The 60,948-nt window shown below is 35.9% G+C and overlaps 3 protein-coding genes across 3 annotated transcripts; all 3 read right to left on the reverse strand.

The window, feature by feature from the left end:
* Positions 1–8,827: 8,827 nt before the first annotated feature.
* Positions 8,828–31,994, reverse strand: RNF212 (ring finger protein 212). Its single transcript, XM_074865019.1, has 12 exons — positions 31,883–31,994; positions 30,189–30,250; positions 26,066–26,140; positions 23,272–23,328; positions 20,163–20,221; positions 17,932–17,996; positions 17,773–17,842; positions 16,922–16,967; positions 15,477–15,540; positions 12,268–12,340; positions 11,271–11,467; positions 8,828–8,865 (listed from the first exon to the last, which is right to left on the reverse strand). Exons 1-12 carry the CDS (start codon positions 31,992–31,994, stop codon positions 8,828–8,830), a joined length of 918 nt encoding a protein of 305 aa, XP_074721120.1.
* Positions 31,995–34,536: 2,542 nt separating this feature from the next.
* On the reverse strand, positions 34,537–40,044 carry LOC141942412 (transmembrane emp24 domain-containing protein 11-like). Its single transcript, XM_074865536.1, has 5 exons — positions 39,915–40,044; positions 38,903–39,003; positions 38,035–38,160; positions 35,720–35,866; positions 34,537–34,910 (listed from the first exon to the last, which is right to left on the reverse strand). Exons 1-5 carry the CDS (start codon positions 40,042–40,044, stop codon positions 34,761–34,763), a joined length of 654 nt encoding a protein of 217 aa, XP_074721637.1. The 3' UTR covers positions 34,537–34,760.
* Positions 40,045–45,640: 5,596 nt separating this feature from the next.
* SPON2 (spondin 2) lies at positions 45,641–52,398 on the reverse strand. Its single transcript, XM_074865537.1, has 6 exons — positions 52,118–52,398; positions 51,090–51,315; positions 50,515–50,738; positions 50,055–50,246; positions 48,835–49,009; positions 45,641–46,677 (listed from the first exon to the last, which is right to left on the reverse strand). The coding sequence occupies exons 2-6, from the start codon at positions 51,310–51,312 to the stop codon at positions 46,499–46,501; spliced, it is 993 nt and encodes a 330-aa protein (XP_074721638.1). The 5' UTR covers positions 51,313–51,315; positions 52,118–52,398; the 3' UTR covers positions 45,641–46,498.
* Positions 52,399–60,948: the final 8,550 nt, after the last annotated feature.

Genomic DNA, 60,948 nt, shown 5'->3' on the forward strand with positions numbered 1-60,948 from the left:
AATTGTAAAATTAAAGTGAGTTATGGTCTTTTGTTCTTTTTTTTTTTTTCATATTGTTTTTAGGCTAAATGATCAGAAGTTAAAGATATATTCGGTATTGCCAAAGCAATAGTATCAGGTTTACAGAAAAGAATTCAAACATAACCCTTACTAATGGTCAAGCAAATGTTTGTATTTGTTACCTTCCTGGTTATAACAATCTGATTGCCAGAAGTTTGGTTATTTATGAAATGATGTGGCAAAACATATGCATGTATCTCTTGTTAAACCTCCAAAACCTGGGATGTGGGTAGGAACTGTGAGCATGGCCAGTGGTGTTTCACCCCTGCTTGACTTCCATAGAAATAATTTCTCTCCTTTCAGTATAAAAGAGACTTGTTGCTCTATTTTAAAAGTAATTGTTGGCAGCGAATAGTTATATTCCAGGCACCTCTACCCAAAAAGCTTCACAAAGAATAAAATTCCCTCTTGCTCAGATGGTCAGGCTCACATATCACTTCTGCCCCACTTGGTTGTATTTTGGGCACGTGAGTGGGAGACCACTGGCTCACGAGCTGTTTGCTGACAGTCTTTGCTGGAGTAAATTCACTGCTGGGTGCCGGGTTCCTCAACGACAAAATCTGGCCTGTGCCCACTGACTTGGCTTTAGCTGTGCTGTGTTAATATACTCTTTCAGGATCTGCTTATTACTGCTTAAAATGAAAACGTAAGAGGTTGTATTCCCTGAATAGTCACAATTTTCACTGTCTTGGGGTATAAAGAATGTGGATTATACAGTATGTAAAGTCAGGGAAAATAAATAGCTAGTACAGCAGTATCTCATTAAACATGATCTATGCAGTAATATGACATTACATATGGTGTATTCAAATAGTTCAATACTGTTGAATGATAATTCAAGTAAAATAAAACATCAATTAGCATATCACAAGAAAGCTCTGAAACACTTTACATAAAACTTCAGTGCTTTTTTTTTTTATTCACGAGCTAATTAATTTTTTGGAAACAGGCTGCATTTATGAATTTTGGAAACTAAATGAAGCACAGCAGGGATTCCAGTTTATTGCCTAACAAAAACTATTACTCTTTTAACAGTTCTGACAGGCACAGCTGAGTCTTACAAGAGTTATTCCCTTCTCTCCAACCCTTTTCTGTCCCCTCAAACACTCTGTCACCATATTAACAATCAATGTAGAAAATTTGCAATTACCTCAACAGCACATTGTAGAGAGCTGATTTTCTGATTTATATCTTTCTCAACTGATTCTCAAGGAACAGTACGAATTAACCATTGCAAACCACGGGAAGGCTTTCAATGTGCGTGTACTTTATATACAGTGTACATATATTTGTGACATTTATTTTATAGCTTGTATCTTTAGTGGTAATATTCGTAGCTCCATGATCATCAACAGAGGCAAGAGTTTTATGGGAATAGTAGTTTGAAACAAAGATTGCCCTGAAGAGAGAGGTCTTGAGTTGTGATGTATTAAAATGTTTATACATATGAAAAATACTTATGAAGTCACCACTTTGTCTGCATTACAGAGCCGGGATGTGTGGAGCAGATTTCACTGCTGAAGTGTTACAACTTTGCAGGAAAAGACCGTAGGAAACTCACTCTGAGTGTTTCAGAAGCACAGGGGCACCACCATAAAAGGGCTCCAAAGAGGTTTCCATACACCAGCACGGAGACAACTTTCTGCCCCATCCACACATTCCTACAAAGACTGCCAAAAGCTGCCAATCTCAGCCTGGCAGTGAGACTCTGAACTCCTTATTCCTGAACCCCAAAAGGCTGCTGTCTCATCCAGTGTGCAAAGAGGCTTCAGCAGTCTGACGCCTGAGTGTTATTATTATTAGCTGTCTGTGATTTATAGTGTGAAGGAGAGGGACTGTGGCTGGGGTGTGGCTCGCTATTTTCCAGTTGGAATTGAACTGGAATTATACAGCAGCTTTCCTCTAAATCTGCAACCACGGCATCAATATTTACATAAGCAAGTGGAGATACAGATCCACCATGTCTACAAGCATCCACGGTAGGGTACCAGTCGTTCAGCCTATGCATACACACCCACCCCTGCCTCATACATGTGGATATGAGGCAAAATGTGAACAGATGGGCTCTTTAACAAAGAAATTACTTTGGGGGCTCATGTAATTCTTTTAGGAGGACAATATTCTACTACCCAGCATATTGTTGTGAGAATACCAGTTAGGTTAAAGGAAAAATCCTTACTATATGCAAAAGCTGCTTTATATTTCATTTACACATTTTCCACAAGAACTATTGAAAACCCTCACAAAGTGATATATGAGCAAATAAAATGTGAGTTTACTGCATACAGACTCACACTTTCTGATACATTTTTTCTCAAAACTCGGTGCCAACTGTTTCCCTTGCCATTTTTCTCAAAACCCACTGTGCCAACCAAATGTCATTGATATGTGACTTTCCACACAGATAGATAGTATTGCAATTTTTCAAAATTCTACGCTAAGGCTATTAAGCATATTGCTTTAAAAGTGCACCAAAATTGGAGGATATGAAGGAAGCAGACAATTGGCAGAACTAGCCTTTCCACCACATATGTCAGTAAGACCTATAGCTTGGGAAAATTATGCTTTCTGGAATATAGCACTAATGTATTTACCGTATGCTCTGCTAGAAGCTTTTTACATTCACGCTAATAATCTGCAAACTTGGTAATTTCACACACACAAACTAGACCTCTCTTTTTATGTTTCAGCAAAGATTTAATGTATGGTGCTGTAACATTACTAGGCTGTGTTACTTTTACCCACACACTCTGTAGACTCTATTGGTAAGCTGTGAAATGCTGTCAGAAGTAATAGTAACTGCACTATGCTTGTGAAAAAGTGCAAGTCCTCTACATTATGAAGGTTATTGGCCTTGCTTCTTAACCCTTTATCTATTTATTCCTTAGTTAGAAAAGCTGCATAATTTGTAAAAGACCTGCTAGCCACTACTAGGAACTACAGAGATTCTAACAGAAGGGGAAATAAATACATAGAAAGCTGAAATGCCCATTTCAGGGCTTACAATGAAAGAAATAAATAAGGCAATCCAGGTCTGCATATCTGCTCCAAGAAGAATGCTATCAAAGTACAAAACAGCAGATGTCTTGACCAGGAGGATTCACCCAAGTCTCCTATAGGTATTCCACAGTGTCTCCTTGCTTTAAACGCCTTCCAGGGTCAATCCACCACTAACGTTTCATGGGCAAGAGCAGAAAGGAGAACATGCATGAACGTCTGAGTACACACGAGGAGAAAAGCTGAGCAAGACTGGAATGAGGTTGTTTACGTTGAAAACATGCCTTGAGACTCCTGGCTGCTTTTGTTCTTCTTCCCTTTATCCCTCCCTCTAACTCCCAGCTAGGCTTTCCTGCCCCTCCGCTGCACCATCCCCAATTTATAATGCTCCCATACTGCAGGCAACTGTTAGCATAACAGCTAACCCACAGAGAGCTGTCCCCCACCCAGGCTGGGTCCTGTTTGCAAATCTAGGTCAAAAACATAGTTGAGACTGGACTGGGTAAACCCAAATGGCCCAGCTGTTCCTTACTCCCATCACCCGAGACTTTACCTGTCGTCACCCACTGTGACTCTCAGAGCTCTGTGCTGCCTGTTTCAATTCAGTTGACTTCAGAGGAGCTGGAGATGGATGAAATGTTTTTTCACCGTATTCTACACAGCCAAATACATGAAGATGCAAATGTACTTAGACCATCTCCAAAGCCAGCTTCTGTTTGGCTCAGCACTGAGCTGGGCAAGCATGTCAAACACGGCTAAAATGTGTGCGCGGTTAAGGCAGGGGCCAGAAAAAGTCTCTAGGAATGTCTAGTGGGACTGATTTCCTCTTTTGTGTTGTTTTCTCCAGGTGCCTTAACATGGGGATAGACAGCCCTCGATCTTGTTACGGAGGCTGCCCTGATGGGAAATGTGTTCTGTGCCTTTATTTGAGAGGCCCTGTGTTGGTTAGGACAAAACACGGCCTGCGTGGGGTGATTCTCTGGAGTGCCACAATTAAAGTGGATTCTCTCAGCGTTGTTGATCTGCAGAGGTTTTTTGGCATGTGGGCCTTGGCAGCACAGCTGGGGTAAATGCCTGGTTTCACAGTATTGCAAGGTGGACCAGGATGGAGAACAGCCTCTTTTCAAGCTTTAGTGGCTTCTGAATAGCTCTATGGCAGCAAGGTCAGGGGACTGCTGTTTGCTGTGGGCAGGGCTATGAGGGACCTTTCCCATGTCCTGCGTAGAAAAGGAAAGCAACTCTTTTTACTTGCAGAATAGACAGAGTTTTCCTCTTTTGCTGGTGGTAAATTGTGAGTAACTTGATATCATAGCTTATGTTCACTGACTCCTAACACTGAAAAGCCTTTAACACCCAGAGTCATGTACCTCCCCACCTTGTCACCACACAAATATCACTTTGTCCCAAGAAAGTTCTTTCCCTATCCCCTCCAGACGGTTGGCACCTTAGTCTCTGGTGCTACTGTACTCTCATGAGTGAAGGAGAAATGTTTAGTATCTTTCCAAGAGACAAAGTATCAGGGCTTTAAACATAATTGAGGAAAAAGCTGCCCAGAGCTCATGGGGCACAGCAGCCAAAGGGTCCTTGGGGCAGGACATCACGAACCTTCTACACAAAGACATCCAGCAAGCTGATCGTTTTGTTATGAAGGACACTGGTGCATACTGGTGCAAATCAGGCAATTTTCCCTGCAAAGTATTATAGCAGTCATGGGTTCTGGTGATGCAGAAGATTTAGTGACTGCATAGAGTTAAAGGCTGCTGGAGTTGACGGGATACCCAGCAATCCTAAAGGTGCAGTAGGAAAGGACCCCAAACGCTGACAGCATGGACATGAGCAGTGTCCTCCTACCCACACAGATGTTTCTGTCTGCACAGAAGAGATTTGTAGGAAAAATCTGGCACAATAGCACATGTCTGACCATCAGAAACAGCATGTGCTCCAGAGGTGCTCAAAGTTGATCTACAGACTGAAGTATGGTGGCATTTTTGACACCACAGAGGACAGAATTATCAAATTGCATTTCCTCAGGTCATGAGCAGGTTAAATTCTAAAGGAAAAACAGGACTATCATAGATAAGCCAATAGTGCTGCATCTTGATGAGTCATGGCATTCTTTCCTGACTGCCAGAACATAGGAGTTCAAAAATAAGTGGTAGCAATTTCGCATTTTAATTGGCACAATTGTAGAAAATGCTACTTGGCAGGTATCAGGTATTATGTCTAACAGACTAAGCATTTGTCTGCAACAGACTTCCTTTGTATTACAAAGCAATAAATAGACATGATGCTACCTTATACGGTATAAGTGTCACCTTGTGAAAAAGATAAGTGATGACTGTGAAATGAAGCTGAAGCTGGCAATGATAATGCAAACAAGAGGATACCTTCAGCATTAGTGTGACCCCGTTGCATGAATAGCATGATTCTGACTTGTAATAAAATCTTATGCTATTGTTTGTCTGTGCATAAAACACCCTTGTAGTGAAATATATACTCTTGTGTTCTCTCCCAGAAAACTGCAAAGATAAATTAGTGCCCTCTTATGACCTAAAGCCGGAAAGGTGCAGACAGAAACACTGAAAAGAAGTTGAGGATGGCTTGATCCCCATGTTTCTGAAAGCTATACACCACAGCTTTAGCACCAGCATCCTAACTCTGAAGTGTTGAATATCCGCTGTGATGGTGCATCGACCTTATCCCAAGTCTAGTGCGTTGCCAAAGTACTCTGTTAAGAAAGTTTCCCAGTAGCAACCCTAAACAGTTTCTTCCTTCAGAGCACTGCTGCTTACACCACCAGCATGATAACCCCTGCTTCTACTTTTACCTTTTACATATTTGTGGACTACTGTATCTGAATTACTCTTTTAACTTCCACCTTAGTTTATTTAGTCCCTCGCATTTGTTCATTTTTGGGTGCTTTTCTGATGTTTTATCTTCAGACTGTACATCACTTTGTTACCCTTCTTTTATTATTTGTAGCTTTTTTATATAAATTCCAAACTGAAAAGGCCAGAATAGTACAGATTTTACTCCACTTACTTAAGCAGGATTGGTAAGACTAAATAAATTTGTTTAGAGGTAGGTTAGCACCCTCTGGTGTATTATTAGTGTACTGCAAATTTCCTTAATGATTAAAGGACATTAATTCCTCATGAAATCAAGAAAAATTCGGTGAAGATGGATGCCTAAGAGATGAATATAGAAACTTTGGTGCCTACTGGCAGATAGAGGAAACTTTGCTTTTTTTCTTTCTCCTCTTCTTAAAGTGGAAAATACTGAATTAAGTATTTTTAATTTTTCTGGAACAAATGATAAAAGCATTGAACTTGGCAAATTACATTCCTGAAATGGCTTTTCTTTTTTTTTTTTTCTAGCAATTATTTTGCATGATATGAGAGCCACATAGATGTAAGCTTTGAAAAATTTCACATTATAATCCATTCATTACCTTGTGTTTTCAAAATTTTCATTTTGTCTCAACTGGGAAGCAAGAGGGTGTCATTTAGAGGTATTTCTGGTCAGCATGTATACCTCCTGCACCTTTTCTTTTCTCAAATTACATTCTGTTTTCTCTTCAAAATGCATTTCAAAGCTGTAACATCTCCAAAGATAAGCAGCTTTGTCCTTCAGGGTTGGCTCAGATAGATTAGGTAGTACCTGTTAAGTAGAAGATACTACTAGATACTACTAAGTAGTCCAAAGCAGAAGTAAAATTATAAAAATACTTACTTTTATACTATACTTCTTTTCTTTATTGAGGTGATGTTCCAAGTTCTCTTCTCAACCTACAGCCACAAAACACACTCTGCCCATGTTGAGCTTTTACCACAGAAAAGGTGGACTGATGAAGATTACCAGAGCCATGAAGATCATTAAGGAATTTGTGTGGAAACCACTGTGGTGAGCAGCAATACAGAAATCATTCAGCTCTCTGGGCATATTTGTTCACATCTTTGAGTGATAGGCTGCATTTTTTTATTATTGTTAGTTCTGTAGCACTAGCATATATGACTCCTTCCTATGTGATTCCTTACAGGGAACATTCAGACAAGTCCCATTTATAGACACAATTTTGCAGCTTTATCGACCTCAAATTCTGTCTTCATTTACAACCATGCAATTGATGGGGATGGGGGTGGGCAGGGAGGAGGGAAAAACAAAACCCAGATATTTCACCTGCTAGTAGAATGCAACTGTCAGCAATTATAAAAGCTATAGTATGACTTTGCAGACTTGGATGATGACTCTGCAGTGTGATAAAATCGACATTAGAAAGAATGCTCTCTTGTGATCCAAACAAACAGAAAACCATTGGGGCACAATTAATGTGGAAGCCAGCAATAGTATTTTACTAGCCTAATTTTTCAAGCTCTTCTAGCTCATCTGGAACTAAAGAAGAGTAGGAATTTTAAAAGTTACACCACACTCCTTTACTTGTATAGGTATTGTAAAACCAAATCTTTCAAATGGAAGTTTGCTTGAAATGAAATTTACTTAGAAATCCCATCTGAAATTGGAAACACAAACTTTCCTATGGTAAAAAACTAAAAGCAGTTTTACATTGAAATAAGGAAAACGTGAAGTTAAAATTTGTTATGGAAGCCCCTACTCCAGAGGTGTTCACAAAACAGGTGCTTCTCCATCTATTTTAATCTCATTGAAGGGGCACACTTGCCAGTTAAAACTCTTCAGATTAGCTAGCTAAGGAGATGATGTAAGAAAACAAAATCAAACTCAGAGGTAGTAAGAACAATCATTCACTCTTCTGTTTTCTGGGCGAATTAACGCTTTGTCACAGCATCACAAAAAAACCTTCTTTATATTCCCCTTTCTGTTCTAACGTTTTTTTTAGGTCAAGCAAAACATTTCAATCCAAAAGAAAGTTATCATGTACTCAGGGGACTTTATGTGAAAAAAAAAACAGGGTTTAGTTTTATTACTTTTAAAATAGGCCAGGTAAAGTTAGGGCCAAAACAAAACAAAGGTGCATACTTGATGACTCAGTCATACCAAAATTTTACCATTTACCATAAAATTTCAACTTAAGAGTTATTCTCAAAAGAAATAACCCTTCATTCACAGTCTTCAGTTGCTATTCCAGTGTGAGAGTAAAGGTAGTCTCCACTGTGTTTTGTCTCTTCATCCCAGTTCCCCCACTGAATTCCATTTTGAGAAGAAATCATTGGTACCTAAATCAAATGGTAAACATCTTGAAGTGTGGAATAGATACTGTCTTATTAGCTCAGGAGAGCCTGATAGAATGTAATATCCCTCAAACCTTACCCCCTTTCAACAGTGCAAACAAAAAGTGATGTATTTATTAAGAACCTAAATTTGGAATTCTGGAATCAAAAATCCATAGATTTAAACATTTTTTAGGAGTGGGGCTCAACTTTAATACTGTACAGGTGCAACCATTTAAAAATAGAGTTCTGCTGCAGCTCAGTGCCTCACGGCAAGAAATGCTCATTGAATATATAATCATGCTTTGCTTTAACGCTAGTTAATAAAGGCTGTTTATTTATACAATACATTTTAAGCCAAAATTTCTAGAAACAGCAAGAAGCTTTTGTATTCCTGTTTAAAACTACTGTAGATGTTGTTAATCAGCAAGATCAGTGATGTTTTAAACACATTATTCATGCTGAACAGTTAGCTGGTTTATGCCAATTTGACATTTTATAGAAATTACAAATACTTTGATATCCAAAGACTGTGTGAGGCTTCTCCAGATGCTTATTGACAAAAACAATTCACAGATGTTTGCTTATCTTTCTGTTGAATGTCCTCCAAAATTAGTTGAGCCTAGAGTAAGAATACAAGTACAAATGGGAAAAAAATTAGTAAGACTAAAGGAAAGCATTATTCATGTAAATTATCTTAGAACTTATTCAAGGAAGAAAGAAAGTCAAAATTGTCAAAAATTAAAAATAAAACCCATACATTTTGATAAGAACTTTTGCATAGCTCTTTTTATGAATCTAAATATGCTCCTTTGTATTTATATAACAGAATTAGGTTTCTGTTTCAATAAAAGCATTGTTGCCATATTCCAATTTCAGCTACACAAGTGAATGTCCAAAGCATTGTTCTGCATACAAACTGCAATAAACTTGTAAACATATGGCTCAAAGACAACTAATATTTAAGTTCAGTATAGCTGGGTGTTTTTTTAACTTCAATTTCTACTACATTATTTACAGATTCTATCAGGTTCATGCATTATTTCACATGCTATATCACTGTCCAGAAATTCCACAAGAAAAACAGTTATGATGTAAGCTTCCACAAGCTATAAGCATTCATAACTTGAATATGAATGAATTTATTAAAATGTCTTTATTTTGGTTTCATGAAGTTTCATGAACTCAAAACTGCTTGGGATGTGTTACTCCTGGAATGGAAAGGTCACATTTATTAATATGGACTCAAAAAATGCTTCATAGTTGAATTATCCTTTTAATGTAAATAACAGAGATTTCACTTATGGTGTAAACTCTCAATAGGAAGAATTAGGTTTCCAAGATGTGATTGGTAAGGGTGCTAGATAACCTCATCTAGGCTCTTTTCCCACAAAAGGTTGGACCAGATGATCTTTCAAGGTGCCTTCCAACATGGGCTGTTCTATGATTTTATGAATTAATCTGCCCCCATGCAATTCCTACCTACACCCCTCTTGGGCTGGTCTCTATGCAGCTACTTTTGCTAGTTTTATGCTGCACTCAACAAATAATACCCTGGACTATCTCCCTTTTTACTGTCACTTGTGGACATTCATGTGGGTGTCTTGACAGTTACATCTGTAAGAAATGTGAAGTTGAGAGAGAAAATTTGGCAAATGACAGAACAGTACTAGGACTGAAAAAATCATGGGAATGGGAAGATTACTACTGAAGTCTGTGACAGGCTAATAAGTAATCAGAAAATAAATAAAGTTAATGTTGTACAGAATATGGGAAAAATCACCAGCAACAAATGACTGTAATTATCATCTAAGTCTTTCCTCCCAAACTGTGAAAATATAGGACATGTGACAGAAGTACAATGAAATAAATAGTAATATTTATAAAACATAAAAATAAAAGACTAGAAAATGCTCTTGTCTTCTTTAATTCTTTTCCCATCATTTCCTTTCTCTTTGCTTTTCTGTTTGGTCTGTTTGTTGTAACTATCCAGAGCATCTCTTTTCTACTTTTCTTGCTTCACAGGAAATATAGACTTTATTGTCCTCTCATCATTATCCTTTGGTCCATCCTGCTTCCTCTTTTACACTAATTTTCTGCATTCTTATCTTCATTCTTTGTAAATTCTTTAATCTTCTTCCTCTATAGCCTTTGTTCTGTCCCATGCACTGTTTTGGACCCCTTTTCTACTCCCAACCCTTTTAATATCCTCACCTTTTTTTCTATTCCTTAACACATCTTCCTTCCTGTTCTCTGCCTCATCACATGCTCACTCCCTATCCATTGCTCATTTTCAGAATGAGTTCACTCATTTGTTCATTTGCATTAATATTCCCTAGTTCTAATAAGCAGGTGACTAATACTTCACTATTACTCTCAGAATACTGCAGTTTTCATTTATGTTCATTTTTTTCTCTTCTGGGCATAGTGAGATGTCAACTGTCACCCACTTTCCACAACACACCATTCAGTCATACAGGAGCTGTTTCCCATTCATTCTTTTCACTATAGACAATTTTGTCCTTCTTTCCCATGTGTCAACTCAACTATTCTGCTTTATTAAAGGAATCCCATTGACTATCTCAGTCTTGCTATGACTCCCACTGAGTTCACTGCACTTCCTCCACTCATGCTTTTCTTTTCTCCTTAATTGAGATTTGTTGCAAAATTAGCTTTTGCCAATTTATTATATGCTTTCCATTATTTAGAATCGTTTTTTTCTAGAAAACAACAATTATGGACATTATCAGAATTAAATCTCTGTTAAAATACCATTCTGAGGTGAAGCAAAAACACATTTTCACGGTAGATATTCTATTGCACAGAAGACTAAAGCAAAATACGGATCATGAACATCAATATTTTTCATATTTTGCTGATAGCCTACTTCCAATTTTGAAAAATCATTTTCATGTTGCTTAATTTGTTTCTTATTTACTGTTCTCCAGTAAATAAGTAACAAGCATATGTTATGCTGAAAATTTTTCAGGAAGTGTTACATATTGTTGTTTTATAAAATATACTTGCCTAAATGTTGTCTTTGCAGAAGTCCAGAGATGGTGATTGGATGTCTTGTAACAGACAACTGTGGGCAAGGTGATGTAAATGGATACGACTGAGGGGTTCTGAAATCAGAAGTAGCCCATGACCCCCTTCTACTACTTTGTGATCCAGATGATGATGGAAGTGAACATCCACTATGAGGTAGTCTTATAGGTGTGGATCTGTTAATGAAATGAATCCATGGATATGATTTGAGGCTACTTTCACACTAAAAGAGATTTCAAAACCACTTAAATTCATAGTGCTAATATTTTAATAGAAAATGCTATAAATTATTGTATTCTACATATTCCATATCAGATTTTTACTTCTTTAGGTTTTTTACTTTAGGTTTTTTCTGCTTCGAAAAAGCAGAAGGACAAAACAAATGATATGAGAATCAGAGATGAAAAAAAAGAAATATATTCTTATACATATATTTTCAATTTGTACTAGGAAGATATGTTTGGCTTAATGATTATAGAGAACAAGAGTTTACTTTTTCTGGAACCATTTTAAGTTTTTTCTTGCTGTTAACAATTCTCACAGTTTGAGGCATTTTCAATGTTTAGATGAAAAACCTGAAACACCTGCTACACACTGCATGAAGATGTTCAGGTTATTCAGAGAATAGGTCTTGTGTAGATATTGTGTTGTCATCTCTGATTTTTAAAAGAATTATAAAGCAGACACATTGTTGCACTTTCTTACTATAAAATTACTGTCCTTTGTATAAAAGTACCATGACTGTAGACATCCACAGCTGCAGGAACTCAGATTATCTTGCACATTTTTGAAGAAAGTTATTTCAAAATAAAACCTTCCAACAATAAAAAACACATTCATATAGGTGATAGCTAGCCTGCACAAAAATATTTCTTCAAATATAGAATATAACCTTTAAACATACAGATTAATACAGGCCAGAGAGAAATTTGTGTCCCATAAGAGATGGTAAAATCTTGAAAAGGTATTTAATTACCTTGTAGATCCCGCTCTACCATTTTGACTTGACATTATTCCAGATGACTGAGAACTTCTGTAGGATATACTACCTGTAAGAATTCAATTTTTGAATTACCCATTTTACTTAGGAGATAACTTTGGAAAAAAAAGATTAGTACTTTAATTACATTATTTGGGACAAATCCATGATCAGTTTATTCAAGAATTAAAAATGGTACACAATTACAATAGACAACGAAAGATAAGGAATTGGCTGACAAAATAAAGTCACCACGTCACTTGAGAAAGGATTAAAATAGCCCTAAAAATTAATAATGTGTTTTTACAATTTAGCACATACAAGACATTTGCTGAGGCATGAGTTGTCTTCCAGTACTTCTTGATGGAAGAAGATCCACCAAAAGTGAAAGCTAGCAAAAGTCTTTTGCAGTACTCCAACAGAGGGTAAAGTTGAAAAATTGTCTTTAGTCTCAATAGATTGATTCTACATAGAGCTTAGCTGTCACGAGAACATCATATTGCACCACTCCTGCAAATCTTTTTCAAGTTAAACACATATGTTGCTTTCTTTCACCTTCTCTCATCTGTTAGACTATTGTTAAGACTATCAAGATAGCTCTGCTGAGGTCCTCCAGTTCTACGGCTATGCTTTTTTGCCCCATCCATCTCTGAGAAGGAAACTTTCTTCAGTGCACCGTTAAATCATTGTTTCTACTTGCCCTTATTGTTGCAAGTATGCTTTGATTCATTCAGCTTTGTCCACTGCAAAACTTTATGGGTTGATTCTGAAATGTGCTGAACACATAACTGTTCTACATATAATTTTACTATCTAATTAAATATCTATTTATATTTAGACACAATAAGAAAAAACAGTTAACCTCAGCTCTTGCTATCTTGTTACCCATAAATTTATATGCAAGCATGTATTTAGGAAGGAACAGGACATATAAATCAAGCATAACATAGAAAAAGCAATTTTTGCTCCTTCATTACAATTGCATTGTAATTGCATTTGGCTTTGTTTCGGGATGTTTACACCATGTAAAAAGACAAGAGTGCTAAAAGCTCCTTATGTGGCTGGAGATGGATTTTATTAACTGTTGAAGCCAGATGAAAGACTGCCTGAGAATGGACAATTACAGAAACATGTTGAATATAAAACGAAGAATGAGAGGGACACATGAATGGTAGACCTGCAGAGCATTAGGAATTCTGCAAAACTCCTCACAAATAAACAGTACTCAAAGAAACTGCAACAAATTTCGATAGGCTGTTATTCATGTCTTATTCATATCAGAGTGTTACCCAAGCTCTGCAACAGCCCAGGAATGAAAGGAATCACAGGCAGGTAAAATGTCTTATACCTTAGTGCAGTGATTTGGGCAAAAAACATCTCGCCTTTCTGAAGAAATTCTTGATTTCAACTTAATTACCTTGGTTTTGTTACGAAATACTTTTGTAACATTTAGTTACTTCCCTTTTCCTCATGTGATTTTTCACATGACATTATGGAAAAATTTAATCTCTGGTAACTATAAATAAATCTAATTATTATATATTATAGTAATTAATATTAAATGAATTATAATTATGTTAATAGAGGGTAAACAACATATATTGCAAGTATGCCTGTTCTGTTCAGCCTTACACATTGTTACAGTATTTTCTTTGCAACTGTTGACTCATTGCTCAGCAAAAATCATTTTGGTTACAAGTAATTCACAGCATCACAGAATCGTCTAGGTTGGAAAAGACCTTGAAGATCACCTAGTCCAGCCATTAATCTAACACTGACCATTCTCTACTCCACCATATCCCTCAGTGTTATGTCAACCCAACTCTTAAATACCTCCAGGGATGGGGACTCCACCACTGCCCTGGGCAGCCCATTCCAATGTCCAACAACTCCTTCTGTAAAGAAATGCTTCCTAATAGCCAGTCTAATCCTGCCCTGGCGCAGCTTGAGGCCATTACCTCTTGTCCTGTCGCTTGTTACTTGGTTCAAGAGACTCATCCACCCCTCTCTGCAACTTCCTTTCAGGTAGTTGTAGAGGGCAATGAGGTCTCCCCTCAGCCTCCTCTTCTCCAGACTAAACCCCCCCCAGTTCCCTCAGCCGCTCCTCGTACGACATGTGCTCCAGACCCTGCACCAGCTCCGTTGCCCTTCTCTGGACACACTCGAGTCATTCAATGGCCTTTTTGTAGTGAGGGGCCCAAAACTGAACACAGTAATCGAGGTGTGGCCTCACCAGTGTCGAGTACAGGGGCAAGATCACTTCCCTCTCCCTGCTGGCTACGCTATTTCTGATACAAGCCAGGATGCCATTGGCCTTCTTGGCCACCTGGGCACACTGCTGGCTCATGTTCAGCCGGCTGTCAATCAACACCCCCAGGTCCCTCTCTGACTGGCAGCTCTCCAGCCACTCCTCCCCAAGCCTGTAGCGCTGCTGGGGGTTGTTGTGGCCCAAGTGCAGCACCCGGCATTTGGCCTTATTGAAACTCATACGGTTGGCCTTAGCCCATTGCTCCAGCCTGTCCAGATCTCTCTGCAGAGCCTCCCTACCCTCGAGCAGATCAACACTCCCACCCAACTTGGTGTCATCTGCAAACTTACTGAGGGTGCACTCGATCCCCTCGTCTAGATCATCAATAAAGATGTTAAACAGGAGTGGCCCCAAAACCGAGCCCTGGGGGACACCACTCATGACCGGCTGCCGACCAGATTTAACTCCGTTCACCACAACTCTTTGGGCCGGGCCATCCAGCCAGTTTTTTATCCAGCAAAGCATGTGCCCATCCAAGTCACGAGCAACCAGTTTTACCAGGAGAATGCTGTGGGAAATGGTGTCAAAGGCCTTACTAAAGTCAAGGTAGACAACATCCACAGCCTTTCCCTCATCCAATAAGCAGATCGCCCTGTCGTAGAAGGAGATCAGGTTTGTCAAACACGACCTGGCTTTCATAAACCCATGCTGACTGGGCCTGATTGCCTGGTTGTCCCAAATTATTCACAGAACAGAGTAGGTGAGTACTAAAAAGACTTATCTCATTCTTCATCTTTAAACATCGCCCATCTGCTGAATACATGTCTACATGATAAATTACTTATATCTCAACACAATTCAAGTTTGCTCAGTAAATGGCTAAGGTATGGATTTTAATTTATTAATCCACTTAATGTAATACAACTATTATCCAGTTACAAACTTCATTTTTACTCACCCATACGTCCATCTTGTGGTGGAGTTATTAATGATAATCTTGTTGGACCGGTTGGTGTCTCAGGCTAAATGAATGGCATGGTATTAATTACAGTGTAATAAGTATGTTAATTATTATGGTATTTTAAGCAATAGTGTTACATTTTTGAGGTCTATAAAGCCTGCAGATTTCTGGCACTCTTCGCTGGCAGTTTTGTTTATAGCACTAAAATACAAAACTTCAGAATTAAGTTACTGTTTTTTAGAGATCTACACTGGGGGAAAAAGTACATGTATTTTAGTTTTATCCCAAGAAGTCCTCTCTGTCGCATTCAGATAAGAAAAATATCAGACACATCATTTTCTGTGCTGAGATTCCATTCTTAAACTAGCATTTGTTCCTGGATGATGCCTCTCCTAATCAGAATAGTAATACAGTGAAAAGCTCCTGCCTTCATTCTCATGTTAGAGATGTCATTCAAAGGTTGCAGTTCCCTACTTAAATATGAGGTTCTAACACTGCTTTCAGACCACTGCCTTCTACACCTAGCTTTTTCTTAACATGTGAAGACACTATACACATGTTGATGCCCCTCAGCATAGACAGAAGCAAGATTACCTGGTCAATTTTTTATGAAAGGTGAAAGATAATGACTGGCTTGATTTGTAGTTTAAAAAGCCCCTTTTATCCATCATAAATGAAATTTCATTAATGTTTTGAAAATTACATGCAATATGAAGTTAAGAATGCCAAGTGATTCACCCCTTGTAACTTCAGACATTTGCAATGACAGCATTTACATACAGCTTAATCCCCTGAAATTCTGTTTGTGGTCAAGGAAGAAAAATGGGAATGAGACCAGTAAGTTAGTTTCCTTTAGAATGGAATGAATCACAGATATTAATCCATAGGTTATACTGATGGATATAGGTCTATCTATGGATATAACCAATCCATAGGTTATAAAGGTAATTCTGAGATGATAACATAGATTTGTACTGCAGACATCTACATGAGGTCTGTTGAAGGTGGAAATCTTACATATATTTCCATTCCTTAATATATTAGACCTTAAATTTAATTGCAACTCTCAGTTTCATGCATTAGCAACATTTGTTTTGGAAACAGTTACATTATTATAGTATAAACATACTGAGATTTCAAGAATTTGCCATTTAATTTAGCATTAGAATTTTAAAAGCCTGTATATGGCATGTGGAAAATATAATTCCAGAAATCACTATTGTGATTTATTTCCTTTTGGTTCCTTTTTGGTGAGCATCTGACTTGTACTAAGTATCAAGCATAGCTGAAATTAGCATGTACATAAGAACTGTTTTGAAGTGGCTGAGGGGGAGGGATCCTATTTTTTGCAGTATTAACAGAGTAGGGGCAATCAAAGCAATCAAAATCATATATATGTACATATAGAGATATATAAACATATATACAAAAAACCCACTTACTTTCCTCATAGGTAAAGGTACAGGATCAATCTCCATTGACTCCATTCTTACAACAAAGGTCAAAATAAGTATGACATTGTAATAAAAATAACACATTCATTATAATGACTAAAAATATGTTATATTCTCATGTTAAATTTGTCTAATAATGGAAAAGCATAATACATAATGCATAACACATATGAGTATTTAGGACTTGTTCCAAATCCCACTAGCAGTAAGAAAATTCTATTAATTGATTCTGAGATTTGGTTTAGACATTTGCAGAGAAAGTTATTTTATGATTAACATTGTTATTCTTGTATTTAAGTCAGAATAAATATGCATATTTATATATTTGTCACTTGTCTTCACAACAAGGGCATTCTGAAATTTTATTTTTTATAAAACACAAAGTCATAGTCACAGGTATAGAAATCTTTTAGCTTGAGCAAGATGTATGTTAAAATTTAATGAGCCTTACTGGAGTTCATCCCATCTAACTTTAGACAACTATAATGTACATATAGGTGTCTGTACAAGTAATTTAGTTTTTCCCTACAGTCAATGGGAAGAGTTCCTCACTAATTAATCAATTTATCTATCCAGAAAGTCTTTAGAATAAGGTCCATCATGCCTTAGAATTTTCTCCAGTGAATACAAAGGCAATCCATACAAGTTGTTATTATGTACACTTGGATAGATAAGACCCTTCCAATTTCTTTCATACCTACAGAGTTTGCAGAAAAAACCCACAAAATCAGAAAATATACTTATTTTAAACTCACTACAAAAAAAAGGCTTTGTGTATAAAATATGAGTATGTTGCCACTGTTAACATTGTCATTGAAAATTAACAGATTTGTACCTACATTTCAGAAGTGGAAGGATGACTAGGATGAAGAGAACATGAAGAATAACCATTCTGTTTTCTTGAAGAAACTGAAGTTATTAATAAATTTAATATTAGAACATAACAATATCCAGTGATATGTATTCCTTAGTTAGTATCTTAAACCAACACTTCTTACTAGAAAGTGGATTTCTACTTGTACTGGAAAATGGTTGCTGTGTAGTTTGTTCAGGAGGTTTCATACTAAAGGGGGAAACAGAAGAAACAACAGATATAATTTGAAAGCTGGTTTGGTTAGTTCATTTGTCTAGCTGGTCAATAAAGCATAAAATCAAAGCATTTTATCCATCATAGCTGGATTTAACATGACACTGTTTGCCATGAAGCAAAATAACAATCTATTTGATAAGCTATTAACTTCTTCTCTATATCATAATGTCTGTATCAGTCATTACATGCCCGAAAATTTAGGATAACATTATGGCAAAGTACTTTATAGAACAACAGATGTTAAAATACAACTATTAACTACAGTTGAGCCAAAAATCTTCATTCCAATGTATACATTCCCAAAACTTTAAAAAATCTAGTTATCAAAAGAAACAGTGGCATATTTACACTATTCACCAACAGCTATGTAAAACTGATACCTTTGCCAATAACCATAAATAGGAGGAATATGTCTACTGGACAGGCAAGGAGAAGCCCTAGGTCACACTCTCTAGGTAGAACCCTAACAAATCTGAAATTCAGTAAGAACTCTGTATTTGGTATAAACAAGATGTTATTTATTTGAGATGCAGGCAAGAAAAAGGAGGCAGTGGATAAAAATATATAAACTATGATAATCCACCACATACATAGTTTTCTTTATACCATTTTTCTTTCAGTTATATCACACCAAGCAGCATAAGAGAGCATAATACAGCATTATGTGCACGTCAGAGTCAAAAGAAAGTCTATACTGGAAAAACACAGAAAAAGAATAAAGAACAACAAAATTTTGCAGTTAAATTTCTGACTTCATGAACTGGTTTATTAAGTAGATTTCATCATCCTTGATCATTGGTATTCATAAAGTGGCACTCATGAAGGGCTTCTCTCAAGAAGATGGATCTATAGGGAGAAGTACATTGTAACTATACACTAACTACTCTTACTACCTATATTCACTGAAAGGGAAAAGCAGACCAAGTCTGTTAGGGTTTTTTTTTTTTTTTCCCAGTAGTTTTAGAAATCTTAGAAAATGGGAAGGATAAAATAGGACATAGAAACTAATGTTATATGGAAAATGTAATCATTTCACCATAGGTGGATCACAGTAGTTCAATCTGATATTTGTTTTGTTTTGTTTTATGTTTTGGTAGGCAGCTTTTTTAAACAGTAGTAAGATACTACATTTTTTCTGTGTTAAATCAATTTAAACACTAGAGTGCTGTATAGGCCACATGGACTTTAAAGCAGAGATAAAAGCAATTAATTCAGGTAAGTATACCATAAATAATGTTAAAAAGGAAACCACAACAATCAAGGGTGAAGAGAGTGTAGAAATGTTATTAGTGATGTCCCCTTCAGTTTAGTGTTGTAACTGATCCTGTTTAATATATCCCAGATGACTCAGGGATAGCCTGCAGTTTGTGAAATCTGAAGACAGAAAGTTCTGTAGAACGTTACATCAATATTGAGAAGAACTACATAATGATTTTTGATATGTGATATTTTCAAATAAATAATTGAAATAAAATTTAATGAAATGAAAAGTAATAGCACAGAGTGCCCTTAGGGATCAATAAGAACTTTGGCTTTAAGTTGGAAATAAGATGAAAAGATTAAGGTGTATCAGTCAGTGAGCTGGCAGATAACAATGGGCTACCTCTTGGTTATCTCCTTGATGCATTTGTGAAAAAAAGACTAATTTAAGATGAGTCAAGAAGTTGATTCTTACTAGAAACAGAGAAGAAGAGAATCATCTTACGAAACTCTGGTAATTTTGTTAATGAGCTAGATTCTAGGACAGATACCATAGTACTTTCCAGGCTGACGCTGTAAAGCCCATTGGAATAAAAAAAACATGTTCATGTATATACAAATAAAAATTTTAAAACTGAATAACTATATGAAGGAGATTGTTAAAAGATCATTTTTAGAGTTCATTTAGAGTAAATTCAAGTACTGACTTGAATTTAAAAATAAAAGGATTCCTTCCTGACAGGCTTGATTAATGTGAAGAAAATGGACCTGATGACAGACGTGTTCATTTATTTCTGTAAAAATATGCCACTTCTATTATACAACACAATATATGAGAAAAGCAAATAAATCATGACTTTTTTATTGTTTTATCATACTTACTGTTGTCTGATCAGAAAGACTATTTCTCATTTACTTTTGATACATTAAAACTCTTACCATTGTAGCTGATGAATTTGTTGTGTTACTTTCTTGAGAGATTCTTCCAACTTTACCGTCTGTGAGATAATCATAGATTTAAACAAAATCTCTTTGTGTGATATACAACTTCATTTTCATACAACTAGTATTCTAAAGTGTTGAATGGCTGTTTTCTATTGGTTTTAATCTTAGATATCATTGCTATTCTAGATTTATTGGGGCAAGATTATAGCTGTTATATGGATCCATTAAACAGTCAAGTCTGAAAAAGATATACTTTTTGGCAGTTACAGACTTAGTATGATTACCTTTTGTTAAGTGTGCTGGTAATATTGGTTAAATGAATACTAAGACAAGTGCTTAAAGATAGCTTGTGTTTATTTTTCTTCCTCTTTTCCATATCTGATATAAAAGTTATGTTGCATTTAATATGGAATTATCTGGAAAAAACACCAATAACTGTACAAAATACCAAATACTATGTTCCAATATTTCTCATTTCAGATTCAAAATTTATTCATTTCTTTGCAGTATCTATCTGTAATAAGTTTATGTGAAGAGTATTTCCTATTATGTTATAAACAGAACCAAAAAGATCTCCATTAAAGAATGTTATGTGCTTGCAAAATGGAGGAACATTAAGGTCAAGAACATTAGGTCAGTTCCCTAGTGTGTATATTTTTTACAGTCTTTCATTACATGATCATACATTATATTTTATGAAGGATGTAAAAAATTACTCAATAGCCTCAGTACTGCATCTATATTTTATCCTTAATTTCCGTTGGGTGACCTTAGTCCTTCGTTACTTCACACTATCCATATTTTGATTTGAAGACAAATCATGAATTTTCTTGTTGAATTTTCTTGTTAAATTTTCATGCTTCTCACAATATTATTTGAATTCTCTAATAACATTACCTGATATAGCTTTATAAAATCATATTGTTTGTGGGATATATTATACTCTCTTTGCAGATGTGCAACTCTGCAAAACAGATTAAAGACAACATCTAATTTACATAAGATCTGATTTTTTGGTATTTTTTTTTCTAGGTTTGATTAAAAAAGTGCAGATGTCAGGAACAATGTACTTTACCCTGTTACTCTGTAGGACTGGATCATTTTAAGACCAAAATGCCGTAAAGAAGGTGAATAACTATTTCAGTATCTTTGGGTCCTAGCACAACACGGGCTCTAGACTTGCCAGGAACACAGATAACAAATGCCCACACCACACACCCTCATCTGCACCCCAGTATCTGTACAATTCACAGAAACAGCAACAAAGAAGCTTTTATCAAGGTCATGAGAGTTGTTGGTTGGCAGTGACAAGGATGATGTAAGGACGGGGACCACAAACAAGATAGCCAAGCATGAGAACCTGGTTGTGAAATTCCCATTTCTCCACCTTTCCCAAAGGACAAGACCTCTAGAGTGGAGATTGACAGGAGGAAGCACTTGTGTCAAGGAGTAGATCTGTGCTTCCTCACCTCTCCAGGGTTCATTGCCACTTGCCAAACTGCTTATACCATCAATCATTTTTGCTTCATCCTTTTCCCACTCACCTTCATCTCAAAGCCAGTGGCAGGAAGATTCAGACAGAGATTATAACCCTGAGTGTGAGCATCTACTCCCACTCTCTCTTCCTGTGTGCCTCTGCCAGCTGTGATCTAGCCTTCCCCAGCTCCTTCAGACTCCCTCCCAGCAGCCCTGAAAGAGGGAGCATTGCTAACTGAAACTCACAGGAAGGAGACAGGTATATCATCGCACAGGGAAACTCTTCCTTGCTCACCTCAGCCTCACTGCCAAACCACTTCTCTACCAAAACAGCCTCACCAGTGCTAGCCATAGCTGCATGTAGGGTGTTTAAGACAACCAGCCTCTTCTGACCCTGATCCAATGCAAGCAGTTTTAAAATACTAACAAATACATGAATGGACAAAACAACAAAACCACCCAAAGCAGTGTACCATTGAAAAAACAACCACCTAAATCTTCAGTTATTCTGTACTATCACCTAAACACCTTCCTTAGTTCAAGTAGCGTCCTTTACAACCACTGTTAAATGAATATCTCAACAGTAAATAACTTAGAAACTTATCATCAAATTATCAAGACTCTGCACAGATTCTTCGGAAATAACATTTCTATTTATGCAAAATTCTATTAAGAGCTTTATTTTACTTTGCCTACAGGTTTCAGTTTTACCATCTGGAGTCAGTAAAATAGATTAGAAGGGGGTGTAAAATCATGATTCCTCCATGGCCTGGCTTTGAAAGAAGAGTGTCAGGACTTTGACAGAACTACCCACTCCGCAGTACACTTCTACTGATCCCCAAACGCAGTCACGGGAAAGAGGGGAGAATGGGTCACAAAGCACATAAGTTTCCAAGCTGTTCTATCCATAAGAACCATATCAGATGCCCTCCTCACACATGGAATGGCCAGTTGACCAGCTATATGGGTTTGCCTCTGTCATTTCATACATAGGGCACCTACTGATGGGTTGATTCATCAGCATTGCCAAATAGCTTTAAGCAATATACCTGGCCATGCCCTTAGAAATGAATGAAACAGCCAACTATTTTATCAAATATTTAGAAGTAGCTGAGAAATTAAAAATAAATTTTCTTTCCAACCTACAGAGGAAGAGGCATAGTGACAAATTCAATAACTGTTCTCCACAGAATAATTAATTCTATTCCTCTTCCCATTTCTAATTCAGGGTACTAGCCCTTAGTCTTCTCCATTGCTCAAGCTTATAATTTAATTGGTCAGACCTAGTCTTCTTTTCCTCTAGGCTTATCATCTGAGTACTAATCTCTTTCCACCTCTTACACATTCTCCTCCATAATGTGAATTGGTGTCTTCTTTCCTTGTCCTTTGATTCTTAATTTAATCTTGGTCACCCCACAACTAAAATCTGTTTTATTAGATAATAGTAACCATAATTAATAAAGTCCTCACAGATTTTCAACAATTAAAAGCTGGTATTTATAATGACAGAAATGAGGCAATCCTGATAAATTATTCCAAGTATTCCAATAAAAGGTGAATATATTTTCTAAAAATAAACCAAAGTAGCAAAGTAAACATAAGAAACAAAAATAAGAAAATAAGTTACCTTTTGTCTGTGATATGCTAATAAATGCTTACGATGTTTTTCCTGAAATTCTGAAATCTAAAAATAAATACAGTTATATCAAGCTTCACGTAATTACATTTATGCAACCTCAACAAAAAGTGATAAACTATTTCACAGTAGTCAAATTTTTCTTTATTTTAATAAATATTTAACATATCTTCTTTAAATCCTCTCCAACAAAACATTCTAAGTTATTATCAATGATAGAGAAACTCTTATAAAGTTTATTTAATCCAGTATGACCTACCCTAGAGTTGGTAGATTTATTTCACTGAATTTATATTTTAACACTATGTTCAATAACAAGGTAAAGACACAGGAAAGCCAGTTTAGCTGCAGTGTTTCTTATTCATTAGTCCTAAGCAAACACATAAAATTAATGGCACCATAAAAAGTAATGTGTCTAACTGGCAATTATAACTTGCCTTGTAAAAATATTCTGTTAATTAAAAAATAATTGTTAGACACACTGTCTGGTGGTGTGTAAGCACTTTTTGTGTCCAAATGAGGATCATAAACCACGACAGGTTAAAAGTAAAAACATACAAGGTAGGCAAGACAAGAGCTTGAGGAACAAATTACCATAGGCAATAACTTACTAATAAATCTTCCTTTTCACGTGTAAGAAAACTGCCAGAAAATGTGTAGGAATAGAGACAACGGAGAAGAAACACTGTGAGAAGATGAACCCATAGTGACATATCTAATTGAAATGGTTACTTTTTATTCACTGTAGAAGAGCCTGGGATGTTCCCATTGGATACTCATCAAAGGATCAGAAGTCTCTTCAGAAGAACTGATGCCACTCAGCCACTCAGAAAGTAATGGCTCTGAGCTGCCTCCCACCACTCAGAAATGCAGTCTTGGGTCTATAAAGGAGAAATCTGCGAAAATATCAATTCAGTGCTGTGCACCAGTCAAAAAAGCAGATCAGATCTTAGAAGTGTTTAAAAAAGGAATACGAAAGGGAACATCATTATTCCACTTCAAAAATAAAAAAGTATGTTACTATATCCTGAGTCTGCTTAACATCTTAGAAAGGATATAGTAGGTCTGGAAATAGTTCAGATTAGCCAGAGATATGTAAGAGCTTCAGTAAAAGAATGAGCACATAGAACATGAAAAAAAAGAGTTGAAGAATGGATGCATTAGCAGTCTAAAACTAATGATTATCACAGATGGAGTGCATGGGAATGGTTATTTTTCCTCTAGAATGGGATTCAAGAGTATCAAATGAAACTAGCAGGTAGCAAGTTAAAATGTGAAAAAGAAAATCATCATCACAGAGTGTATACATCCTGTGGACCTCCCTTCCGTAGTATGTGGTAGATGCTAAATATTCAGAAAACATGACAATTGCTTTTGAGTGCAAAGGCACCAACCCCACATTGAGAAATCACTGTGCCACAAACTGTTGAAAGCTAGGAGGCTGTTCTGAAGACGTATCACTACATGCCAGCCTTGTTTTTAAATGCTTTCCTAAGCACCTGCTGTTGTGACAGGACATTAAATTAGATAAACCTTTGCCCTTAACAGAGCACAAGCTGCTCTTATGTCTTTTGATGCTGGTAGAAGTTCTGAGCGTACCTTAATGCCTTAACTGCACTTCAACATGATTCCCATAGGTTATCTCAGGTTACAGAAAACCCACCGTAGACTTTTGAGATCGTGACTTCTTTTTCCTTTCTTTGTCACATTACAGATGTTTGTATTCACATGTGATTGGTGGCACAGCTGTCTGGATTTGTTCAGTTTACAGAATAACTGCTGATCACTGTACATGTTGTTAAAACGTGTGTATGGAAGGACAGAGGAAGGCTTCTTGTTTACCTTGTGCCCCCTGTGCATCTTAGGAGGAGGAGTGCTGAGGAAAGGGACCATGCCCAGCCTTGGAGAAGTTTGTGAAGCATAGAGTAAAGCAAATGTGAATCCACAGTCACCACTGAAGAAAGCAGGTGATCTTCCCTGGGTTACTTTTCTGCTGGATTGGGAAGATCACCATAAGATCAAACAGGTAGCAGCCCAAGGGAGATGAGAATACACAGTGAAGGTCGCAGATGGGTTCAGGGAGAACGTACTACTACAGTTCCACCTCGAGTGGTTGAAACTGCCATGAAATGCTCAGTAAGAGGGACAAGGACAAGGACAAGTCCCAAAGCCAAGCTGAAGAGATGCAGAAAATCAGGAGGCAATGGGAGTTTACATGTATTCATTTAACCTAGACAGCTACTGAAGTTCTGGACTGGAAACTAAGCCTGAAGGAAAGGATCCTGCCTGGAGTTTACAGAAGGCAGGGAGGAAATTTACCTTGGAATCATTTATTGCATCTATCTGAAAAAAGGCAGACCTGTTTCAATTAAAAAAAAAAAAATAAAAAAAAAAAAATGGAGAGATAGCACATTCAGCTCAGGACTTTAGCCAGCTGAGGTTTTCACTCTGTAATTTTTTATTACTGTAATTAGGGCACACTATCTGGGCATGTTTAAGGTTCTGGCAGATCTAATTTTTCATTAATGCTATTGAAAGTGATTTTGCACCATTAAAATAACCAGACAAGTGATCCTCAGAGAGAGTTTGAAAGCATAAGCAGTGACCGTGATAAATAATTTATGCTTTCTTAAGAACTTTGAAACTGTAGAGTTAAGGAAGTAAAGATGGTAATGGGTATACACACCTTTTCAAGCATTCACTCATATATTTTTCCCATTTATATAAAAAACAGTAGAAGTTGCTGATTATTTTATAGAGTTAAAAAGTTTTAAGGCAAATTCACCTGAGTTATTTCTTTTGAATATCTCTTGCATAACGTATCTATTCCCATGAACAGTGACTGAATATCAGGACTTGTCTACCAAGAAAAGAAAGTATACCAAGGTTAGCATTTTTATTTGCAAGTTATACTAAATAAAGCACTTTGCGAAGTGTTCCTTAAATTGATTGATGTATATAAATGAAAAATGGACAGATCAAGAGTAGGATGATAGAGAAATTGAAAACAAGCCCAGTTTTATTTAATAACCTTATTAACCATCTTGAAGGCTTTGTGCTTTTGTTTAAATATATAACACACATATATACTTATTGTACCTACACACCTATATACTTATTGTAACTAGGACAACAACAATTTCCAGAGGACATTCAAGGAAGCTGTTGTGTCCTCTGGAAGAGGCATTGCCTTCAGACCAACAGCCAAGTTTGTGGCAGTCCCTTTCTGTGCTTTTTGCTTCTCACCATCCCCAGCCACATGGATGCATCTAATAATTAGTTTTGTTACAAAGTCCTTTTTTGGAATAGTTCCAATGCTGACTGGGATCCCTTTATTCTTCCTGCCTGTTGGGCAGCAGAATGCTATCCTAGCATTAAGAAAAAAGCCCTAAAATGATAGTTGAATTTTTCAAGTATTTTATGACTGAGACTTTTAATCAGAGATCATGATGTGGTCTCACAAACGGCCATCTGTGTTTTCAGAAAATGCTGAGTAAGTGCTTTGTACCTAAGCTATCATTGTAATAAAGATATAATTATTATTTATGGTGAGAAAGAAATGCTACAAGTTGGACATCTATCCAAATCTACAAAGCAATGTAGATAACTTAGTTAAGTGCTACTTCAATTCAGAATACATGTATTCCTAATTTATTCATAAAAAAAGCAAACAAAATACAACCCCAAAATAGTTACACTAGTTATAGCACTGTTGAAATAGTTAATATTACTAAGAACTAACAGTGATTACATTTCAATTATCTTTTACTGTAACAGTAAAGAGCCTTTAAAAAGTAACCCCATCTACTTGTAAACTGTAAACCTGAAGGTTCTCTTTGATATATTGTGATTGCGTAAAAGACAGTAGGTCTACAACTAGTCAAAAGTTGAATAAAAAAGCAAAAACAATCCCAAGATACTTAGATGATAAAAGAAGATTGTCCCAGAGAAAAGGCTTTCTTCATGTAAAGATCCACCTTTCCAAATCCAGTCAAAAAAAAAAATGAAACTGTTGCAGGCAAAATGTAAATTAATTCCAGAAGTACTAAAGAATCTCAGACAGTTTAAAAAAGTGAAAAATTAAAGAAAGGTGAATTATTGAAAGAAATAGGAAGCAGGCCACCTGTGAAGGAAGAAACAATTTTCTAGGCAACTAAGAAAATAGATGTTATCACTTCAATTAAAAATATTGCATTGAAATTGAAAAGAATTGGGCTTCGCTCCATTTGGAAATGCACAAAAAAATAGAGACACAATATTTTTACCCACTCCAAAAATAGTATAACACTATTATAAAGTCAAATATCCAAGACTAAATAACAGCTGTATTTGCCAAACCTATTTTCAACATGTGCTTCTATAATATATTTTTAATAAGAAGAGGGAATTGAGTCTCATATGTATGAAAAATAACCACATGAGGAGCTAAATTAATAACCTGGATTTGCAGTGGATTTATATCTTTTGTTCCCCCTATTCTGACACCAGCTACTTTGATGTCCTGTATAGCAATTAATCTGAGCAAAGATGGCATGCACTGTTTGGTTACTGTAGAACTGTGCCTGTGGCTGCCAAATGCACTTCTGATTATTGATGAGCTTTACTTGCATTTCTCTCACCAGGGGAACTAAACTGTTTATCCTTGCTTTCCCCAGCTACTAATTTTTATAGAACTCACAGGAGGAAATTAACTGTATTTGAGACTTCCTCTGCTCTTTTGAATTTGGTTGACATTAGCCAAAGCATTCAAAAATTTCCACAGGGTGAACTGGCAGACTGAGAAAGAGAAAAGCAGAAAGACAGATAGCACAGTCTAACCTATCTATGGTATTTAAAGAAAATAAAGACAATTAAATTTCATCTAGAAAAATTGATGTATTCATAAAAATACATTTTGGCATCTTTAAAACTTATTCATAGGAGCCAAGCTCTAGAAACCTATTTAGTGTGCTAACAAAGCAATGACCTTGGTTTAAGTACCTATCAGATCTGAAAAAAGTAAAAACGAAACAGCTTCATTGCTGATTTAAAAACTCTTTAAAATAAAGGTTCATAGAACACTGTTTATATTTTATCTGTTGCATGGAGGAGTAGCAGATGTTAATATGATATTCTGAAATAATGAACAGTGAGATTCTGATTTATCATAACACTTAACCATCCTCTGGGAAAACGCAAGTGGGGATCATGAGATATAGAAGGAAGACATAAAGGTGACAAGCATGCATTACTGTAAAGATGAGAATATTTAATGTGCAATGTTGATTGCCCCAATATACAATTTAATGAGGAGTTTTAACACATTTACCGGACCTCCTACTCATTGGGAATTCTTCCATAGCATCAAGCTCTTAAAGGTTACCAGGTATATTTCCACTTGGGTTCCTGAATTATAGAGCCATGACTTTTTTATATGCATGTTTAATTATCATTCCAATCATTTTATCTGTTCTTAATCAAGCCTAAGCAATCATCATGAATGTCTTTTTTAAAGAATATGGTAATTTGCTTCCTTCCAGTCCTCCAGAGCAGTGGCAGGTTCTAATGAAACATCTAATATTTTTGTTAGTATCACAATCATTGCATTTTTTAATTCCTCCAGTATTTTTGAATTAAATCATCAAGTTCTGTTGAAATGCTGCAATTTAAGACTGATCTAACTTCAAAATTAGCTTTGTTTTGAGTAAGGTGTTGGACAAGATGACCTCCAGAGGTCCCTGACAACCTAAATTATTCTGTGACTGAAATTAATAACAAAATTTGCAGCCAGGATAGGTGGATAGAAAGCTTATTGAAATACCTCCTTTAGAACTTTTATGAGGGCCTTTTTGATTGTTTTTTGGGTTTGTTTGTTTTTTTTTTTTTTAATTTGATTATTGTGTGCATTGTTCCTTTGTATTATGTTTGCATTCTGTTGTTTTGCTGTAATGTTTTATTCTCAGTAGCATTGTTTTCTTCAATCTGTTTCAGTTCTGCAAATTCTGTGTTTGCGAACATGAAATAGAGCGTAACAGTTTTTTACTTTGTTACAAACAGTATGTAGAGGTAGAGATTTCTGTATTTAGATATATTTAGATATATTAGCTCAGTTTTAAACATATCTAAAGAAATCATGCCCTTCTTCAAGGTCACCTCTTCAGGGTTAGTCCCAAATTGTCCTCTATTTCATATACTTGATTGTCTTACAGACTTGTAGAACTTTATGAGTTAGCTGCATTGAATGCTCTTAGTATTTTCCTTCTATTGTTGTGAGGCAGGCTTGTCTCTTAGGTAGGCATCAGTCTAGGAAAATATAAATGTTTTCACAACCCATTATGAAAGCAAGTAAGGAGAAAATAGTTCCTGGGAGAAATGGAAAATTAAATCTTTCTAATGATTTCTCAAGAAAGGGAATTAGAAGCTCTTCATTCTGTAGTAAATAACAAAAATTCCCAACAATATTTTGGATCCTCTCTTAATAACATGACCATGAGGAAAATAGTTAAGCTTAAGACAAAACAAAGACAAAACCACCCAATATACTTGAAAACATTGATGCCCCACCATGCAGATTTTCAATTCAGTCCATTACATGAAATAATTCATTACAGTTCACTTTCTCTGATGTACAAATGCCAAAGTCAATAAACATTTTTCCACATTTTGAAAGTAGTGACTGATGTTACACAGTAGTCAGCCATGTTTCTTGAAAAAGGAGTGATTTACAGTCCAGCAGAATCTGAAAACTGAAAAAGTCTCTGTAGGCTTTTATTTGAAGAAGTCCACAAAACTAAAAGCTGTATAGTACATAAGTAAATATTCATGTCAGAGTTGGCAAACAAAAGGGAAGTATTTTTGTAATGCAAATCATTTAGCTGTTAAGCAAACTACAGATTAATGTAATACAGCAATATCAAAGCTTCATTTACCTGTTTTGAAAGGACTAATGTACGACAAGAAGTTCTACAGATCAAACATTCATCTTTTTTGCCTGTAAGGTAAAGACATATTTAAAATATACATCAAACTGAATAGATATTGAATAAATTTTTAATAGAATTTGATGCCTAAACCTTTGTTTGGAGTTTGTGGAAGGAATCTGAATGTTATACAAGAAATGCAAATAAACATGAATAAAGAATTTGATTCTATAACCATTACACACAGTTATACAAGGAAAATGTGTGTGAATGTCATCAGATCTTACTTCTGCAAATAAGCATTCATGTAAATGATTCTATGAATATCATTAGTGTCACTGAATGCAGGTGACTTTTAGTTCCGATGATTTAAATAGGACTACTTGCCTGGTTTAATTAAATGTATGCTTAAGTGCACTAATGAGTTAGAGTCAACCAGATATATGACTTTTTAGACTGGAGCCCAGTTTGGTTCTCTTGATAAAATATATGAAATCTTAATTCCAAAGAATTAATATTTTTACCTCGTGAATTTTTCCAGTGAAAAAGTCATCAAATCACTTCTTAAAACTTTATCATTTTTTAAAATATCTCTTTATTTGCAAACATATTAGCAAATATCTCTAGTAAATTCTATATTATTTCTAGTAAATTCATATTACTACAATATTTATAATTGATCATTTTACTAGCTGCTTCCTTTCTAAGGATTCTAAGAATCAATGTTCATAAACATCTTTAAAGAGTAAATACATTTTCAACCTGCTATTATCATTATTATCGAATTCCCAGAAAAAAATATATCTAATATTTCAGGGGTTTTTTTGCCAATCGATATTAAGAGCAGAAAGGAAAGCTGTTGTTCAGGTTCTACAGGCCTGCAAACTGTATTTAGAGACTGCATTTTATGTTCCTCTCTCCTCAACAGCAACCCTGTGAAAACTTTTAGTCAAAAGTTTTTAATTCTGAAATACAGATTGATCACTTATACTGTGTGCCCTTGCAAAACACAGGGCATTTAGCATGACCTCAAAGAGAAAAACATTGATGTTTGTCTACTATTTTTTTCTATCGAAAAGCAACTTCCTTATTCCACTATCTTTTCTACAGATCTTCATTTAAGCACATCACAGGAGTCCCAGAATATGACTCAGGAATTGCATACAACACACAAGAGCTTTAAAACATCACCTCCAATCCTCCTAATGCTGCTAGAAATTTTCTAGTGTTTTGGTGACAATACTGAGATTTAAAATGTCTTAAGAACACTAGCAAAACCCTGAACAAATCCTATGTTTTGCAAACTGCTCTTTCACTAATGAAAAATCATGCCCTTTCCAAAATTGGACAGAACTGAATGCCATCTTTTTTCTTTTTTTTTACAATGAGGACATGGATCATAAGCATTCAGACTCAAGTTTTATTAAAGCCTCCAGTTCTCTGTGTCTAAGGGCTTGCTCTGAAAGCCACATTGCTCCAGCCAGATTCATCTAGAGGCAGACACAGGTGTTTTGTACTATTTAAAGACAATCAATAGCAAGAATTGAAAAGGTTTATCAATAACATTTGACTGACAAGGAGAAATACTCAGACCTTTCTTTTTTCAGAAATGTTAATGGTTAAGGTAAATATGTACACACCAGCACTGCCTGACCCGCTGAAGCAGAGGGCCGAGCCGCCCCCGTGCCTGCAGCGGCCATTACCTTTCTGGAGGCAGATCTCACAGATAACATGGCCGCAGCTTGTGAGGCTGAACCGTGGGGTGGGCTTGCGGGGCTCACAGAAGCAGACATTGCAAAAGACCGGGACAGCCATGGGGTGGAGGGGCAGGCGGGTCCGGCAGGGAGCACCAGCTGAGGCAGATGCTGACCCTCCTTGCCGCCCTCAGGGTGAGGCCTACAGGCCTCCTGCCACCATCTTCCTCCAGTCTGAGGCACCCTTGGGCCCTGAGGTGAGGAGTGGCAGCGCCCCTCCCCCACCCGGGGGGAGGCTGAGGGCAGCAGAGTTTGACCCTCACACCCCCAAAAAAAGGGGGTTTTCAGGCCTCTCACTACCAGACTGGAGAGGTGCCCACGCAGGGGATCCTGAGAGGTTTTTCCCCCTCCCTTCCCTAAATGTGGGCAACTGAACTGGATCAACCACCAGGGCTCTGGGTAGGAGCTTCACCACGAGCCCTGTCCTCCTCACAGAGGTGGCCATGCAGCAGGGACTGCCATCGGCACAGCAGGTGTGTGGAAAATGGTAGTGGGTTTTCACTTTTAAATGCAGGGATCTGGAAGGTTATTAATTTACTGTCACAGATTTGTTGTTGCTTCTTTTGGTGAGGGAAAGAAGCAAAACAAGGAGTTTTGATTTTAATTTCTTAGACTGAAAAAACACCACGGCTTGCTAATTTCCCTTGATGAAAATTTTGGGGGAAAATTCCCTTACAGACCTTCTTGCAGTGCAGGCTGTAGCTCTGGGTATGACAGACCCACAGACTGCATAGGAGGAACCTCCAGTTTTTAGCTTCGTAAGACTACTGCCCCCAAAGTGCTTCCCAAAAGAGCTATGATTCAGCTTCTGCTTTATAGAGTTAATTAAAAATCTTGAAGGAGACTGAAAACATTTCATCAAAGATATTTAATTATTATTATAGATAAAGAATGAAGCACTCTCAAGCTATAGTCAAGGCTGCAAGTCTCAGTGCTGTTTTGAGTATAGACCTAATTAATACAGAGGAACATAATCAGCTCCTTTATAAATTCTGACATGGTGCCTGTCCTTTTTGTTTAAAAGCCTAAGTGTATTGTGAGATGAGTTAAGTTCGTCACTGGGATGTAGCTAGGAGTCTTACTCTAAATATCAGCTAACCACAACCTTGTAGCAACCCTTTATTAAACTTCCTTCTTGGACTTCATATACTATATGGTTGTAACATATCATTTCTTCTTTCACACCACCAACGATGTTATTACAAGACATGTTGTGAGTGAGTGCTCTACAAAAGTGAATTTAATAACACTTATTTACTGGGCATTTCAAGTGACCGCTCTAAAGTCTCAGAAATTTTAAATATAGGACACACCTCAGTGAGTAGCTTTATGAGATTTTATTTTCATTGATTTGGTCCACAGAGTATTGCTTTTTATTTCTATTTTGTCTCAACTTTATGGATTCTCACATACTCACAGCTGTATTTTCATTCCCTTACTGGAAACTTAAGTGAACTTAAAGGGCAATGACATTTCCTTGCTAATGAAAACAAAAGGTGAGAAGATAGAAAAAAGAAGGCGGACAGTGCCTTTAAAACAATAACTGGTCTACAGATATTTCAGCTTTCACTACCTTTTAGACTAGTGAAGGGTCTGAAAGACAAATAGGAAGCCAAGTCACAATATTCTGCTATTACTGTGCTCTCTAGAAACTTTTTCAACTGTCGTGTTTTTACATGTTAACCTAGTGCTGAGATGGGTCATGTTAAAACCACCTCCAGCTCCTTACACTACTGCTGCTTTGTCAAGCCAATTATCTGAATTTTTAACCACAGCTTTTGACTTGTAATTGCATGATACTGTAGCAACTCTGCTAGTTGTACATAAACTAGCTAAATTAAGGCATAAAGATATTCAACGAAGCTGCAATAAGTGAAATTGAAATGCATGATTAAGTCAAAAACTGGTAAATTCCTTAGACAGTCATGTTAGAGTTGCCAAATAATTAAAATAAAAATAATTCTCCAACACAGAAACAGACTGAAACATTTAGTGTAAGAATAATTTAAAATAAGATATATATATAGGCACAAATTCAGTGTTTACCAAGAAACCTGTAATTTGGTTTACTTTGGCATACTTCATAAAGACTATAATTTACATAAACAACTGTGGGAGACATCTGATCTCAACTCTATAGCCTAATGTTTATGGCTTATCTGGAAGTAAAAAGTAAGTACAATTCCAAATTGTTTGTCTGGGTGTCTCTCTTCCATGGTAATTGCTGCAACCACTGATCATATTCTTAAGGGTGGTCTCCACATTCACTTAAGGCTTTGAATATTTTAAAGGAAAATAGTGGCAATTATATTTGAGGAAAAGCTAGGTGTTATACATATATAGGCTGAGTTTAAGACTCTCACCAAATTAAGCACTGCAGGGGATATAGTTGTTTCTCTCCCTACTATCTGAATCCTAGTCAGTCTGAAATACCAAACTGTTCATGGTAGTACCAAACAAGATTACTAAGCAAGTAGATAAATTTAAAATATTAGGAAGCTTTTTTTAGATTTCTACTTTAGATTTAATAATCCTGAGTTGAACTTAAATCCTTGCCTTAGTCACTGGGTCCTTCTTCTAGATTTAGCTTTACATCTTAGAGGAAAAAAGCCTGATAAAAAGATGGGATTCAAGGAGTAAAATGTAAAGGAATGCCAGAGGTTGTGATATAGGTAGAGAAAACAGAGTTGGAGTAAGAATCAGAGTAGAAGATGAGAGAAGCTTGAGATTTATATACAACCAATTCTCTCATAGATGTAAAGTTTCTTTGGATGTTAGATGTTACATGGTGTGCAATTTTTGAATCTGTGCATTTATTTTATAAGGCTTAAACAAGCTTTTTAGATATAAAGAAATCTCTGAGAGATTTGATTTGCCAGACTCCAATGGAGATGAGGATTAGTGTTTGTACAATAGCCCACCACAAAATATTGCTGTTGGTTTCTTCACTTGTCTTTCGAAATTTTTCTTCACGCTCCTAAAGAAAAAAGGAAAAGCATAATTATTACCTTTTGGCATCTGTATGTTTCATGCTGCTATCCAGGTAACTAGACAGGAATCCCTCTTCTGTGCAGTAGTGAACAAACACTTTTTTCATGTTGATAAAAATGAAAGTTTGTTCTTATCCATGAAGTGAGTATCTTTACAAATCAAAACTGAGAAGCAGACACACTGTATCCTGAAGCAGATAGGCAAACAGAGCTTTCCCTTGTTCACAAAATATATATTGTGCTAAATGTGTTCCATTAGTACAGGCTTAACCCTTTTTAGGTTTACAGTCAGTTTCATATTGCAGCCAAATTTGTTTTTTTAGGTAACTAGTTGATATATTTCAAAGACAGCCTAACTGCCTGCATGTGTATAGAAGTGAAGACAACGGGTTTACACTTGAAGGAGGGCTTTATTTCTAACTGCATGGAGATATACAGATATACACTCAGTCATTTCCTTACCCACTCCGATCAGCATGGAAATAACAGCTGGCAACATCGCCAGCAGCGGTATTCGCTACCTGCTCAGCTGCTGCTACTGATTCTGACCAGGAAAACTAAATTTGGAAACTCCTGCTTTAAAATAGCACGTTTTGCTATAAGCACGAGTTCACAGTAATTAGCTTTTATGTTACAGCTTAAAAATATTTTGCAAGGTAATGTAGGCTATCTTGGTTAAATACCAATAGATTTTTATGAGTTAGTTAAAAATAACACTGCGATCAAATAATAACCCTCATAATACTTTATAAATCAATAAGCCTATTTACAATATTTTTAACATTTCCATACATACTCTTTCATAGTTTTGTTCTTTGGATATGTGATGAATTTGCTCAATTAGATGTTCTAGTCTAAAGTTAACTTCATTCACTTTGTCTTTGGCTTGAACAACAGATTCATCCAAAAAATGTTCTCCAACTCTAATGTCCAAATGGATACGCTGCGAATAGAAAAAATATTCTCATTACTGTGTCTTCTGTGTTTTCAAAATTCCTTTGGAAAAAAAATATGGATATTTCCCTTTAAGCTCATTACAGGAAAACAGTTTTAATTGCTTATACAAATCCTTCTTAAAATTAGAATCAGGCAGGATATTTAAAATGTTTCTTAGCCTTATTTTTAAATTAATTATACAAATTTAAAATCTTCACTACTGTTAGGTCATTATTTTATGATAGCATTGATTCAGCCACCATGAAAATATTTTCTTTGTCCAAACTACTTAAAAAAATGAGCACCATTAGGACTGCTCATTGTATTTCACATTCCATCCTAAGATTGCAGAAATCACATTCTACAGTAGTACTGCAGGAAGCTTTTTATAGATGCACTTCTAGGTTTTCTCGGCTAACAGGAATGTAAGACTGGAAGGAGACCAGCTGAATTATTATTTGCAGTTTATCATAGGTGTAAAGCAGAACCATTTATAAGGTATCTTTTTTCTTTCTCCACACATGGTTTATCTAGTATGATATACCTCCTAATATCCTATAAACTATTGTATGATCTATAGCAAAAATGCCCCAAACCTGCAAAGCAATAGACCCATAGAAAGAAAAGAGAAGAATGCAACTTGCAACTTAGTTTGTCATGAATGAAAAATTTTACTAAAACTAATATGAGAAAGTTCTACTAGAAGTCAAACAGATAATCTGCAGAAATCCGAGAGCGTGGTATTGCAACGATAGAAGTTTGGTCTACTCAGACATCATCCATAAATGAAGACCACATCTTCTTTCAGCTCTCTTAGAGTTACCTAACTGAATATCCGGAAATCTACCTCAGAACCTTATAGTAGCCTTTGTCCATTAATTTATTTAACTTTGGTTTGAAGCAGTTCAGATAACCACCACTGCATCTGGTTCTTAAAGACCACTCAAATCTTTAACTTAGCTAAAGAATGTTTTCCCTTTTGTGATCTTTATTCCTGCAGATATAAAGAGCAATATTTCCCTTTTTTACTTCTGGGTTCCTCAGATAGACAAACCACCCTGTTTAATATTTGTGCTATTAATGTTCTCCTTCCCTGCACCTGTTTGCTTCTTTTAAATAGCATGACCAGAACTGTACATGGTGCATGCATCATGTAAAATGATATTAATACAGCTCCATTTGTACCAGATAAATATCTCCTGGTCTATCCTCAGAATCACATTCATGGTATAGTTAACTATGACCAACCAATGCTTCATCCCCCATAACCTCTCTGGTTGATGAGCTCCACAGATTTTTTTTATTATTAGTTCCTAAGTGCTTTTTCAATGTGTATTTCCACTCATTTCCATAAATCAGTCCATAAAAACACCTACTTATTCCAGTGTAATAGTCCCATTTCAGTTCTGTTAACTCTTCTTGGTTCTGTGTCACCTACGTATTCCAAAATCATACATCTAGGATGAAATTTGGCCTACCTCACTTAACACATTTACTAAATATTTATATCTAGCTAGTTATCTAACTCTTTTGCAGTCAACTGGAAAAAAAAAGCAACTCGAGCGAGCAATTCTCACCTGTTCAACTATCTTTTGAGAAGACGCATATAGATAAAATTTTCAAAACTGTTTATGAAATTATTTGCTGAAATGGGTTAGAACCATGATATCACCTCTGATGGCTTCTTTATTTTCTTTTCAAAATCTGAATTAAGGCCAACTTTATTGGTAGTAGACAATATCAAGTATGCTAATATATTATTAATTTGAATATCTTTCAAAAATTAAAATGTTAAATTTTGCTTAGGAATTCAATTTAACCTACTGAAGACATGGAACGTCTTTATGATAAGTGTTTGTGTTAGTCAATCTTACATATCTATCTTTTTGAAACAAACAGTTGTTCTTATTGATCAGAATCTTTCACGTTCAAAGCACTGTACAAACATTGAATCACTTTATAGTTATTAGTCTTGCCTCTTTAATCTTAACTTCTTAAATATCAGAACAGTCTTTTTATCCCAGCTTCAAAATTCTAGGTTTGTCTTCTTTAATCACTAGGAAATGTTGAATTATCTGCTAGAAGTTAGAGCAACTTCTAACCCAGTTTGGAATCTCTGCAGTTTGTAAACAATTAATACTATTACAACAAAGAATATTTAAGAAATACACCTACCAGTTTACTTCCTGAAAATGCCACAAATCTTGTGGAGTTAGACTGTAAACAGATAATATGCTCCCCAGATAGATAGGATGTAAAAGAAAATGTTCCTTGTGGCCCATACAGTTTTGACAATAGTACCTGTAATTGAGATGTTATGTATTTTGGGTGTGTACGTTATAAATATCAATAAAACAATCGAAAAACAGTACTGTGAATTGGATGTAAAAAGTAATCAATTAACCCCCTGACATCATTAAATTTATCTGAATTTCAGAATAGATTTAGAGAAGAATAAACAATTTTAGCTCACAATGAACATTAAAATGTTACAGATTTCTGCAATGGGCAAAAGCCAATGCTCTCTAAAGCATTTAAAGTCTAAAAATTAAGCCCTTGTCTTGGCACAGAAATAAATTGTCCATTGCTGAAAAAGCTCAGGACCTTTCCTGAGGCAGTTGCTGTGCATGATGACTGTATGCAGCCTCATGGTAATTTTGACTTTTGCAGTTTAATTTATCATCAGCCTTCCTTTCTGCTGCTCAAGTACACTCTGTACCATTTTACTTCATTAGTGAATTTTCATTTTTTAAAAATCTAACCTGTTTTCTCAGTTGTCACTTACTATTCTTAATGACAGTTTCCCAAATCCAGTAGTAATGCAAAAATTGTCCCCACACATCATTATCAAACATTGTAATTTCTATTTACTTTGATAGAAGTCACAGGTGCTTATACTTTTCAGCATCAAAATACTGAACTAGCTGGTAGACCGTAGATTTACTTTTTCCCAAAAAGTGTCAATTATTTTCAGATAGTGCTGCCTGCTAGTGCCAAAAGTCAACTCATAAATCCTATGGAAACATTTGTAAGGAGTATTTACCTCAGCAGAAGGAGTTGTGACAGTCACAAACATTCCCAAACCAGGAGCAGATTCAAGAAAGTCTTGTTTATGTATATCCCAGCGTTGTACTTTGTAATTCCCTGAATAAAAACATAGATAAAAATCTGTTAAATAAAACATAGCTTAATATTAAACATCTTTATTGCTTTTGGAGCAAAAATGTAAAGATAAATGATAAGCACTAAAACAATATATATATTTCATGTGCTTATGATTAAAATTGCTCAGGGGGCACTTTATAACACTGTGAAATGCAATAAATTCTTTATACACTAAAAAATGTTCTAGAATGCTACAAAAATGGTTGATTAACAAGTAGTAGTACTTTCTGATTACTCCTAATGCTCTGGCAAGATTAGCATACAGAAAGCATGCTGAGACCTCCAAAAGCATAATTGTGCTGTATTCAAATTACATTTTTAGGATTGTCTTTCATATTTATCACATTATTTATTAAAAAGATTATTATTTATTATTTTTTGCTATCACCTTTCAGTCTTACATTTACATTTACAGTCTGGCAGATGAATTTAATGTTCTTGTGATATCCCAGGTGAAACAGAACTTTAACACATCCTGAATTGCTTCTTTCCAGACCAGCATTAATCAAAAAAGTAACTCTCCCATTTATATGGGAAAAACCATGTTACAGAAATTCTGGTATGAATGAGTAAATCAGTCAGAATATACAGAAGCACACATTGAAGCAGCAATTCCACTGCTGTAGAATTAGAAGATATTCTTTTTCTTTGTCTAGTCAGTCAAGGACTCTGGAAACCTGCATTTCTTTGTGTGATGGATACACACAATGCGTGAGGACATTCTGACTAGCCCCTGCTGCAGGGAGTTATTTTCAGTATGCCCTCTTTCTTATCACCATGGTTTTACCATATTTCATTAATCAGATTTTTCTGCTACAAGCCATCTTTATTATTATTTCTGTTAGAAGCCATCTTTACTATTGCATCATATAGCATTGAAAGGTACCTACCAATTACCAACGTGTCTCTGGGAACATCTTCAATTATACATTTCTCTTCTCTTTCTCCACTGTGAAAATACAAAGCAAGTGAAAAAGAAATCCAAAAGTTCATGAGAAATCCTATTAATTGGATTTTCATGGTTTTTACGTATCCCAGTTGTACGGTTTTTGAAGATAGCTGTTTACAAATGTATGTAGTGCTGTGGTCGTTCCTTGTTTGCTGCTTATCAGTGTATTTTTGAGAGAGGAAAAAAACCTGTGAGAAAAGGCAGCTGGTGGTTACACATTTATAAATAACTACAGTATGTTCTGCAGAATGAGATAACATAAAAAAGATAACTTGTAAAATCTTTCTTCTTTCTGAGCATCGAGATTAAAATTTTATTTTATACACATAGAAGAACACGAAACTGGAAAGAACCTCTCAGGTACTTGAGATCAATTCCCTAGATTACTTACTGTAAGCAACCACATGGCTATCTCTTTCCATAAACTGCTCAATTTTCAACTTAAATGAACTTGTTAACTTATATTTCCCATTTATTCTGGATGATTATTCCAGAGCTTCACTCCTTTTTTATTAAGAAAACTTGTCACTTCCAACATAAATAATTGGATGTCTGTATATACCTGTACAAAACCCACAGAGACTGTGGACTGAGAGAATTATGAAGATGAAAGTCAAAAGTACTTGAATAATAAAAGTATCTAAACCACTAATGAATATGATACTACAGGAAAAAAAAACCAAAATCAACACTTTTTGAATAAGATGTTTTTACATAAGAATATCTTTTTCTTAGATACTGCCTAATAAATTCTCTAAAGAAAGTTATAGTGTAAATCAAACAATGAGTGAGGTTTTTATTTTTATCCTTTGTACTAATATAGATCAATGTATATGTTGATGGACTCATCTACCACTCAAGTGTTCCTTGTCCTATAAACTGAGATCACCGTGTCTGAAAGGTTGGCCTCAATGTGAGAAGATATGTGGTCATTTTCCAGCAGGGAGGACCCACCTATGGGATCATTTCCAGTAGGGAGGACCCATCTTTGAACTCATTTTCCCCTTCAGAAGCTCGCTACGCTCCTGTTGAAGGCTCTATAATTTGATCACTGACTCTTTCCAACCCTGCCATGTTCCTCAGCAGCACCTGGCATTTGCAGATGAAATTGTTCACTGATGTCCTTGAATGTGTCTTTGATGAACGTCTCAGTCCAGAGTTCTATCATCTTGACTTCAGGGTATGGGATATAAGCTGCACCCACACATGCCATATATGTGATATGCGGTGCTGTAGACAGGGAAAACACCATTTCCTTGCTGGAATTTTGCCAGCATTTATTTTGCTTGAAAAGGTGGAAGTTGGATTTTATTTTATGTTTTGTTTTTATATAGCTGTCAGATGCCTAGCTGCATAAATTGCATCCTCAGCACTATGCACACACCAAAGGATCATGACTAGCCCTTTTCTCATATTGTTCACCATGTCCTCTGAATTTTTCTTTCAATTACCTCATAAAACGTCCCATTTGCATTTACTGTTATTTAGTTACACCTATACTAGTAAATAAAGTTATTTTGGTCTTCCTATCCATTTCTGAGCAGCCCTTCTGAGAATCTACTTGCTTTGTCAGGTGATGCATTCTGCTAGTGCTCGTAGCCATAGAACTGGCTCCATCATAGCACAAGAACAGGAAGAAGGGTGGACAGCAGCTCATCTTCAATATCTGTAACCTAAAAACCTAAAATTTTGGATGGTAACTCTTACTGGATTATTTCACATCTGCAAAAGAAGGACTGATTCATGTTTGTTGCCCCTCACTGCACTTGCTATCTATGAAGTTGTCTCAATATAAAAATGTCTTTGTCTAACCTGGCACAGGCTTACTACCATCATTGGTTCAGTCCATTCACAGCATGAAGTATCTTCACAGACACTCTAGCACAAGTATTAGTTCAACTCCATCAAAGTACAACATCCCTATACTGATAAAGAGATTGTCAGATGAGGAGACTTGATTCCTTAAATGTTACTTCTTATTTTTTGACTTCATATGGTTAACTATAGAGGGATACAAATTGCATCCCATGGCCATTGAATCCTTAGGAGTCTCAAGGGTGATATTAGATCTCTGTTACTACTTTAGCATTTATCCATCAGAAATCATTTCAGATTATACAGGATCTCATCATGTAATTGGACTCTTACCCCTCCACCACAGGGAGATCTTGCCTGACATGCACTGACATAAATTCTCATGCCATACTATATCTGCAAGAAGTATTAGTTTGTCCACAGATTGTGAGCTAGTTAAGCAATCATCCTTTTAGCTTTTCATTGACTAGTTGAGGTTTCCAAAATTCTGTGTTCCAGTGGTATAACACAAGAAGTACACAGGGACACCACTCTATGCCCAGACCAGTTGGGACAGACACATTACTTCTGTACTTTTGGCTAGCAAATGCTAATACAGTAGGGCTGCTGGACTTCAAACAAAAATAAGTCAGCCTCCAGGTGATCAGGTTGTCATGTAGCATATTGAGAGCTATTTTGTCTCGGGCATTCACAGTACCTGTAAATTATCATGGACACAACTTCTGCATACTACATTCCATTAAATAGGATTCAGCTGACTTCAGAATTGCTGTATCAAGTGTTAGATTTATTTTATGTGCACGTTCAATATTGTCATGGAATAATCTGAGTTACTTTACTATGTTGGATCATTCATGACAGATCAGATATTCTCAAGGTACTTCAAATATCTGGGACTAGGAATATCATGAAATGGACTATTTTGCCTTCAATACCATCAGGTAATCTCAGATCCTTTGTTCACACTCTGGTTATGTCCTGCTGAAGACAGTGCTCGTACAGGCATCAGAAAGGCTGCCATACGCTTTCCTTCCCCTTCTAGAAGTTAGACACACGTTAGTTTCCATGACCGTGCTTAACTTAGCATGTCTGGGGTTTTAGAACCATTTTTCAATTAATCCAAGACTGTCCCCCCTGAAATGATCTTTAACAGCAGATCCTGTGCCATTTTGACAACTGCCGGCAATATTTCATATCAAGCTTGGTGGATGAGATTTGGTCAGTTAGAGTTGGCCCACTTACACAGTACACTTACATAGTACAGAGTTGACCCTCTGATACACTTCTCCTCAGTTGTGGGAAAGCATATTTAGTCAGCAATATGGAACAGGGCCTCAAACAGCAATTAGTAAGATTTTTTTCACACACACCCCATGGGCATTCATCCCAGTCATTTTGGAGTATTTGGTAGTACAAAATGTCTGCCCTCTCCTTTAGTCCACCTAAGGCTCACACAGCCAACATTTATGCCACGGTACCAGGAAGAGCTTTTCAGTTCAGTTCAGTTCATATAAACACATCAGTACTTCCCGTATCCTGGCATATCTACAAAAGTACCCTGGTTTTTGTCTAGTCATTAACCAACAAGGTGCTGTATTGGATGTCTGCAGAGAAGCCACAGTCCATAGAAAAGCATAAATATATATACAACTTCATCTGGCATTCCTGCCTACCAGGAGACAATAGGAAGACCTTTCATGTGTTCACCACTAACTGTCCTTAAATTCCTTAAGGTACTGGACAAGTTGTTCTCAGTATTGAAGTACCCTATTCCACTATAGGAATTGAATTTGGTGTTCATGATTTTTGTAGGACCACAGTTCAAGTCTGTGGTGACTCTTTCATTGCTACATTTACCTTTAACCGTGTCTTCCATTCTGCAAGAATATCTGCCAAGGCATTAAAGCTGATTCTTCCTACAAAACGTTCTTACTAAAAAAATTGTCTTTACAAAACCATTTCAAGTTTCCTCCCAAAGTGTTTTCTGAGATTAGTTTAACCCAGAAATTAATTTACCTATTTCCTTCCCTAAATCTCATGTATTTAGGACCACAAAACCTTGGCTGTGAGCCATCTGTAACACTGGATGTAAGGGAAAAGGGAGGGAGAGCTTCTCTGTGTTTCTTCATGGTCCCAAAATTTTTAGGAAAAATCCAAGCTTGTGTTGAAACTAAAATCTACAAAGGCCTAGCCATATCCACACAGAGAACAGGTGCCTCAGTTTAATAAAGATATGAGAAGTGTACTCCATCATTAGAACGTGCTTCACTAGAACTCACTGTATCCACAGTCTTGCCTAGAAATGTCTCCATCCCTGGTGTTTGCAAAGTAAATACCTGGAACTATACGTACAGCCAAACATTATGCAGCCACAGGACATCCTTCAAGAATGGCATATTTACCAGGGTCTCCTGAAGTCACTGCTTACAAAAAAAACCGTATCCATGTAACTGACTGGGTAGGAAACGTCTGCTTGAAGGAACCTCCAGTGAATATTAATCTATGCAAACACTCTAAAATAGGTAAGTTATTTATCACTAACTGGAGTTTCCTGAAGTGTGTTGGCCTTTTACATATTCACTTACATTTCTGCTCCACCTCCCCCTCTCAATACCTTCTCCCACACTGTCTTTTGGGAAACTTTTGCCTTCAGGAGTCTGAGTAAAAACTGGAATTTCTCCACTATCAAATCATATATCGTAGGACTGAAATCCTAGATCCGGGTCATGTATACAACTATAGATGCAGATACTCTTCTACTGGACCTAGCCCTTTAGTTGTTCTGGACATGTGACGAAACAAAACTCTAGTGTTTAGAGAACTCCAGGAAGGTTTCTCCAAGGATATCTTGTGGCTTGTGGGTTTGTTTTTCCTAAGTCATAATTTAGACTTGCATCTGATTTCTGCCTAAGACCTTTATTGAGTTTAATTTATCACTTATTGATTAATCAATTTGAAATTAATTCCCATCCTCAGAGAATATTTAAATATATACTTCAATATATGCTTATGTTTTCTGAGATGATGATAACTGTGTAACTATATAGCAAATAAGTTTAACAGAAAAGAAAACATAGAATGAGTCAAAATTAATATAAAAATAACAAAGAAAAAAATTGAAAAGGTGGAGAAATTAACTAAACACAAAATATGAAAATGATAGTGTAACAACACTATTTCAATTATAGAATGGAAACAGGGGAACCTGAAAGAAATTAGGTATAATAAAAAGAGTAAGTGAAACAATTTTGAAAAACAGGCAACAGTGGGAATCTGAAGAATACAATATGTAGAAATTCCTGTACTTAGATCTAACAACTGCATTTATCAGCATTTGCAGGACCAACTTAGTCTAGTCTGATAAAGTTTCAAATTTCTTTGGGTCTTTGCAAGATTTATCTCCTGGAAAAAAATATAGAGAACTTTTTAAATGTTTCAGCCCTACAGAGAATGAATGCAGTGTGCTCCTTTAAGTACACAATAAATTTTCTGATATTTGGCATATTCCAGAAAGAACCTACTCAAATCAGCTCTCCTGTTCAATATCTGTGCTGTATATTTGTAAAATTGCAATGTGCTGTAAAAGTTTTGTAGGCAGACTGTAAACATATTCTGTTGAACAGTGTTATTCCAAAATTCTTTTCCTAGTTAGTAGCCACAGCACTTTATAAGCCATATGTTACTTTTGCTTTATAATGGTTATTTGACCATTAAAACTTGCAGTCAGGACCAGTTTCTGATATACTGTGTTTTGTAATATCCGTGTATACCTCAATTTTAGATGATATTAAAACATTGGTAAGTTTTCTCTATAAAAAAGGTCAGGATGACACAAATAGCAGCAAAGACATTTAAAGAAACAGACACATTTACTGCATATATAAAGACAATGATATAATTTATGTTATGGTCAACAGTGTTAACTTCGAGATAAATGTCTCATGAGGGACACACCCCAACTAACTACCAGTCAGTTTTTAAATCTCAGCAAACACTTTTAATTAAATTCAGAAGTATTCTGCTAGTATCCACACTTCTGATTTTTTCTAGTAATTTTGTTGGCCGAGTGTCCTCATGACAGATGTTCTTCTCACTTTTGAGAAAAAAAGAAGAAGAATTTTCATCTATTCATAAGTCTCAAGACAAGTTTACTCAGTTATACTATTGTCTTAACGACACTGCAAATATCTGGTCACTCTGATTTATGTAAGTAGTTTCTGAAGAAATGCATGTTAAACATGTTTAGAAAGACGACAAAAATGCCAATAAATTATAAAAACATAATTTAGAGAAAAAATTAATTTCTAGGTATAAATAGCTGTAGATCAACAAATTACAGTATCTAATAACGTTATTAGTTTAGATTTTGTGATTGAAAGATTTTTACATGTGTGAAGTGTAATCTTTTCAAATGTCTTCTTTTCTGCCACTAGAGGGTACTCCAAGAATTTACAGTATATTTATAGCAAGGATTTATTTGGGGTTTTTTGGTCTGTAAATGATCAAGTACTGTTGTCATACTAAACCTTAGGAATTTAACCCCCCAAAATCTTGATATTAAACAACAACTTTCAAAACCAGTCTAATATACCTTTTCATCAAAATAGTGCAGCATACCTGAATTATAAGGAACATTGACTGACATGTAGTTTAGATTTAGTTAAACTAATCCTACTTTTAAATTATCTAAATTATTATATTTTCTTTATTTCAGACACAATTCTCTGGTTCACATCCTGTTTCTTCGTCCAGATTTGGACAAGGCATTCCGTTATTGGCAGGCTGAAGAAGTACAAAACGAGTTCTGATCTTCGTCCCTGTTTTTCTGCAAACACCTCTACAAAGACCCCAGGAAGACCATTGTGAAACCTCACAGTCCAGTGGTGTTTCTGCAATAGACACAATAAAAAGGTAACTTTACATAAATTTCTGCTTAAGGCAAATACATAGTTGGCAAAGCATTAAGGACTGGTGATCAAATAGTGTCCTTTCTTATAAAAAATACACGTGATATTAATAAAATCCATATGCTGTCTCATAAATAAAAATCTCTGTTTTCAGCTCCTAAACTCCTTGACACTGGTGGTATTGTTATTATTACCACTGCAGTCTAGAGACTGTCTGAGGTATTATATCGGTAGTGCAGCATATTATCTATTGAATTGCAAATATAGAATTCATATCAAACGAAACTATGCTTAAAATAATTGCATTCATGAGATTGTGTTACAAAACATTTACTGTCAATTTTATAACTCATTTGCCTTTCATGCCTTAGTAAAAAGACCCGGATTAAAGGTTTTCTCTGGTTTATTTAGGTGTATTTATATTTCTTTGCAGATAGATACTGTTTCTATAGCTGTTCATATCAAATCCCATCTAACTTTTGTTCCAATTTGCTTCAGAAATAAAGAAAAGTCCCATTCTTTTATCATTAAATCATCTTGCTATTGTTTGGTATGTACACTATAGTTCCCCTTGCCAATAAAGATATTCTATCACTAAAAGCTTTTTAATACTAAAAGGGCTTTCATTATAGTTTTAATTTAGTGCAAGAAAAGAAGTCAGAAACTCAAGTACTTTTCATAATGTATACTTCCATTGAAAATATCTCTATAAAATATCTCTATTCCTTAGCAGGTTAAATAAAAATATTGCTTGTCACAGGAAATTGTCTCACAACTGTGTATTACAACATTTGTGGGTAAAATAGTTGTGCACAAAACCCGCTTTAAATGCTGTATTAAGTGTGTGACCTCTGGTATAAATTTCTGATATTACAGTGGAACTCACCACTTCTGTTGTGATCACTCATTCCCATGTTTCTAGAGTGAATGAGGGAAACAGTTTGATCTCTGATAATTTAATCTATCCTTTTGATTCTGGAATATGTTTTTAAATTGACTTATTTACTGTTAATATACAATAAAGAGGGGATATATGAAAAAATGGGTTTTGAAATACCATACTTTAAATGCATTGTTTTAAATATATATCCTAAAGAGGGACAAATGTTCCTTTCAAATGTTGTGTGAAAGGCATATAACTGAAAATCAGATGTTGCACTGACTTTGAATATGTCTTGTTGATAGAGAAATATATTTATTAAATTATAAATCATGTATTATTAGCTGTGTAGGGAATGAGCTTTATTTTAGTGATTGTCAGGTGACTTCAGCACAGAGCTAGAGGCATACAAGCTTCAGACATTCTGGTGAAGTTCTTGGAACATAGGATCTCTTATAGGAATACCTTGGGGATTTAGCCTATTGCTGTCTCTCAAATAGTATTTAGGATGTCAGTCTTCTTATTCTTAGCCCTTCCTCTTACACTTTGTAAAAATCCACCAGAAAAGTGTAAAGAGAAAATCTCAGTGGACACTGTCCAACTGCTATCTTTCCCTTAGAGCAAATATTATGTTAATTATGTATTTGTTATTTTGAGATTTGAAAATTACCCTCAAATCTGACTTAAGTAGTTTGTATGTCTTCCTACCTAAGTAACGTTATTAGATAATATATTTAAGAAAATCAAAATGAGAGAGAACATTATTTTTGTTGTCAGGATGTATGTTTCTATCACAAATATGTCCAAATCAATTGAATTATGTCAGTTCTTACTGCACATAACTATCAAGCCCTCTGACCCAGAAAGAGACCACAATAGTTCTTTTGCTCCATCATCACATAAAAACTTAAGGATGAATATTTACTTCAAACTTACAAAGAATCGGGGAACTCTGATTCTGATCAAGTGTTATTTATTTCTCATAAACTTCATGGATTATGCTGATACTAAGGCTTGAGTAGCCCTTACTGTGGGTATAACCTGAATATGCAATCCCTTCCTGATCCTTGCAGGGATTCTCTTTTATGTCAACTGACTTGTTTTATTTCCCATGTGTGAGTCTGGAAGCTATTTCTATGTAGATAGGAGAATATTCTGCCTAATCACCTATTTCATCCACATCACCTGCCAGATTTCCACATATTTTCTGAGTGAATGGAAATAACAGAATTGAGCGTATCAAAGTACTAATCACTTACCTGAGACAGAGTCTATTATTTCATTGCTTTTAGCTGGAAGATTAAGATAAGGTACAGGAAGACCCAGCTGGTTTTTCTTTATTTTCACCATTGTCACTTGAGCAATAGGTGGCAAAATTTTGAGTTTGGGATAATAAAATGAGTTTGCTGGGTGACTTGGAGAGGAACAAGTGATCTGTGAAATAAAAAGGGGAACCTTAAAGAAACTACATCATATTAGTAGGAAGATAACTGTAAAATCATGTTTACACATCATGCTAATACCTTTTTGGCAAGCAAAATGCATGTAACCAGTTTCTCTGAACCTCAGTTCACATAACTACTGCTGGTAATCCCAGAATTTTTATGCATAATACTTTGAGACTGGGCACAATGAACTGTGCCAACCTTTGGATAGAGGACTGTGCTGGGAGGTACTGAAAACTCAATAATGTATGGAATGGTTTGATGGAAAGAAGTGGATGTTATTACAAGGAAGAATACAAGAGTATTAAGTAACAATATTATGTATACTATAGCTACTGTCCTATGGATAGTGGAGGCCAAATGTATTGTTTTCCAGCTTCTCTGCTCCTTGGCTCTAGAAAATCTGACATTAAAGAAAGGATTAAGTGAATTCTTATAGTATTCAAAACATTTGAATCAAAGTCCTCTGTTCCCCACCACCCTTAAATCACAAAAGCAAAGTATGAGGCATATAGAGTATCAAGTGAGCAAAAGAGACTGAAAGTGGGGTCACCATAGTAGTCATGAAGTTCTCCTCTGCTTTCCCCCCTCAAAGGTAACAGTTTCAGGTTTCAGCAATGCTTTTAACTGAAAAATCCTCCCTACATCTGTATTCACTACTAAGAATTTTCCTGTTTATATATATTACATATTTAGTAATGCCAGGACTTCTGTGAATATTTTTATTTTCCTGGTGTTCTAAGAATTACTAAAAATCATCCAAAAATAGTCAACTTTTACAGAAAATACTTTAAATGTAGAGCCAAATTTTCATGAACTATCTGCATTTATCTAATAAATTTGAAAGATACAGAAAAATAAACAAAAGCAGTAGGGTTATCACCTATGTAATAAATCCATATTTAGAGAGCATCAGCACTCTCAAGTAACTGAAATCAGTTTCACAAGAGTCTATAGTGTAGTCATAGGATAATTATCTTTTAAAGGACTCAAAACATATAGTACAAAGTGCTAAAATATGTATATACACCTACCTCTGTAACTGTGTCCTGTGGAATAGTGGCAAAGTTTGGGGAAGAAAATGTGAAACCACTGTCAGTTCCAGCATCATATGGAAATAGATCTACTGATACTTCTTCCATCCAGTGGTCTCCTTCACAGAGATTGAGGCTGTCAATACCCACAAACCAGTCAGGGCTTGGAACAATTCGTACAACAAATGAAACCTAATGAAACAAAATGATCCATGAGGATTGTATCACTTAGTTTGAAATGCTTCAGTCCTCCTTATAGTAATTTTAACTTAAAATCTTTGAAAGAAATGTCATTATGGTCTTCTACTTTATAGAACCTGTACAGTGCTCCCTGCAATGTGACATGCTTTTTAGTAACTCTTTGCATTATATTGTTCCTACAAGTGAGAACTCAAATATTTAATTTTGGGTGCTAGTGACATAAAATAAACTTTTAAAATTAATATGTACATTTACTTACTAAGGGATGTCTTGAATGCACTTCTAATTCAGTGGAAGTTTGTCCTGTACCACTGGAAATGGCAGGAGCAGAGAAGATTCCATGTACACTCTGAATTTTCTCTCCAGCTTCTTCTATTTCTTTCATTAATACCCATGCTTCACCCTTTTCAGCAAAATCACGTACACCATTGCTGGCATATTCATTTTTTTTCCACATGCTGTAGTCAGAACTATGAGTAACACCTATTTGAGTGAATACATGGCATGACATAAAAGTCTGGTTTAGATTGTCCCTATTTCTTCAATTTATCTGTTTTATTTCTGAGGTTAAAAAAATGTGTATAAAAATGAGTGAACACTCAAACATTTGGCTTATCACTGTTTGTTTCAGCTGCAGCCAATTGAAAACAGAAGCCAATTGAAAACAGTTGTAGATTTTTGAAAGCATTGTGGATACTTCAGTTTCTGCATTTCATACTTAATAACTTTGGCTATTTTTTTTCCTTTTTCGTTAATTATCCTAAAATTGACTATTAAGAAGAAAAAAAGATCAAGAGATTTATCTGTTCTTAAAACTGTACATACTTCACTTACCTAGCATTGACGACCACTGTGCTGGGGGCCTATAAAGTGGATACTGTTTGGGGAAAGCAGTCTGACTCCATTTCCCTGTGAAGATTATGCTGTACTTAGCAAGTTCCTCTGCTGTGCAAATAGAATCATCCCCCACAGGCAGGCTGCTGGCATAACCTAGTATTGTTATAAGTAAGGTCCAGATAACTTTACAGGAGCGGTAGACAAACATCAGGTTTTCCATTCCCTTCCACACACGCACACAAAAAAAAAAGTATGTTAGCCATATTAGTCACTCTAAACTAAAAAATTGAATAACAGTTACCTAATAAAATGTAACGTACCGTAAGTTATAACCAAAAAGAAAGCATACATCTGAAACACTAAAAATTGTTATGCTTCTAAAAACGTTATTATAATGCTTTCAGATTTGATATTTCCATGCTATATACTACAAATCTGTAACTCTACCTGGGACAAGTGTTTCTAATGAAAATAAAACTTAACCTTGTCCATAGTACTACCTCTGAGAAGAATCTGTTTCTGATTTTCTTTTGAAATCTTATTAGAGTCACATCTTGAATTAATTAGAGTAGCAACTGTTTCTGTGGAAAACATTAGTGGTATATTTATTCTTCTAAAGATTAAATTGCAGGTTACTTTGCCAAAAGAAATGATTTATTTTAAATTTGTGTTCCACAAAGGCTGTTTTATGGCATAACATTTAAAGTCAAATACATTTCATACTTATATAAATTACTTTGCTGTCATAACTTGTGCATTAAAAAATACATTGTAATTACTTCAGATTGTTTAAGCTACATAGTTGTTAAAACCCAATATTTTAAAAAAGTTGCTGTCATAGGTTTTGCAAATTTTGTTTTCAAATTAATATGGTAATTGCATCAGACTGTTGAACTCCAGCAATTGTTTAAAATAACAGCCTTAAAAACTTATTTTTAAATGCTTTTGTCCTTTGAGAAAACTATACAAATATAACTAAAACACTAATAATATATTAATCTGTAAAAAGAGCTGTGAATACTCACTAAATATTTCCTCTGGAGCACTGGTAGGGGGAGAGCACCTGCTTTTGCTGGCAGCTGAGTTGGTCTGCAAGAGAAGACAGTAGGAGTCTTGCTATTTATGCCTGAAGAGGGTCCCTTTGGTCCAACAATTATTGTAATCTTTAGACTTTCCAGGTTTGCAAAATCATGCCATCTTCTTGTTTGCAATCTTTTTGGATGGACTATCAGAGGTTTCCTGTCTGTCAACTGGTTCGGGTTCCTATCAGAAGACTGTGATGCCGAATAGGCGAAATGCTTTAAAAAAATACCTTGGATTATTAGTAACAGTTCGAGTTTTCTGGTGCCTTTACAGCTCTCTGCTCTTATTAATGCCTCCAAGCTATACAAATGAACTGATTCCAACACTGAAATAGTTCTAGTGAATACACTTTAAATGAGAAGCATGTTTTCTTGTAAGTTTTATTGTCTGACAGATGCTCCTTCCAAACATTTACAGAGAGCTTGCTCACTCTCACACACCATATGTATGTGTTCAAATAAAAAGGGTGAGGCAGCTAAAAAAGTCAAGAGGAAAAAAAAGTTACATTTCATAATTGCACATACTCACACAGACTGTGTCTCCTGCAAATATGAATTAATTTAAAGTAGTACAGTGTATATTTTTGTGTTCTACAGTACCGTATGCTGGATGATGAAAGGGCTCTGTAACATTGTGGTTTCTTTGGAAAGAGTGGTTTTGGAAAGCTCTGAGATTTTTCTTAGCTGTCTTCAGAGGAAAAACCCCAAATAAAAATCTTATTATTACAGTTAAATCATGCATCCTCTGTAGCACAGTCTATATACTTACATCACTAAAATTATTTAAATTGTCTGTGAAAAATTATGCATAATACAGTGACCCAATTAAGAAATAATGTTTAATATTTATTTTAAATTATTTTCCCCACCACCTTTCAAACAAGGGAAAACAAGGGCTTTGTGCCATGCTTTTAAGGTTAAAAAATGCTATGGTGGCTGATCAGTGAAGGAAGTTCAGTTCAAAAGTGAACCATGAAGAAAGTCTTTCATAGAGTCTTCTTTTGAAATTCTGAGGAATGTCACTTAAGTACTTCCACAGATCTCTAATATGATGGACAGCATAATTTTACTTTTCAGATGGAACTCCCAGGCCATCACAGGTATCTAGCTTAAGTGACACACTATTGTCCACCAGTAGGGGGTTACCAAACAATCAGTTTGAGCTTTGTGGCACTTTAACTGGAAACATCATTCCTTTCCCCCCATCATGGAAAATCAACAAGAAAAGCCAAGAGATGAATAAACTGGGATGTCTGAATGGAATTCCCGTTGATTATTCTCCTGACAAAATGGAATCTATTGCAAGTTTCAACATAGATGGAATCAGCACCCATAACCACAATTCCTGTATATCTGGTTAGATTACAGGAATTCTGTAGCAAGTTGAGCCATCTAGACGTGGACATGCCCTTTATTTCCAAGGCCTCTTCCTCCATCCTATGTTAATGCAATGTTTTCCATAATTTATTTCTGTTCCAGGAGCCAGATTCCACTAAGAAAAAGAGCAAAGAGAGTTCATGGGTACTTTTATACCAGTTCTTTGAGTGTTTGTTGCAGGATGATATTTGAATTACATCCAGCCCACTCCCTCCTATTCACAGAATTCCAGATCCTCAGGTTCCTTAGAGAATTGAGTCTACTTACACCAGAAGTGGGTGATCTTTCCAGCCCATGCAGCCCTCTAGACGATCTAAAGGTCTCACAAGTTTTAAAGTATATTACTCAGAGCACTCTTAAAAGTACTTAAGGCTTACTTATTTATTACTAAGGAGCTTTAAATTTTGGTAGGTTTTGTTGTTTATCATCACAGTTACTGAACCAGCTAACTTCACATACTGAAACATACTGTGAGACTTCCAGGACAACTCTTAAAATGAGAACAAAACAATTAGCTCTGGATCCAGCACAGAATTATTTAATATATCAGACTAGCCTTTTCCTTTTGAAGAAAAATTACTGCCAAAAGGCACATTACCAGACTAGATCATTCTAGTTCCATGACTACATGTTATGAATCCATGAACAGGACAATACATGCAAACTGCATAATTTGGCACAGCTATTATAAGAAAAATTCACTAAATGATAAAAGAAACTGAATCATTGGAAGTCATTAACTTGGGAAGTCATCTGAGGTTTCTGAGTACAGAGCAGACAAACAAATACTGAAAATCACAAAAGTTATAGTTGATTCTTCCCTTGGAATAGGAGTGCGTGATGCTTTGTACCGAGCATCCAAGAGACTTTCCAGTTCTACAATTCTGTGTAGTCAGTTTATCCTTCTTCTAGAGCTCTATTACTCCAATTTCTTGAGGCTATCATACACTTCAACATCAGATATATAGTTAATGGAATACAACTGTGTCTAGATCTTTTATACCAGTGTGGGAATGAGATACTTTGAAGCATATTAGTTTTAAAAAACAAAGACAGCAGATACTTACAGGGAAACTGGATTATTATCATTATTTTTGTTCTCTGATCTTGGTCCAAACTGTAAGTTTTCTTCCTTACCATTCATACAGTGGACCTTTCCCTGTTTACAATGAGGGCTCTACCACGACAGATTTCTCAGAATTAAAATCTTCAGGACCTACAGTCTCATTCTTATCTTTGTTTGATTCATAATGAAATTACTGGATAAAATACAGTATCTGTAAATGTATTTAATTATCTCCTCTCTTCTCTCCTCTCCTCACACCCCCAACCCATGGCTGAGGGAGGGGGAAAACATAGAAAAACATACCGAGTAATGTTGTCAGAAAATACTAACTTGAGGACTTCCAGTCTTATTTCTTTAAATAGAAAATGTACTAAGCATAATCAATCTCTGACATTCTGAAGAACATCAAAACATCAAACATATCTCATAGATGGGAAGAAAAAAAAAAAAACAGAAAAAAAAAAAACCCCAACCAAACAGATTTCCACTCAATGGATTACTTTCATGGCTGGGAAGCACAGATGCCAAATTTCTGTGGGCCAGCATTTGGAGAAAAAAAATTGCTGTGGGATCAGAACCTATGCTTGCATTCCTTCTTCAGTTTCTATGTCCCATTAGAAAGCAGCTGCAAACTCACGGAAAATGGGAAAAAAAACCCTTCCATTTAGAAACTATTTGCCTGCATATAAAATTGGACTTTTTTTTCTCTTTTACTTTTGTTTTCCAGTTTGTGTCTCTTCAGGTACACCTATTTCCTATCCACATTTCCTATCCACATCTATAGTCCCTGAATGCTAGAGGGAGTAGGCATACCAAGCTTGTTTTACTTAAGCACCAGTGTCAAAGTGTGCCTGGTGTTTGATTTTACTTGCAGAAGTGTGCAAATTCTGCTGTTTCTTGTCAATAAGAGAACAGTCTTAAAGTTCCTGGAGGCTTTACCAAGATTCACAAGATGAAAGCTGGAAAGTATAAAACAAAAATGGTGTCCAGATATTTCTGGTTTTTAAATAACAGTCATAACTGTGTCTAAAATATTCTGCATTTTTTTCTAGCCAAAAATAATTAGGAAAACAAGAAAACAAGGAAAAGATGCTACTTAAAAATATAACAGTACAGTCAATATCATGTTGGTTCTTGAATCATTTCACCATATGAAAACATTTATATGACCATGTTTAGGCTATCTCACAGGAATATAACACATTAAAAGGGTGTAAATTCCATTTTGGTTAGTCAGAGAATAACCCTTTTTCTGGTAAGCGACAAGATTGACATGATTAGTTTTGACTGTAAGATTAAGAGAAAGGAGATTTAACTAGAATGATTGATCTGAAGTTAATTTGCCCACTTTTATTCAAAACAGAAGCTCCAGAAATCTTGTATTTATATTCCTGAAGTACTACCCCACACTACAATTTTACTAAAGCAATTTCCATTTTGTTGGTAAGGAGTATATGTGCAACTTTGATATTCACAGGCTGTTTAATATGCTTATGACTAGCTAGCATCTCTTTGTCTACCAAGAAAAACACAACATTGTATTACTTAAGAAGGATTACAGCCATACTTTCTCTCCTGGCAGTTACCATGGATACACATACGATTATGGACACTCAGCAATGCCAAAAGGTTTACACTCAGTTGAAGCCCTCTGAGCTCTAAGTTGTAAAACCTCAGTGCCAGAGTGGCAAGTAGCAGAATATTTCATCATGGAGAAATTGTGGTGTTGGTTTAGAAGCTTTTATAAAATGAAGCATTTACATAGGAGAATAAAGCATTCCCACTATTGGATGGCACAATTGTAGTGAAGGCATCTTTAGTTTTTATTTATCTTTTGGGATAAAAAAATAGGTTTTATGTACTAGATATGTAAACTGCCACTATAAATAATGTCATTATAGTTGATAGAATCTAGAGAACTGTTCAGCTCACCCTTTAATCCATACCCATATTGGACCAAATAAATAACTGATGAGTAGCTCCACTAACTGTATTGATAAGCTCTCCACTGATCAGACACCTAGCTGTCATGCAAGCATCTACACATAAGTAAGTGATTCAGGCATCTCTATCTTTTGCTAAATCGAAAGCCTAGTGGACTTCATTAGATGTTCTCACTGATGACTATAATCAAGGTTCAACCTGCTAGTAGGGAATTGCAGATTCACTCTGTACTTTGAGTTTAGAATTTCCCTTTGTAAGAGTGTTGGGGTTGGGTTTGGGGGAGGGTGTGATTTGTTGTTGTGATTTTTTTTTTTAACTCAGGGCTCACTGAGAATTCAAGCCAAGATAGGGAAAAGGAAAACGATAAGGATAAGGAAAAATCCCAGTTTTATCAACCACCGTGACACTGATCAGCCACGAAAAGCTCTTCTGTCATCTTCTGTATTCTTCCATCATCTGTATTTAAGTCACTTCCAGTACTGAAAAACCTAATATGTAGGTCAGTACTAAATAACCAAACCAATGTCCCCTTTGACAGTGACCAGAAACTATGCCTCTCTTTGGGTTTCTTTCCCTGCCCACAGGTTAGGTTCACCCAAACTGTGCAACAATAGCAAACATATAATGTTTCCCGTTTTCCAAAAGAATTTGCAAGAAGATCCTAGAATCCCACTCTTTTCTGCATCCCAGCTTCTTAGTTTCACCTCCTTTGTACCAGTAAAATGTGGCTACACAGTGAGACAAACTGAAAAACTGACCAGGTTAAGAGAAAATCTTTCTAAATTATATTTCAGTCAAATTAGTTCCTTCATTTGACTCACTTTGACACAAGAAACACACTAGAACAAGCAGCTCCCAACAGAAAAGAGGATGAGAGCACACATGTTCCTGGCAATACAGGGTTCAGTTTACATGGAAGTGGCAGTGTAATCAAGTAACACATTGCTTAGTGAGATGGGCATTGTATCTCTCAGTGCATCCATTGCCTAGGAGTTCTTTGGCTATTCCAGTTTGCTGAGCTCTCTCAAATACCCAAGGTGTTTGACTTTTCTGGATAGCCACCTTCACCAGCACTTTTGGTTTCCAAATCTATTGTTTATCATATTAACACAGAAATTGTCTTCCACAGTATCAGTATCCTTCAGAAATCAACTACTGTTAGTAAGGTCAGAGCCATTTTCTCCTCTTTCTCCACAGTCCTTCAAGCATAATATGTACAGCTGGTTGTTCTTAGCTCCCACAAGTGCTCAGCAGCAGGAACATCCTGATGACCTAACCATCAAGGTTATCAATCCAATTCATCTGTAGCAGAAACAATGATATCTTGTAACCTCCTTTATGAGTAAAGCAGAGTTATCTCGGAAACAATGAACTCAACTGGAAAAAAATTATTTAAATCCTCTCCGCAACTCAGCAGCTAGATCACAAACCTCCTTCCCACACTGTGGCTAATCCTTATGGTAAGTATGAAGAAGTCTCACAAGGCCTATGCACTCAGGCAGCTCCTTTATCCTGGACTTCATTGTCGTTCAGACCACTGCATACCTGCAACAGCCAACTAGTACTGCCACTGCCTCTTTTTGTTTCCAAAGGGTCTTGAAACAGGATGGTGGAGTAGGAATTCATGCTGTCTTTCTATCCACCAAAACTACTCAGAACTGAGGGAAAAACCCAGCTTCTTTGACCTGTTCATCAGTCTGATATTCTGAGCTGTGGGATGAGGGTCAGCTTTCAGAGCACTGTGCTAAACTGTGAAGTGCCTGCACCAGCAGTTTTAGGTCACTGGACGGTATAGTATGCATGACTTAGCAGAACTCTGAAACAAGCTGAATATTTAGAAGATGCTGAAGGCAAATCTTGCAGACCTGGAGACTTGCAGGCATCCCTGCTTTTAATTTACTTCAGACAGGAAAATCTCTAACTGAAACAAAAACTTGCTCTGAAGAGAATCTAATGTGTATTGTACTACAGCTTCATTACAGTGCAAGACTGTATGCTATTTTTGTAGCATTGTTCACACACACACAATGTAAAAAAAAAGTGGTTTAATGTCCATATTACTTCACTCCATTATTCTTCAGTAGGATTAAGTATACAGACTGTGTAGAAATCCCTGTGGTCATTCCAACATGGTAGTTTTCAAGTTTACTGTATTGTTTAACCTACAGTTTTATTTATTTGGTCCACTGTTTCGAATGTGAAGAGATTTGGGATTTTTTTGTTGGACTTCATTCTTCTCACATCTTTTTGTTGCTAGTGGAATTGTCTTTATTTCTAACCCTCACATGTTAATAAATTCAATAGTTTCCTATTACACCATAGAGAGTATTTAATATAGCTGCCTATATAAAGGTTTAAGAAGAAGATAACTGAAAACTGGCTAAGGAAAATCGGGGACAAAACTACAATAGGAAAATTAAAAGAATAAAAATTAGTTCTCATTTTGTGGAAAATATGGATTGCATCTTCCAACAAATCCAATCTTCCTATTATATCTTTCACTTCATTTGTAGAGTGGAATGAACCTGTACCATTAACATTTTTACTTCTTGTTTGCCATTGAATTTCCACTGGAGAAAGATTTAAACACTTAATAATTCTACTCATACCACTACAAAGACTACTTTTCAAAGTGTTCACTAAGACCAATTTGATGCTTTCTTTGCCTTGTAGAAGTGTCAGTCCTTTATCTCTGTGGCCACACCGTAGAAGACCACCAAATTATATTTCTAAAGTAGTAACTACCAAGGCCACTCTTTGCTTATATTATTTCCTGATTCACAATCAGTTTTGTTGATTTCTCTTGTATTTTTTCAAAGGTCTTAAATATATTAAATGATAGTAGTGGAGTTATTAGAGTTAAATCTTTAATTCATGTAAATAATGAGGTACTGTAAAAAATTAATTGATCTTTTCTGGGAAGTCATCCATATATCACAGTCTGCACATAGCTCTAATTCAGTAAAAGATCCATTATTTGCCACCATAGCACAGTATCTTCTTCCCATCCCAGTATGGGCAAGGAGTCAGTGCAGCCTTGAGGGTAGCACTGGAATAAAGAATTGTGGCAGAATGAGAAAACTGGCAGAATGGGACCACATTTTTGGGACCAAGATATATTTTTTACCTTTCCCCATGAAAATTATATAGGAAAATCAGTACAAGTTTGCCGTTTAATATATAATTCTGTCATCATTCCTTAGCATGGTTATAAATATGATCTAATCACACTAACAAAACGTAGGAATTTCTAATTTAATGACAGCTGATAAAAAAGTGGTTATGTTATTTGAGAGCATAAGGAGATCTTAGAGTGAAGACCTCAGGCACTTGCAGTATTGCATTCCACATTTGTTAGACCTCATCCAGAATGTTGGTTCCAGTATTGCATCCCCCCTTAACCTCCATACCAAGAAAGACACTGATAAACTTGAGTCAGTTCAGCAGATAACCACCAAGTTTTGTTCAGCCTGAAGGGAAGGCTTTCAAGGGAACCTGATAGTAGCCTTCCAGTGCCTATAAGATCACCAAGAAGATGAAGCTAGACTCTTCACCATGGTGAATGTTGGGAGGATGAGTGACAATGGGCATAAATTGAAGCAAGAGAGGTTCAAACTGGATATAATGAAAAACTTTTTCACCATCATAACAGTAAAGTGATGGAGCAATTGACCCAAAGATACAGTGCAGTCTCCCTCCTTGGAGTTTTTGAGAAAAGACTGGATAAAGCCCTGAGCAACCTGATTTAATCTCAAAGCTGACCCTGCTTTGAGTAGGAGATTGGACTAGAGACCTCCTGAGGTCCCGTATAACCTAAATTATCCTATGACCTTATATTATGAAGAAAATTTGTTTCTGATCTTATTCCAATGCTTCAGGTAACAGCAAAACTTTTCACCTGTCTAATAATCTCATAGGCTTTCTCCACATTTGGGATTTCTTTTTCATATGTAATACCAGGAATGTAATTGCAAAATTAAGGTTTGTAAAGGAGGGGGATGTAGGGCTGATTTGTATGGATGATATGAATACATGTCTATGCTGTACAATGGAATTCAGTGCAGAATTCCCTGAGTTAGCACAAAGAACCTCTCTCCGAAACTTGAGACACTGAAGTTAAATGAACATGGTGAACATGGAGCTAATTCATGGACTGAGAGATGGGATCTATAAATTCATAAACAGGCTCAAACACAATTATGTTTCTTTTGATTTCTGAGGAGAGCTCCATGCAGCTATCTCCGCGTGTTATTCAATGACGGCAGCTTCCAGAGGTGTCTGTGTGCTTGTGGAGGATCTCTGGATGAAACACAAATAATACTGTAGAGAACTAAATGCAGGCCCACAGAGTTTATTATGGAAACTTCAAGCCTTTTGTGACCTTTCA

Source organism: Strix uralensis, chromosome 4 (genome assembly GCF_047716275.1).
Source record: "Strix uralensis isolate ZFMK-TIS-50842 chromosome 4, bStrUra1, whole genome shotgun sequence".
Taxonomy (NCBI): Eukaryota; Metazoa; Chordata; class Aves; order Strigiformes; family Strigidae; genus Strix; species Strix uralensis.

What these genes read in the sequence shown, in the direction of transcription:
- RNF212 (XM_074865019.1), bottom strand. Translation starts at nt 31,994, where the DNA reads ATGGCTGTCCCGGTCTTTTGCAATGTCTGCTTCTGTGAGCCCCGCAAG. An exon ending in CATTAGTCCTTTCAAAACAG is followed by an intron (nt 26,141 to 30,188) that starts GTAAATGAAGCT and finishes TTTTCTTGGTAG; the next exon opens with ACAAGTCCTGATATTCAGTC. An exon ending in CAAATTCATCAGCTACAATG is followed by an intron (nt 17,997 to 20,162) that starts GTAAGAGTTTTA and finishes TTCCCCCTTTAG; the next exon opens with TATGAAACCTCCTGAACAAA.
- LOC141942412 (XM_074865536.1), bottom strand. Translation starts at nt 40,044, where the DNA reads ATGAAAATCCAATTAATAGGATTTCTCATGAACTTTTGGATTTCTTTT. An exon ending in CAGAGACACGTTGGTAATTG is followed by an intron (nt 39,004 to 39,914) that starts GTAGGTACCTTT and finishes GTTTTTATTCAG; the next exon opens with GGAATTACAAAGTACAACGC. An exon ending in CATTTTCAGGAAGTAAACTG is followed by an intron (nt 35,867 to 38,034) that starts GTAGGTGTATTT and finishes TTCTATTCGCAG; the next exon opens with CGTATCCATTTGGACATTAG.
- SPON2 (XM_074865537.1), bottom strand. Translation starts at nt 51,312, where the DNA reads ATGGAAAACCTGATGTTTGTCTACCGCTCCTGTAAAGTTATCTGGACC. An exon ending in ACAGTGGTCGTCAATGCTAG is followed by an intron (nt 50,739 to 51,089) that starts GTAAGTGAAGTA and finishes TCACTCAAATAG; the next exon opens with GTGTTACTCATAGTTCTGAC. An exon ending in TGCATTCAAGACATCCCTTA is followed by an intron (nt 50,247 to 50,514) that starts GTAAGTAAATGT and finishes TTGTTTCATTAG; the next exon opens with GTTTCATTTGTTGTACGAAT.